A 60,948-nucleotide genomic window follows, 5' to 3' on the forward strand; every position below is an offset into this window, starting at 1 on the left:
ACTATCTGGAGCCACATTCTTAGTGTGGTAACTATCTGGGGCCACATTCGTAGTGTGGTAACTATCTGAGGCCACATTCTTAGTGTGATAACTATCTAGGGCCACATTCTTAGTGTGGCAACCCTGTTTAGGGCCACATTCTTAGTGTGATAACTATCTAGGGCCACATTCTTAGTGTGGTAACACTATCTGGGGCCACATTCTTAGTGTGGTAACTATCTGGGGCCACATTCTTAGTGTGGTAACTATCAGGGGCCACATTCTTAGTATTGTAACTATCTGTGGCCACATTCTTAGCGTGGTAACTATCTGGGGCTTCATTTTTAGTGTGGTAACTATCTGGGGCCACATTCGTAGTGTGATAACTATCTGGGGCCACATTCTTAGTGTGGCAACCCTGTTTATTGCCACATTCTTAGTGTGATAACTATCTGGAGCCACATTCTTAGTGTGGTAACTATCTGGGGCCACATTCTTAGTGTGGTAACTATCTGGGGCCACATTCTTAGTGTGGTAACTATCTAGGGCCATATTCTTAGCGTGGTAACTATCTGGGGCTACATTCTTAGTGTGGTAACTATCTGGGGCGACATTCTTAGTGTGGTAACTATCTGGGGCCACATTCGTAGTGTGGTAACTCTCTGGGGCTACATTCTTAGTGTGGTAACTATCTGGGGCCACATTCGTAGTGTAGTAACTATCTGGGGCCACATTCTTAGTGTTGCAACCGTGTTTAGGGCCACATTCTTAGTGTGATAACTATCTGGGGCCAATTTCTTAGTGTTGTAACTATCTGTGGCCACATTTTTAGCGTGGTAACTATCTGGGGCCACATTCTTAGTGTGTTAGCTATCTAGGGCCACATTCTTAGCGTGGTAACTATCTGAGGCCACATTCTTTGTGTGGTAACTATCTGTGGCCACATTTTTAGCGTGGTAACTATCTGGGGCCACATTCTTAGTGTGGTAGCTATCTAGTGCCACATTCGTAGCGTGGTAACCTTCTGGGGCTACATTCTTAGTGTGGTAACTATCTAGGGCCACATTCGTAGTGTGGTAACTATCTGGGGCCACATTCTTAGTGTGGCAACCCTGTCTGGGGCCACATTCGTAGCGTGAAAACTACCTGTAGCCACATTCTTAGCGTGGTAACTATCTGGGGTCACATTCTTAGCATGGTAACTATCTGAGGCCACATTCGTAGCTTGGTAACTATCTGGGGTCACATGCTTAGCGTGGTAACAGTCTGGGGCCACATTCTTAGTGTGGTAACCCTATCTGGGGCCACATTCTTAGTGTGGTAACCCTATCTGGGGCCATATTCTTAGTGTGGTAACCCTATCTGGGGCCACATTCTTAGTGTGGTAACAGTCTGGGGCCACATTCTTAGCGTGGTAACAGTCTGGGGCCACATTCTTAGTGTGGTAACCCTATCTGGGGCAACCCGTTCTCACACAAGACAGTACATATATGACTAGTGCTTAAAGTCAATATGTGGAATGTGATTTAGTACATATGTGATATATTCCCAGTTAACTTTTTTACCAAGGCTCAAACTCTTCCTCACGTACCAATTTACGTCTCACAGTACTCGTCCATCAACGTAGTAAGCTGAATAGTCGTGATTGGTTCAATTATAACGAAAATTGTAGTTTTCAGGTCCCACATGGGTTGTGAAATTCACCTACTATTGTCCATGCTCTTATAATATTACAGATCAGCTACATCCTATTGAAGGCTCGTAGTTTTGTTTTGAGAAATATTAGTTGTTCTTAGTAAATTATAATAAGCACAATAAATTATTACATAGAATAAGTGCTTCACCAATCAATATTATATACCATAGTTTGTGCTTTAGAAATCTTTAAAGAATGTTTTGTAGGAACGCTAACAGAAAACGATGTTATGTTGGAATGTATATAGGGTAAACTACTGCAAACAGGATGGTATGGTGTGGAATATTGGAAACTATAGGATTAGTATAGGGTCCACTACCACCTGTTAGGTGGGTAAGGGGTCCAATAACACCCGCAGGATGAGTATGGGGGTCACATCCACCCACAGGAATGGTATGGGGATCACTTCCACCCACAGGAAGGGTATGGGATCCAATACCATCCACTGGATGTGTATTGCGTCCACTACCACCGACAGGATGGGTATGGGCTCACAACTACCCACAGGATAGGTATGGGGTCCAATACCACCCACAGGATGAGTATGGGGTCCACTATAACCCACAGGATGGGTATGGGGCTCCAACCACCCACAGAATAAGTATGGGGTACAATAACACCCACTGGATATGTATGGCATCCATTGCCCCCACAGGATGACTATAGGGTACAGTATCGCCCACAGGATTAGTATATAGGGTTCACTGCCGCCCACAGAGTCGGTATGGGGTCCACCGCCACCCACAGGGTCGGTATGGGGTCCACTACCGCCCACAGGGTCGCTATGAAGTCAACTACCGTCCACAGGGTCGGTAGGGGTCCACTACCGCCCACAGGGTCGGCAGGGGGTCCACTGCCACCCACTGGGTCGGTAGGGGGTCCACTGCCGCCCACAGGATCGATAGGGGGTCCACTGCCGCCCACAGGGTCGATATGGGGGGGGTCCACTACCGCCCACAGGATCGATAGGGGGTCCACTGCCGCCCAGAGGGTCGGTAGGGGGTCCACTGCCGCCCACACGTTCGGTAGGGGTCCACTGCCGCCCACAGGGTCGGTAGGGGGTCCACTGCCGCCCACAGGATCGATAGGGGGTCCACTGCCGCCCACAGGGTCGATAGGGGGTCCCTTACCGCCCACAGGGTCTCTATGAAGTCAACTACCGCCCATAGTGTTTGTATAGTGTCCACTATCGCCCATAGTGTTATTATGGGGTCCACTACCCCTCATAGGGTCGGTATGGGGGTCCATTACTACCCACAGGGTGTGTCTGGGGTCTATTTTGGCAATACTGCTTTTCCAATCTCATTTGTTGTTCAATGTAAAATATTTGTTGCTCGACTTGCAACAATTTATATATATATATATATATATATAGTATAGTGCCTTTGCAATAATGTACCAATGTATGTATTTTCATAACTCGTTTTAAATTGTTGAAAAATAAATAACTACATTGTGAATGCAAGTCAATGTTTACATGCTAAATCAGAGTTGCCAGATTCCGCTTAAAATAGCAAATTGTGCTTATTTTCAAAGCTTGAGAATTTAGCTTTAAAGTAGTTAAAAAACTACGAATTTCGCAATTTGCTATGTACTTTAGTGTACTATTTTAAAATAAGATTGGTTTTTAAGCTGCAAGTCATATGAATCTCAAAAAAAGTATATTATTAACAATCTTATCTCCATAGTTCACTAGTTTCTGTAAATCAGATCTGGTAACTGTAGGCCAAGTACTGGAAGACTCAAGACACAATGTGTTGAAGCTATTCTCTTTGAAGAAGTCATCTCGACAGGATCTTCCAGCTCCAGCTATAAAACTTCACCAAACATGGATCTACCTAGTACATCAAATGGTAAGGAATTACTAAACTGTACAAAGTTTTATGCTAGAACATTTGTTACAGAATTGTCCCTGTCAGGGACAATTCAGTCCCTATTCTATGTGTACTCCATCACATAGTGACGGAGTATGTGGGAATAATTTTGTTGACACTGTCCATTTTGTCAATTCTACAACAGCAGATAATATGAATTCCCAGAGATATTTGTAACTTGAGATACTTGGTTTGGTTTGGTTAAGTTAGGTTAGGTTAGCCTAACCCAGTAAATCCTCCCCGGCTAGAATATAAACCCCGGACAAAGTGCTCGTGAAATGCCAGGCATTTGCAAATATGAGGATGTGGTTGATTAGATTATATTCTTTTCTATATCATAGATGTTCAATATATGAAAAATATTTTAGACTTAAAAATGGACCCCTGAGGTACTCAACTTAACACATTTCTTCATATTCATTCCCATTTAGTATGACCTTTTGCTCTCTTTGTTTTAACTATTGTTTTGTGCACTTTACAATTTTTTTCATGAACCTGTAATTTCCTTGCTAGTCTTCCATGTGGTACCTTATTAAAGTCTTTAGCATAATCCATGTATACTACATCCACCGGAAACCCTTTATCTGAGTACCATGTTACCATGTCCCAAAAGTGAGGAGGTTTATAAGGTAGCATCTGTTTTTAAGAAGACCATGGTGTGTCGATTGAATAAGATTTTTCACTGAAAGATGGTAAATGATTCCCTCCCTTAGGATTTTCGCCATGAGCTTGCAGATGTGTTATACCTAGCTGATCGGACATTAGTTTTGTGCTTAACTCTTTCTGCTTTTTTTTTAAATACTGTAAGGGTGAAATTTTCATATTTCAAATCTCGGGGTACTATCCCTTGGTTCAGATATTTTGTGGAAAGTATTTTCAGCAGTATTCATAGTTCTTCTGTCAGTTTATTTTCCTTTATAATTAAGGTTTGTTTTCTTTTGTACCATAGAAAGTACCACAGAAAGGTGTTATAATGTTGTGTTAGCTTTTCTGTACAATTTTTCTTTTTTGTTTGTATAAAAGGCTATGCAATGAATTCAAATATTTACGCTACCAATCAATTTTTCAGATAGATCATCGGATTTTGACAGTATGCTGTACATACCAGATGTTCCAAAAATAACTACAGACAACAATAATGGTACTGTGTTTACTATTTTTATACTTTATATATAGGAAGACAAGTTCAATCAATGAGCATTTTAATATATCATCAAAATTTTCATACATTTCTTTCACTTTGTTACATTTGTAAAAACTTATTCTTAGCTATATTTATATAAATGTTAATACCACTGTTAAATGAACATATTGATTTGTGTCCTTATTAGTTATAGCTTATTTATGTTGACCCAGCACCTTACTAAAGGGATTACCTTAACTTGTGTCACTATCTCTCTAGGGGGCTCCAGGTAGGCAGTATAGGTAATGCCACTAACATGCATATCATTATGGGAAAGTCCATAATTTAACACATAATTATAAGTAGGTAATTTGTAGCAAATTTTAAGATTATTAATAGGTACATTGTAGCATAATTTTGCATAAGCATAATTTTCTTGTTTTGTTCTTGTACTTTTCCTTCGAACACTATTATTTTCTCTTCAGAATTTCACCGGAGAATAGCAGTGATGACTAGAGAACATCTTGAACGTGAGTACCAGAAAGCACGTGCTGCAATGATACAAAGAAATGAGTACTTGAAGAGACTCTTAAACGTGGAGGAACCAAACTCAATAAAGGTGACAAACAAGAAACAGAAAAAAGATAACATACAGGATGTATCACACATTAATTCAAAACAAAGACCAGCTGCACCCCAATCTGATGGTAATCTTCTATTATTTTTTTAACAATATTTCTACAGCTGTTATTTGTGTACTTTCCAATAATATTTGTTGCCTATTTTTAAGTGTATGCTAGACAATTATGGAGATTAAATTACTATAACACTGAACAACTTGGTAGCATAAAGTTAGTTATAGTAATATCTTGAGATTTGTCTGAAAATATTAATACTTGTATACAATTTGCAATTATGTACCATGCTTAAATCTTCAAATGTGCCACCCAGACATTCTGCCTGCTATACTTTCACCACCACACATTCAAAATGCGGGCTATTCTACTAGTGGCAGAACGTACACTCAAAGTTATTTGGCAGCTGGTGAAGAAACTTTGGAATCATTTGATGTTGGTATGTCCCAACATCATTTGTTGGTATTTAAATGAGGGTTTATTTAATGGACACACGTCATAAATATTATGTACCAAAATTGTGCTTAATGCCTATGAAATTTTGTTTAACATATTATACTAATCATTCCTTTCACTTACAAATTTTTCTTACTAATTTTTAATCCCATATTTCAAAGTACTTGCTGCAGAACTTGAACAAATTAAAGATTCTCAGCCAAGTGTTTCTGACTGGCAAAAAAGAAGAAAAAATGCAGAGATTAATTGGGGAGAAAGCAGGGCAATGCTGTTCGATTGGACATTGTCTGAGTTGGGTGTTCCAGATAAAGGTAAATTAAATATTGCTGTGTTCATTAAGGTTATACTGTATAATAAGCATCATATGCAAATTAATGACACTCTATTAATACATTTAGACTTCAGATTGTTTAAAATGTTAGGTATACAGTATTTAAAATTAGTATAAATAATTACCCCTTTTTTCATCAGGTAAAATTTGTGTACAATGTACAAATTGTGAGGCAAGCATCAAATGTGAAGACTGTTTTGCATTTTTGTGTCACATTTGTGACCAAATGCAACATTTTCTCATGCCTTTCCACCACAGATTATATTGGAAAAATGGCTTTTATGAGCCATTAGACCCGACACAAACTGTGTGCCCTGAAGGAAATATCTTTCACTGGAGTAAGTATACGATACCTGTATAAAATCCGTACTTTGTTCCGAGATTACTTCTACTTCCCAATCCCAGTCTAGAGCTACGATTATCTTGGTATAACAAAATAAAATGAATAAATGTTTCATTTCAGTCATTACAACATTTGGAGAAGTCTTAAAGTTTAAACCTGACACTTGGTTTTATAGATTGATTTAATCGTCTGATTGTTTCTTTTCTGTGAATTTCTCAGTCATTATCTGGAGAATAATGTCAATATTTTGTACAATCAAGAAACAATGAAATATTCAGTCTGAAATTCTTTTCCATAAAACTCATTTTGTCAAACTGTCTTCCTTTTCTTTGTTACCAGAACCTGTTGTACCAGCCCAACCACCAAATTCTTGCCCCAACTGCACAGATTGCAAGTTTAAAATTTCAAGCTCCAGCAATCTCTGCATCTTCATCACTATAATGGGTAAATAAACTTTAAAATTTACCCTTTTATTTCCATTACCGGATATTCCTGAATCACAATACATTTTGAAATTTTTGTTGCTATAAATGTTAATTTTTACATCACTATTTTAGCAAGTCGCCACACCACTCAATGCACTGTATTTTAAACTACAGGAAGGTATGACCTCTATACTCCAATCTATACATGCCACTGTGGATATGAGCATCAACAACTAGGCAAGACCATGCACAAGTCTGGTTTCTATTCATCATTAGGAAAGAGCAGCACATTCTACAGCACCAGTCTGCTTGAATCATGGCACCATATCAAAAGAAATTGTCCTGGAACATCATTTCGGGCATTAGTCACTGCACTGGAATCCTTTGGTGCTTCTCGTGGGCGTGTATGTTTTGATACCGTTATTCTTAATATTTTCAGTTTTATATTTCAATACAAAAATTATCAAAATTTTGTAGTAATGTATATTCATTTATTAATAATTAGTTTTTAATTTTGTTCAAACACAAAATGGAATGTTTTTTTTGTTTATTTATCTTATGTCATAATATGCATTTTAAATGTCACCATCTAAAAAATTCTATTCCTAGATTGGACCCATTAATTATATAACTTCGAAGAGAGTGTTCTTCGAATGGCGATTCCAGCAATATGAGCTGAGAAAAATTAGAGGAGAAGCTGACAATGAGTGTCCTGCTTGTGATAAAACCCCTTTAGCAGTACATATTGATGGCAACAAGAAGCTGTATCGCTACAACAAAGTTGGGAGGTAATAAAATGTGCTTTACAGATACTTAATGTATAGTATTCTTTTGTTCTCTACACACACTATATTATAATGAATTATATTGTCTTCAAATTAATGTTCTTATAAATAAAGTATGCACATATAAATATACATTGTCATATGACATATTTTTTAACTGAGTATGTCTTTATAGTTTGCCTTTCAATTGCATCCATATCATCATTTTATTTATCTAACACCATGTAAATTTTTGTTTTATGTAAAATTTAGCAGTGCATCAGAATTCTTCATATAAAACATTTTTTGATACCCCATTACCCATTGTTTAATATTATAGTGGTTACAGACAATAAATAATTATTTCTGAATTATCATTGCAGAGGTATCAGAAACCCCTATTATTCTGATAGTATCTTCAGCAAAGATGAAGATGTTCAAGCTCATGTTGGCACTATTCAGAGCTTGAAAACTAAGGTGAGTTTTATTATATATTGAGAAACCTTCAATTTTACCTAATAACTGTTTGGCGACTATAACATATGGTGGCCATTTTTGTATTTTTTCATTATAGTTTATATATATTGAATAAGGAAATATAACCCATAGAAATTCTTATGTGCAACAACAATGCCTATCGCGCAAAATAATCTCTACCTTCTACCCGTCCTACATAATTATAATCATGCTCACCAACTGGGTATTTAGTTACTATAAATATTTTTGTTTAACAAACAGAGTAAGCACACGTGTGGAGTGTCTACATGGAAAGCTGCTCAAAATAAGCCTCTTTCATTCCAAAGTTTGGATGAAACAGGAATCAGCATGGCCTCCTGTCGACATGGTATTATCCTCCACACCTTGAATATGTATCAAGGAGAGCTGTACAGTTATGCCCACTATTTGCAAATTATGTATTTCAAATACGTAAAGTTTATTTGTCAAGACATAATTTGCAAATATTGGCCATGGGCCTTAACTGTGGCTCAGAAACAATCACATTTTCACATTGGTCAAGCAAAGCCATTTTTAGGAGTCCTACATGCAAAAGGACATGCTTGGTATTGTCAGGTAAATAAAAATATAACATTACATTTATGTATACTAATTAAATTTAATGTAATGTATACATTACATTAAATATAATAAGTACAGTTTGTGTAAAAAATTTAAGATTTCTGATTGTTTAAGATTAATGATATACGTATCATTTAATATAGTAGGAGGCTTTTAATTTTTGTACAATAATTTGAATTTTTTTTTACTGTATACTTTTATGTTAAAGGTATTGTATGGAGGGCGGTGGCAAGAAGGAAGTGGCATGACTTTAGGGGAAGAGGCAGAGCAAGTGTTTGCATACCTCTCACGATACAACTCTACAACTAAAAACATGCTGAAAGCTGGTATTTGTTTATATGGTTCATCTGATCAAGTTTTTTATTATTTTACCTGCCCTGTAATCAGTATAATGCGATTTGTATTCAGTATTCAATAAGTATCAACTCCCTCAAATAATCAATAAAAGAATGAAAACATATTGGTCAAACTTGAGTTGGTCGTGGTGAGTAAAGGTATGTTATGAAACTGTTATTAATCTATGCTCTTCAAGATGTTCATTGCTATAAATATTTTTCTCAGAAAGAACAGAAGAACTCACAGAGGGTGCAGTCTTTTGGAACCATCGAAAAATTGATGGACTGGCTCGTGCATTAGTTACTCGACTCAGAAAGGTACTAAAAATAATATATATTTATTTTATTTATTTGTATTTATTTTGAAACTTATTATAATGCATTTATATGTGAAAGGTATTATAATGCATTTATAGGTTAGTTATGTGTTCAGATCATGTACTACATATATTTTCCATTATAAATTAGCGACCATTTCCTTGAATTAACTGCTTGAACTTTTTCAATATATCAATAAGGTTAATTTGTATAAAGTATATAGTATTTAATTAACCTAAATGTATGATTCCGAGATATATCAAATGTGTTCACAGAGAAATCACAGTATCGTGATATATCACGGGAACTGTGATGAGGGTTTGAACCCCATGCACTGAGTGCTCTCAGATGCATGCTCTAGTTCACTACGCCACGACATGGTCAGATGAATTGCAACTTGGAGTACTACTGCACCCACAAGGATCCCAAGGCTTCCACTGAAGCCAAACCAGGTTTCACACAATTCCCCCATGAACTCGGTCTCTGTCATTCAGTAGTTCTGCCTTTGATGCCCCCATTTCAATGTCTTTCTCCATGTATTGATATATCACAATAATATGAATTCTATGTGTATTGAAAGGGCCATCAGAGGTAAAACTACTGGAGGACACAGACCAAGTACATGGGAAACTGCATGCACAACCGCCCATGGAATGGGTATGGGGGTGCATAATTAACAAAAATTGAATTGTGGGTTCATTAGTACCCTAGGTTGCAATTCTTTTGACCATGTTGTGGCGCATTCAACTACAGCAAGCATCTGGGAATGCCAAGCCCATAGGTTCGAACCACTCATCATGGTTAATGTGATTTGTTCATTAAATTTATTATATTTTCAAATAGGCCAGAGAGACGGAAATAACAGTTTCAAATGAGATCGACAAACTTGATGTTCAAAAGTCATTGATTCAAGAATGGCGATCTGACCTACAAATGATTTGTAAGGAGTTAGAGTTAAACACTGGAACAACCTCGAAGAACATAAAATATTCTATCGAGGCAGTTGCAGACTCTATCAGGCATCGCAAAAATCTGATTGCCACTGATGCAGGTAGGCTTACTATTTCTTTGTTAACTCTGAAGCAATTTCTATTTAGCTCTTGTCTATAATTTCTATGTAGGTAAATGATGAGGAAATTTTTTTAACAACTTTAAAACTTTCAGCCAAAAAACTTTATTTGCAGCATCCAGTAAAATGCGCTCTTCACTCCGGCACAGAAATGAGTGTGATAGGAAAAAGCTTCAAGGCTTCATAAAAATCTACAATAGTGAAAACTCTGAAATTCTCAGTGAAAAGGATGCAATAGAAGGTATCCTGCCATGGCACAATTTATTGCCTCATCATAGCCAAAATGGTATGTAACTACATCTCATTTTATCAGGGGTTACAATTCGGCCTTATCAAGATAACTAACATTTAGCATGCATAATGGATAAGCTTTACTTATTTTTGAAGTAAAATATCATCACTACTGTTTGTAAAATAGGTGCAGTATCATAATCCGTAGGTTTTTATCAGGTTGATACTGCACAATAAACTATGTATAGTATGCATAATGCAAGTACCTAAACTGTAATTACATTAAATTGAGTTGTAGTTTACTTGCAGTAAATATAATTTTCCTCTTTTATTAGTGTCCCTTGCTCAAAAAAAGAAGGCAGTAGAAGATGTGGAGCTTCAGAAGAGATCCAGAGAAGAGCAACAACACACTGTTCAAGAAATGCTGCATTATCTCGCATATTACAAGAATAAGAGAGAGATTTTAACCGAACATACTGAAGAGTTGTTATGTGGAATTTTTCCTTCATATCTAAGCAAGGTAAGCTAACAGCCTAAATGTGTGTTGCAATTCAGTTCTTCATAAACATTTATCCAGCAGAATTTTATACTTGAGTAAAGTCTTGCTATTTACAACTTTGACAGGTAGACAATTCCATGGTTTTCATATACTGTACTGGTGTGTTTTACATATATTTGAACTTTTACCGAAAACTTTATTTATTTATTCTAATTTCTTTAGTATTTTCAGGGAAATTTGTAAATGTCTTAAACCCCATTAAATAGTCTATATATTACAGGATCCTAACAAGTACACTATTGAAGAGAAGCACCTATCAACCAAAAATAAGAGTGGAATCTTGGCTCTTTTGAAGCAAGGGCAAAAGTTGTGTTCTGACAAGCTGAGTGATGCAAAGCGTTTATTTGGATACCAGGAAGAGGATGTTGATGTTTCCGAGCCCTACCTGGAGCTTTGTGACAGTGAAGATGATGATGATGAAGATGAAGAATTACTACTAAACTGATGATACAAAAGTTAAGTATAATAAATTTTACCTGATTTCTCTTGCTAATTTCTCTTACTTAATTTCTCTAATTTCTAATTATCCTAGCCCTAAGATTACTACTGGCCTCCATTGCCTTGCCTGCACTTTGTTTCCCCCTTAACCATATCACTCATTCTTACAGGTGTGAGACAGAGAGGTACAAGATCATCCAAGAGGAACAACACCTGAAGCACCCAACATTTGGGTGTTTTAATTAATAAAAACGCCCTTCATGGCTTCACTCATCCTGGCTGGTTTAATTAAAAAAACCTAACCTAAACCTAATATATATACCTCTAGAGTCAAGGGAGTTAAGTTTTAGGCTGCACAATGAAACTGCTATTGACAATTTTATAACTGCTGCTGATAATGTCTGTCCTGTGACTTTTTTGTAAGCATAACCAAAAGGCTTAACAATCCCTTGCTTACAAAGGGAATACTTAAACCCATTAATAAAAAACATGACCTTGAGAAGAAGTATAGGTTAGGAATTGTCTCCAAAGAATTCTCATGCTCTTCAACAGGTCACTTGAACTCCAAACCTTTCCAGTTATCCTAAAAAAAGCGAGTTACCCCTGTACACAAATGTGGTGATCTCACAGATGTTAACAATTACAGACCTATATCAATCCTGCCTAACTTGTCAACATTTTTTGAAAAGCTACTTGAACTTGAACTCCAAACCTTTCCAGTTATCCTAAAAAAGCGAGTTACCCCTGTACACAAATGTGGTGATCTCACAGATGTTAACAACTACAGACCTATATCAATCCTGCCTAACTTGTCAACATTTTTTGAAAAACTTATCTACAAGCAGTTTTACTCTTATCTAGCCAAACACCATATACTTAGTACTAGGCTGTACAAGAATATAACAACTCTTGTATATATCTCAAAAAAAAAAAAAAAAAAAAAAAAAAGCACAAGACGAAGCTTGAAAAAGTTTAGTGGTATGCCAATAGGCTAGTCCCAGGACTAAGAGGCATGAGTTACGAGGACAGGCTGCGAGAAATGCAATTGATAGGGTACATAAAGATAAACTGTTTAACACGGGTGGTAGGCGAACAAGGGGACACAGGTGGAAACTTAGTACCCAAATGAACCACTAGGATGTTAGAAAGAACTTTTTCAGTGTCAGAGTAGTTAATAGATGGAATGCATTAGGCAGTGATGTGGTGGAGGCTGACTCCATACACAGTTTCAAATGCAGATATGATAGAGCCCAGTAGGCTCAGGAATCTGTACATCAGTTGATTGCCAGTTGAGAGGTGGGACCAAAGAGCCAGAGCTCAACCCCCCGCAACCACAACTAGGTGAGTATACACACACACACACACACGTACACACACACACACACACACAGACACAAACATACACACACTAATGCCTCTATTCACCTTGCAGTAAATAGGAACCTGAAAGTCAGGAAGCTGCTAAAGGCTGCATCTTGGGGATGTGTGAGTGTGTTAGATAAAAATATATGTTGTTTAGATATGATGGAGGAAAAGAGGCCGAGAGTCGGTACATTAGACAACCGACGCTTAGAAAGGCGGGGTCCAAGAGCTAACAGCTAAATCTTGGAAATAATAAATTAAAATATTTAATACACCCACATACATGTTTCACATTATTTTGGCTGAGGGCACACTGAGGGCTGATGGCCCCGTCGACGGGGCAGGAAGTCGGTGGTTGATCAAAGGCCTCCCACATCCTCCACATACCTGAGGATTATTCCGGCTTAATTTTAAACGGAAGTAATGTCTTGGCATTTACGGCTTCAGCGGGTGGGTGGGTCCGTGGGTTTATTACACTGTGAGTGAAAACAATCGCCTATTCTCTATTTTATATTGCGGCTTGTAGAGCTAGAAGCTGTTGCCTCTTGTGTGCGTTGCACAAGGGGATTAATATCTGGATTAATAGCTTTCAATATTTCCAGTATTTTTAAGGTAACGCTTAAATACCGAAGATACTGCTATTGGACACCGCTTAATTGACAATGTCTCAACAACGCAGGCTAAAGATGTGCGTGGCTCCTGCTATTGCAATGATGCTCATTTGTTTTTCAATGATGGGCCTTAGTTGCCCCCTCTCTAACTTACCGTTCTAAATACCCCTTCTCCATCTTCCGCAAACATTTCCCCTCATACATCTCCCCCCTTTCCTCCTGTCCCCCTTGTCCATCTTTGTCCCCCTGTCCATCTTTGTCCCCTGTCCCTCACTTTGTCCCCTTGCCCACATTTTCTGTCCTCTGTCCCAGATCCCTTTCCCCCTCTCTGTCCCCCTGTCCCCCCTTTCCATCTCTCTGTCCCCCTGTCCCTCTCTATCCCATTGTCCCTGTCTCTGTCCCCCCTGTCTCTCTCTGTCCCCCTGTTCTTCTCTGTCCTCCTGTTCCTCTCTCTGTCCCCCTGTCACTCTCTGTCCCCCTGTTCCTCTATGTCCCCCTGTCCATCTCTCTGTCCCCTGTACCTCTCTGTCCCCCTGCCCACTCTTTCTGTCCGCTGTCCATCATCTGTCCCCCTCCCTTTCCTCCAGTCCCCCTATCCATCTCTGTCCCCTTGTCCCTGTCTCTCCTCTGTCCCCTCTCTCTTGGTCTCCTGCCCCCCTCTCCTCCCTCTGTCCCCCGGTCCCCCTCTCTGACCCTGTCCCTCTGTCTCTGTCTCTGTCCATGTCCCCCTCTCTGTCCCTGTCTCCCTCCCTGTCCCACTGCTCCCCCTCTGTTCCCCCGTCCCTCCTCTGGCCCTGTCCGTCTGTCCCTGTCCCTCTGTCTCTGCCTCTCCTCGTTTCTGACATTCTCTGTGTAGCTGAGTACCCAAATGAGCCACAGAGAGATTATAGAAAGAACTTTTCAGTGTCAGAGTAGTTAATAAATGGAATGCTTTAGGCAGTAATGTGGTGGAGGCTGATTCCATACACAGTTTCAAGTGTATGGAAAGTGTATGTATTCAAGTGGCGGGACCAAAGAGCCAAAGTTCAACCCTTGCAACCACAACTAGGTTAGTACATACATACATACATAAGATATAAAACAGTGGAGGATTCCCAGGTAGAACAATCAACCACAATGCCCATTACCCCTTTACCCTGATGTCCTTAACTACACAACTATACAAGAGTCATTAACACGTGTAATGGCTGATCCCCCATCACGATAGCATAAAGACCAATTGCTTGACCCGCAGTCTGTCTTGCTCCTCAAATAATTTTCGGGTTAACATGAAAACGTCTCTCGAGTTTATCTTTCTAATGTTGTTTTCCCATCTTTCATTTTATCAGCTTAGTTCCTTTATTATGCCCCAATTACTCATCCCTTGAGCGGTAGTTAAACTGAACCCAAATTTAAAAAAAGTTCCTTGCTAAGCAAGCTACAGTCTTGATAAGTCAGATATATTGTTTGTTAACACATTTCTCAACAATGAACAGTCAGTTTTATCAAGCTAACATATCCTAACACAACGAGTGAGAGTATTAACTGGTATAATTATTTTATTAGACCAGTATATATTATTAGATTATACTGGTATAATTATATATATATATATATATATATATATATATATATATATATATATATATATATATATATATATATATATGTATATATATACATATATATATATATATATATATATATATATATATATATATATATATATATATATATATATATATATATATATATATATATATATATATATATAATATATATATATATATATATATATATATATATATATATATATATATATATATATATATATATATATGTATGTATGAGTGTGTGTGTACATGTGTATACAACATTAATAATTTTGTAACTAGCGTCAAACATTGTTATTTGCTTAGCTAAACGAACTAGAGGGTTCCGGTCCTGAACCGATTATGTGCCTCTGTAATCCTTTACACCACGGCCCACGGGATGGGTATGGGGTGCATAATAAAGAAAGCAATAGAAGAAATTGAAATTGCATAATACGGTTATTGACATTCAATAATAGTAAGATAAAGCAATGAGGACCAAATGGGAGACCAGTGATCAGTGTCTTGTATCCCCTGCAATACCTCAAATCCTACGTACCTCACTGACAGGCTCCAGTATGTTTCTGTGAATAATTCAATTTCTCCCACCCTACCCATCAACATTGGTGTTCCTCAGGGCAGCATACTTGGCATACTTGGGTATCCTTTGGAGGTGCTTATCCAGTTCTCACTTGAACACTGTGAGGGGATTGCCAGTTATGCCATGCAGTTATGCAATGTATGAATCTATCTATAAGTCCACCAATCTTTGTAAAAATTTCTTGTATGGATGTACCTTACCTAAATAAACATTTATTTATTTATTATTTATATTTAGGATTCATCAACTGCCAAAGATATTCACATGTCAGTATAATTCTGGCGAGAGAGAGGTTTGGGAAAAGCCGTTATACCAACTAGTCAGCAATAAGGGTGATATTTGTGGGGCACAGGCACACTCGGCCTGGCCCATTAACCCCCAACTGACACTATAACTACTAGCTACTAGGTACATGAACATAATTACATAATTTACGTACATAATTTAAGGTACATAATTACTAGGTACATGAGGACTGGCCATTGTACTATATAGACCTGAAAAAGTGTAACTTAGCGACAACAAGAAAATATTGAATCACAAGACCAACGACGACCATTCCCTTACCCTGCCATAAACACTGAAATTTGACACCCTACCTCTGGAGCCACCCTGACCACAGGTCCACCAACTACATTTCCCTCCCTCCAACTAGTACACCCAGAAACAAGATATACTAGGTGAATACACACATACAAGGTATACTAGGTGAGTACTAGTTGAGTACTTACACACAAGATATTCTAGGTGAGACTAGGTGAGTATACACACACACGCAACATATACTAAGTTAGTACACCCAGAAACAAGATATACTAGGTGAATACACACATACAAGGTATACTAGGTGAGTACTAGTTGAGTACTTACACACAAGATATTCTAGGTGAGACTAGGTGAGTATTCACACACACGCAACATATACTAAGTTAGTACACCCAGAAACAAGATATACTAGGTGAATACACACATACAAGGTATACTAGGTGAGTACTAGTTGAGTACTTACACACAAGATATTCTAGGTGAGACTAGGTGAGTATACACACACACGCAACATATACTAAGTTAGTACACCCAGAAACAAGATATACTAGGTGAATACCCTAACACCAACCTCCTACAGTACACAACACCAACCTCCCACAGTACACCTCCCACAGGTAACCCCAACACCAACCTCCCACAGTACACAACACCAACCTCCCACAGTACACCTCCCACAGGTAACCCCAGCACCAACCTCCCACAGTACACCTCCTACAGGTAACCCCAACACCAACCTCACACAGTACACCTCCCACAGTAACCCCAGCACCAACCTCCCACAGTAACCCCAACACCAACCTCCCACAGTACACAACACCAACCTCCCACAGTACACATCCCACAGGTAACCCCAGCACCAACCTCCCACAGTACACCTCCCACAGGTAACCCCAACACCAACCTCCCACAGTACACAACACCAACCTCCCACAGTACACCTCCCACAGGTAACCCCAGCACCAACCTCCCACAGTACACAACACCAACCTCCCACAGTACACATCCCACAGGTAACCCCAGCACCAACCTCCCACAGTACACAACACCAACCTCCCACAGTACACCTCCCACAGGTAACCCCAGCACCAACCTCCCACAGTACACCTCCTACAGGTAACCCCAACACCAACCTCACACAGTACACCTCCCACAGTAACCCCAGCACCAACCTCCCACAGTACACAACACCAACCTCCCACAGTACACCTCCCACAGGTAACCCCAGCACCAACCTCCCACAGTACACCTCCTACAGGTAACCCCAACACCAACCTCACACAGTACACCTCCCACAGTAACCCCAGCACCAACCTCCCACAGTAACCCCAACACCAACCTCCCACAGTACACAACACCAACCTCCCACAGTACACATCCCACAGGTAACCCCAGCACCAACCTCCCACAGTACACCTCCCACAGGTAACCCCAACACCAACCTCCCACAGTAACCCCAACACCAACCTCCCACAGTACACAACACCAACCTCCCACAGTACACATCCCACAGGTAACCCCAGCACCAACCTCCCACAGTACACCTCCCACAGGTAACCCCAACACCAACCTCACACAGTACACCTCCCACAGTAACCCCAGCACCAACCTCCCACAGTAACCCCAACACCAACCTCCCACAGTACACAACACCAACCTCCCACAGTACACATCCCACAGGTAACCCCAGCACCAACCTCCCACAGTACACCTCCCACAGGTAACCCCAACACCAACCTCCCACAGTACACAACACCAACCTCCCACAGTACACCTCCCACAGGTAACCCCAGCACCAACCTCCCACAGTACACAACACCAACCTCCCACAGTACACATCCCACAGGTAACCCCAGCACCAACCTCCCACAGTACACAACACCAACCTCCCACAGTACACCTCCCACAGGTAACCCCAGCACCAACCTCCCACAGTACACCTCCTACAGGTAACCCCAACACCAACCTCACACAGTACACCTCCCACAGTAACCCCAGCACCAACCTCCCACAGGTACAAAATGAAGCCATGAGAATTATCTTAGGATGCCCAAGAAATGCTATGATTGAGAAAATCAGGATGGAGTTGAATCTGCAGAGTATTGGGGATAGAATTGCAGAGATAAATGTAGCTTCTGCCATTAGATTAATGAGAGGTGGGGGAGCTAATGAATTGGTCCTCTCAGTTCAAAAGGTGGGAAGTACTGAACAATGTATGATGAAGAAAAGAGCATATATGAATACCTTATGTTCTAATGTTATTAAGTATGATGTTATTTCAGAGTGTATTGCTGTGCCCAAGAGAAAATTTACACCACCATGGGAGGATTGTAATGTAGATGTAGTAATTACTCCCTTGCAAAAGAAAAAAAGTATGTATGAAATAGGAGAGCTGAGGGCAACATATGATTGTATAATTAGAAAATTGCCTACAGAAAACACTCTACTACATGTATATTGTGATGGGTCAGTAGCTAGGGATGGGAAGGCAGGATGTATATTGTGATGGGTCAGTAGCTAGGGATGGGAAGGCAGGATGTATATTGTGATGGGTCAGTAGCTAGGGATGGGAAGGCAGGATGTATATGTTCTTAACATTCTGAAACCTATATTGTTTGCTGATGATACTACACTCATCTACTCCAACCCCAACCCACATACACTAAATACTGTAATGTTGTTAATAATGAACTAAAAAAAGTCCACTTATGGATGTCAACCAACAAACTAACACTTAACATAGAAAAGACCTACTACATCTTATTTGGAAGCAAATCTACAAATGCAATTCAGCTTCAGATGACAATGTAAACATTAGCAATAACAATGATGGAAAGTTTCTTGGTCTATTCTTAGACAAGAGACTCAACTTCAGTACCCACATACAATACATAACTAAGAAAGTCTCTAAAACAGTTGGTATACTCTCCAAAATCAGATATTATGTACCTAACCCTGCTCTCATCTCTCTATATTATACACTAATCTATCCCTATCTCAACTATGGTATCTGTGCATGGGGTTCAACCACTGCAAACCACCTCAAGTCCATCATCACCCAGCAAAAATCTGCTATCAGAATAATATCAAATTCTGCTTTCAGACAACACACAGCCCCCTTGTTTAACTCCCTAAACATGCTAAACATAATCTCACTCCATAAATTCTCTTGTGTCAACTACATTTACAAAACCCTGTTCTTAAATGCAAATCCTGCTCTGAAACTCTTCCTGGACAGATGTAATAGGACCCATTATCACCACACCAGAAATAAATATCTCTTTGATATCCCCAGAGTTAAACTTGTATAAATAAATAAATAAATAAATAAATATGTTTATTCAGGTAAGGTACATACATACAAGTAATGTTACATTAATGGATCGATATATAGATAGAGCTAGTACATACAATGCCTAAAGCCACTATTACGCAACGCGTTTCGGGCAGGAAAAACATTAATATCTAGAACTTAATACTAATTGAGCATAAAGAATAAAATGTGTTGAGAACAAATACAAATAAAGATAAAAAAAAGAGGGAACATGACTGAAAAAGCAGCACAAATACAATAGGTTGACAAACAGTGTTGATTAAAAAAAAAAAAAAAATAACAGACATGGGTTGACAATAGAGGGGTAAGGTAGGTTAGTGAATTTATTAGGTAGTGTTTAGTTTTTATCTTAAACTGGTTGAGAGAGGTACAGTCTTTAACATGGTTGGGAAGATCATTCCACATTCTGGGTCCCTTGATTTGTAGAGCATTTCTAGTTTGATTAAGTCGTATTCTTGGAATATCAAAACTGTATTTTTTTCTGGTGTGGTGCTCATGGGTTCTGTTACAACCTTCAATGAAGCTTTTGAGCTTATATGTATGTATTTGTAATGTATGTATGTAAACAATGTATTTATTATCATTTATCAATTCTGATAGAAATTACCTACTTAAAATTATCTGTTAGATTAAGGACCTGCCTGAAACGCTGCGCATACTAGTGGCTTTACAAGATTGTAAATACTGTACTATTCAATGTATTCTCACAACCCCAATGTACCTACTTGTATATATATAAATAAAATAAAATAAAATATTGTGATGGGTCAGTAGCTAGGGATGGGAAGGCAGGATGCAGTATGCCAAACTGAATTCGTGCGCCCCTTGAGGGACTTGAAGTAGAGGGATAGGGATCACAGGATAAGTATGGGTTGCACAAACTACTGGTAACAGGATGAGTATGGGTTGCACAATTAATTACTACAAAGTGGTTGAGTATGGGGTGCACGTAAATGAAGACTCCCAAGAAGCAAATCAGAGATCAGCCCAAGCTTCATCTTGAGGCAAAGCTCAATGCCTTAAGCCATATTGATGCTCTGTCCACAGAGCATTCTCTCTCTCAAATCATAATAGTACACTAATGGTTCCCTACACCACCCCTCAGGTGCAGCTGCAGCAGGCTTGGGTGACATGATGACTATGGGGTGCACAATAAACTAACACTCACAGAATGAGTATGGGCTGCACAATAAGCTACCTCTCACAAGATTAGTAATAAAGAAACATTAATTTTTTGGGTAGGGTGACTGAAACTCATCCTGGGGTAAAAATGTTTATTTAAATTTATTATAGTTAAATGAATTTAGTAAATTATTCCATATATTGTATTATAAGTGAATTGACACTAAACTATAAATGATACTAATAAGGTTTTAAAAATGAAAAACAGTAAAAATCCTTCATGTAAGATATGGAAGTTGAAAAGTAAATTAACTGTAAACTAAATTATAAACTGTAGACATAATATAAAGTATTATAAGTAAAATACCTATAAACTACCAAATAATGTGTAAGGAACCATTTCTATTGTTTGTCCTTTTTTACCTGTTTCCTCAGGTATTTTAAAATTCCCATTCCGTTGTTACTACACTGTTTTCCTGGTGTAGTTCCCTGTGGTTCAAATTTTACTACTTGTACTTCTTGCTGTTTCTGAAGGATTGCTAATGGTAGCCCTTGTTGCACCGGCGGAACTTTTTGTAAATGTTCCACCTGCGGAACTTTTTGTAATTGTTGAATTTCTTGCACCTGCGGTACTTTTTGGACTTTATGCACCTGCTGCACTTGTAGCTCGTCAGGATTTTTTTCCAGGGCATTATCGCTATCACCTTCTGATCCTAATGTAAGTTTATCTGCATCAAGCTTCCTTGTGCGTGCTGGAAAAAAAAATAAAAATAAAAAATAAAAAAATTTTGAAATGGAAGATCCTGTGTAACAAATTTAATCAGTTACTATGATCGAGCCGCAGAAATTTTACAGGAAAGATATGGTTGGGTTGACTGCATCTATCTGGACCTAAAAGAGGCATTCAATAGAATTCCACATAAGAGTTTGTTCTGGAAACTGGAACATATTGGAGGGGTGACAGGTAAGCTTCTAACATGGATTAAAAAATTTCAAACTGATAGAAAAATGAGGGCAGTAATCAGAGGCAATGTATTGGACTGGAGAAATGTCACGAGTGGAGTACCACAGGGTTTAGTTCTGGCATTCATGGATAAATAATAAATAAATTGTTCATGATTTTTTTAGACAAAAGCTAGAATATGCAGCAGTTGTATGGTGCCCATATCTTAAGAAGTACATGTACAAACTTGAAATGATACAAAGACGTCATGGGTGTCATAGGGGCACCAGCACACTGGTTTGCTAAAGGGCCCTTAATGCTGTCGAGACCTTATGGGCCCTTGGACCCATTACGTTAAGACATAGTGCTGTATTGGGCCACACACTTTTTGCCATATACATCAACGACAGAGATGATTGAATTGAAATTATATATATATATATATATATATATATATATATATATATATATATATATATATATATATATATATATATATATACATATATATATATATATATATATATATATATATATATATATATATATATATATATATATACATATGTATATATATATATATACATATGTATATATATATATATATATGAGAGAAAATAATAGGTGGTGATATATTTATATATTATGTGAACTACTTACACAAAAAGAAGTTAGTGGTGAAGATCTTCTTGTCCTCTTCTTGTATTACGTTGTTTGGTAGGATACCATGCGTCACCCGTGCTGGTCCTTTCTTGTAATAGATAACGATTGATTCATACCCACAGCCACGCAGATATGTTAGCTGAAAAGCAAATAATATTTAAACAATAACACTATCTGGGAAAATGCAACAAAATAAATGTTTGAAGTATAGCTGGGCATGTGCAATAGAACCCATAATAGAATCACAATACCAGAAATAAATATCTTTGATATCCCCAGAGTCAAAGTTATTCTGTGTAAATACTCTATGCAAATAAAGGGACCTTGTCTATGGAACTAACTTGCTAACAAATTTAAAAACTGTCCAACTTCTGCCATTTTAAAAAATAAAACCAAAAAGTACCTAAATTTTTTCTTGATAGTTTCCTAACTAGTGTATTAAACTCGCACTGTATCTTATGAAATCCAATGCCAGAATATATGTGCCTAAACAATACAACTTTTCCATTGTAATCATTGCTATCACCTTATATCATGATTGTTATATTGAATGCATATCTTACTATATTATACCTTGAAATATTCCTCAAATTATGCTACAATTTATATGTTGATAACCCTCAAATTTTACTTTAATGTACATAGTAATCTTTGTGATACTTTCTTACAATGTACCAGCCAATTTTTTCCATTTAAGCTTTAAATTGCCTATTTAAAATTATCTGTTAGATTAAGGACCTGCCCAAAACACTATGTGTGCTAGTGGCTTTACAAGAATGTAAAAACATCAATTCTATGTACTCTCATAATCCCAGTGTGCTATCTTGTATATAAATAAATAAACAAATAGTATGTAAGTACTGTACAGCATTATTCATGTTGATTCTATACCTTATCAAGCAAGTTCAGCATAAGAAGAATACAAATGAATACAACAGATGTAGACAAACTTCAATACCTGATTTTCAATCCTTCGTAGAACCCGGCTTGCTGTATTTCGTTCTAAAGCCTTCTTGCCTTTAAGTAGAAAACGGGCTTCCTCTTCTTTCTTCATTAATTCTCTACTGTTTCGGAAGTCACACTGGCAGAACTTGCAAACATTGCTTCGGACATGCACACATTGTTTGCAGTTTGTGCATCTCCTCAAGAATTTTCCCTGAAGACCTGAAGGAAATAGTTTCTAATAAAATACTTATATTCAAATGACCTATGCTGCAAAAATTATAAGTTAAATTGTTGTTAAAATGTACTACAGTAATTAAATATATTATTTAAATTATGAAATAATCTACATTAACACTAGTGAGAGCAATGTTAAAAATTTTAGGACTGCATCTGGAAATAACTTTAATTTTGGATGTGATTAACCATGCTGTAACTCGTATAACAAAACTGAGAGGAGTTGAATCCAACAGCCTGATTGACCAGGCTGTTAATTTCAAGCGAATACTATATTATTGGAAGAAAAAAAAATTATATATATATATATATATATATATATATATATATATATATATATATATATATATATATATATATATATATATATATATATATATATATATATATATATAATCAATATTGTAACTTTTTTTGTGTAATGACGTTTTCAAATAAAGTTAGATAAATATACACACATACCAAAAGAATAAGGGTGGTAGGAGAAGAAAATATGAAAGTGTTCAGTGAGGATCCACAAGGTCTTCTCTGAGTACTCTTTATTTTCTTCTCCGAGGCTATGGGTCCCTACACTTGCACCAGAGGTGGTACCCCTCATATATATATATATATATATATATATATATATATATATATATATATATATATATATATATATATATATATATATATATATATATATATATATATATGTCGTACCTAATAGCCAGAACGCACTTCTCAGCCTACTATTCAAGGCCCGATTTGCCTAATAAGCCAAGTTTTCATGAATTAATGTTTTTTCGTCTACCTAACCTACCTAACCTAACCTAATCTAGCTTTTTTTGGCTACCTAACCTAACCTTACCTATAAATATAGGTTAGGTTAGGTTAGGTAGGGTTGGTTAGGTTCGGTCATATATCTACGTTAATTTTAACTCCAATAAAAAAAAATTGACCTCATACATAGAGAAAAGGGTTGCTTTATCATTTCATAAGAAAAAAATTATAGTAAATATATTAATTCAGGAAAACTTGGCTTATTAGGCAAATCGGGCCTTGAATAGTAGGCTGAGAAGTGAGTTCTGGCTACTAGGTACGACATATATATATATATATATATATATATATATATATATATATATATATATGTCGTACCTAGTAGCCCGAACGCACTTCTCAGCCTACTATGCAAGGCCCGATTTGCCTAATAAGCCAAGTTTTTATGAATTAATTGTTTTTCGACTACCTAACCTACCTAAGCTAACCTAACCTAACTTTTTCGGCTACCTAACCTAACCTAACCTATAAATATAGGTTAGGTTAGGTTAGGTAGGGTTGGTTAGGTTCGGCCATATATCTACGTTAATTTTAACTCCAATAAAAAAAATTGACCTCATACATAATGAAATGGGTAGCTTTATCATTTCATCAGAAAACAAATTAGAGAAAATATACTGTCAGGAAAACTTGGCTTATTATGCAAATCGGGCCTTGCATAGTAAGCCGAGTACGACGTTCTGGCTACTAGGTACAACATATATATATATATATATATATATACATACATACATACATACATACATACACACATACATATATATATATATATATATATATGACAGTGTCAGATTCAGTTTACTACAGTTTAGTAATTTCTTACCATTTGATGTACTAGGTAGATCCATGTTTGGTGAAGTTTTATAGCTGGAGCTGGAAGATCCTGTCGAGATGACTTCTTCAAAGAGAATAGCTTCAACACACATTGTGTCTTGAGTCTACCAGTACTTGGCCTACAGTTACCAGATCTGATTTACAGAAACTAGTGAACTATGGAGATAAGATTGTTAATAATATACTTTTTTTGAGATTCATATGACTTGCAGCTTAAAAACCAACCTTATTTTAAAATAGTACACTAAAGTACATAGCAAATTGCGAAATTCGTAGTTTTTTAACTACTTTAAAGCTAAATTCTCAAGCTTTGAAAATAAGCACAATTTGCTATTTTAAGCGGAATCTGGCAACTCTGATTTAGCATGTAAACATTGACTTGCATTCACAATGTAGTTATTTATTTTTCAACAATTTAAAACGAGTTATGAAAATACACACATTGGTACATTATTGCAAAGGCACTATACTATATATATATATATATAAATTGTTGCAAGTCGAGCAACAAATATTTTACATTGAACAACAAATGAGATTGGAAAAGCAGTATTGCCAAAATAGACCCCAGACACACCCTGTGGGTAGTAATGGACCCCCATACCGACCCTATGAGGGGTAGTGGACCCCATAATAACACTATGGGCGATAGTGGACACTATACAAACACTATGGGCGGTAGTTGACTTCATAGAGACCCTGTGGGCGGTAAGGGACCCCCTATCGACCCTGTGGGCGGCAGTGGACCCCCTATCGATCCTGTGGGCGGCAGTGGACCCCCTACCGACCCTGTGGGCGGCAGTGGACCCCTACCGAACGTGTGGGCGGCAGTGGACCCCCTACCGACCCTCTGGGCGGCAGTGGACCCCCTATCGATCCTGTGGGCGGTAGTGGACCCCCCCCATATCGACCCTGTGGGCGGCAGTGGACCCCCTATCGATCCTGTGGGCGGCAGTGGACCCCCTACCGACCCAGTGGGTGGCAGTGGACCCCCTGCCGACCCTGTGGGCGGTAGTGGACCCCTACCGACCCTGTGGACGGTAGTTGACTTCATAGCGACCCTGTGGGCGGTAGTGGACCCCATACCGACCCTGTGGGTGGCGGTGGACCCCATACCGACTCTGTGGGCGGCAGTGAACCCTATATACTAATCCTGTGGGCGATACTGTACCCTATAGTCATCCTGTGGGGGCAATGGATGCCATACATATCCAGTGGGTGTTATTGTACCCCATACTTATTCTGTGGGTGGTTGGAGCCCCATACCCATCCTGTGGGTTATAGTGGACCCCATACTCATCCTGTGGGTGGTATTGGACCCCATACCTATCCTGTGGGTGGTTGTGAGCCCATACCCATCCTGTCGGTGGTAGTGGACGCAATACACATCCAGTGGATGGTATTGGATCCCATACCCTTCCTGTGGGTGGAAGTGATCCCCATACCATTCCTGTGGGTGGATGTGACCCCCATACTCATCCTGCAGGTGTTATTGGACCCCTTACCCACCTAACAGGTGGTAGTGGACCCTATACTAATCCTATAGTTTCCAATATTCCACACCATACCATCCTGTTTGCAGTAGTTTACCCTATATACATTCCAACATAACATCGTTTTCTGTTAGCGTTCCTACAAAACATTCTTTAAAGATTTCTAAAGCACAAACTATGGTATATAATATTGATTGGTGAAGCACTTATTCTATGTAATAATTTATTGTGCTTATTATAATTTACTAAGAACAACTAATATTTCTCAAAACAAAACTACGAGCCTTCAATAGGATGTAGCTGATCTGTAATATTATAAGAGCATGGACAATAGTAGGTGAATTTCACAACCCATGTGGGACCTGAAAACTACAATTTTCGTTATAATTGAACCAATCACGACTATTCAGCTATCTACGTTGATGGACGAGTACTGTGAGACGTAAATTGGTACGTGAGGAAGAGTTTGAGCCTTGGTAAAAAAGTTAACTGGGAATATATCACATATGTACTAAATCACATTCCACATATTGACTTTAAGCACTAGTCATATATGTACTGTCTTGTGTGAGAACGGGTTGTCTGGGGCCACATTCTTAGCATGGTAACTATCTGGGGCCACATTCTTAGTGTGGTAACTGTCTGGGGCCACATTCTTAGTGTTGTAACCCTATCTGGTTCAATATTCTTAGTGTGGTAACACTATCTGGAACCAAATTCTTAGTGTGGTAACACTATCAAAGGCAAAATTCTTAGCGTGGTAACTATCTGGGGCCACATTCTTAGCGTGGTAACTGTCTGGGACCCCATTCTTTGTGTGGTAACCCTATCTGGGGAAAATTCTTAGTGTGGTAACACTATCTGGGGACACATTCTTAGTGTGGTAACTGTCTGGGGTCACATTCTTAGTGTGGTTACGATCTGGGGCGACATTCTTAGTGTGGTAACAATCTGGGGCCACATTCGTAGTGTGGTAACTATCTGTGGCCACATTCTTAGCGTGTTAACTATCTGGGGCTACATTCTTAGTGTGGTAACTATCTGGGGCCACATTCGTAGTGTGATAACTATCTGGGGCCACATTCTTAGTGTGGTAACTATCTGGGGCCACATTCTTAGTGTGGTAACTTTCTGGGGCCACATTCTTAGTGTGGTAACTATCTAGGGCCACATTCTTAGTGTGGTAACTTTCTGGGGCCACATTCTTACTGTGGTAACTATCTGGGGCCACATTCTTAGTGTGGTAACTCTCAGCGGCCACATTCTTAGTGTGGCAACCCTATCTATTGCCACATTCTTAGTGTTGTAACTATCTGGGGCCACATTCTTAGTGTGGTAACTATCAGGGGCCACATTCGTAGTGTGGTAACTATCTGTGGCCACATTCTTAGCGTGGTAACTATCTGGGGCCACATTCTTATTGTGGTAACTATCTAGGGCCACATTCTTAGCGTGGTAACTGTCTGGAGCTACATTCTTAGTGTGGTAACTATCTGGGGCGACATTCTTAGTGTGGTAACTATCTGGGGCCACATTCTTAGTTTGGTAACTATCTGGGGCCACATTCTTTGTGTGGTAACCCTATCTGGGGGAACATTCTTAGTGTGGTAACATAATCTGGGGACACATTCTTAGTGTGGTAACTGTCTAAGGCCACATTCTTAGTGTGGTAACAATCTCGGGCCACATTCTTAGTGTGGTAACTATCTGTGGCCACATTCTTAGCGTGGTAACTATCTGGGGCTACATTCTTAGTGTGGTAATTATCTGGGGCCACATTCTTAGTGTGGTAACTATCTGGAGCCACATTCTTAGTGTGGTAACTATCTGGGGCCACATTCTTAGTGTGGTAACTATCTGAGGCCACATTCTTAGTGTGATAACTATCTGGGGCCACATTCTTAGTGTGGCAACCCTGTTTATTGCCACATTCTTAGTGTGATAACTATCTGGAGCCACATTCTTAGTGTGGTAACTATCTGGGGCCACATTCTTAGTGTGGTAACTATCTGGGGCCACATTCTTAGTGTGGTAACTATCTAGGGCCATATTCTTAGCGTGGTAACTATCTGGGGCTACATTCTTAGTGTGGTAACTATCTGGGGCCACATTCGTAGTGTGGTAACTCTCTGGGGCTACATTCTTAGTGTGGTAACTATCTGGGGCCACATTCGTAGTGTAGTAACTATCTGGGGCCACATTCTTAGTGTTGCAACCGTGTTTAGGGCCACATTCTTAGTGTGATAACTATCTGGGGCCAATTTCTTAGTGTTGTAACTATCTGTGGCCACATTTTTAGCGTGGTAACTATCTGGGGCCACATTCTTAGTGTGTTAGCTATCTAGGGCCACATTCTTAGCGTGGTAACTATCTGAGGCCACATTCTTTGTGTGGTAACTATCTGTATCCACATTTTTAGCGTGGTAACTATCTGGGGCCACATTCTTAGTGTGGTAGCTATCTAGTGCCACATTCGTAGCGTGGTAACCTTCTGGGGTTACATTCTTAGTGTGGTAACTATCTAGGGCCACATTCGTAGTGTGGTAACTATCTGGGGCCACATTCTTAGTGTGGCAACCCTGTCTGGGGCCACATTCTTAGCGTGAAAACTACCTGTAGCCACATTCTTAGCGTGATAACTATCTGGGGTCACATTCTTAGCATGGTAACTATCTGAGGCCACATTCGTAGCTTGGTAACTATCTGGGGTCACATGCTTAGCGTGGTAACAGTCTGGGGCCACATTCTTAGTGTGGTAACCCTATCTGGGGCCACATTCTCAGTGTGGTAACCCTATCTGGGGCCATATTCTTAGTGTGGTAACCCTATCTGGGGCCACATTCTTAGTGTGGTAACAGTCTGGGGCCACATTCTTAGCGTGGTAACAGTCTGGGGCCACATTCTTAGTGTGGTAACCCTATCTGGGGCCACATTCTTAGCGTGGTAACTATCTGGGGCCACATTCTTAGTGTGGTAACTGTCTGGGGCCACATTCTTAGTGTTGTAACCCTATCTGGTTCAATATTCTTAGTGTGGTAACACTATCTGGAACCAAATTCTTAGTGTGGTAACACTATCAAAGGCAAAATTCTTAGCGTGGTAACTATCTGGGGCCACATTCTTAGCGTGGTAACTATCTGAGGCCACATTCTTAGTGTGGTAACTATCTGGGGCTACATTCTTAGTGTTGTAACCCTGTCTGGTTCAACATTCTTAGTTTGGTAACCCTATCTGGGGCCACATTCTTAGCGTGGTAACTATCTGGGGCCACATTCTTAGTGTGGTAACTGTCTGGGGCCACATTCTTAGTGTTGTAACCCTATCTGGTTCAATATTCTTAGTGTGGTAACACTATCTGGAACCAATTTCTTAGTGTGGTAACACTATCAGGGGCAAAATTCTTAGCGTGGTAACTATCTGGGGCCACATTCTTAGCGTGGTAACTGTCTGGGACCCCATTCTTTGTGTGGTAACCCTATCTGGGGAAAATTCTTAGTGTGGTAACACTATCTGGGGACACATTCTTAGTGTGGTAACTGTCTGGGGTCACATTCTTAGTGTGGTTTCGATCTGGGGCGACATTCTTAGTGTTGTAACAATCTGGGGCCACATTCTTAGTGTGGTAACTATCTGTGGCCACATTCTTAGCGTGTTAACTATCTGGGGCTACATTCTTAGTGTGGTAACTATCTGGGGCCACATTCGTAGTGTGATAACTATCTGGGGCCACATTCTTAGTGTGGTAACTATCTGGGGCCACATTCTTAGTGTGGTAACTTTCTGGGGCCACATTCTTAGTGTGGTAACTATCTAGGGCCACATTCTTAGTGTGGTAACTTTCTGGGGCCACATTCTTACTGTGGTAACTATCTGGGGCCACATTCTTAGTGTGGTAACTCTCAGCGGCCACATTCTTAGTGTGGCAACCCTATCTAGTGCCACATTCTTAGTGTTGTAACTATCTGGGGCCACATTCTTAGTGTGGTAACTATCAGGGGTCACATTCGTAGTGTGGTAACTATCTGTGGCCACATTCTTAGCGTGGTAACTATCTGGGGCCACATTCTTATTGTGGTAACTATCTAGGGCCACATTCTTAGCGTGGTAACTGTCTGGAGCTACATTCTTAGTGTGGTAACTATCTGGGGCGACATTCTTAGTGTGGTAACTATCTGGGGCCACATTCTTAGTTTGGTAACTATCTGGGGCCACATTCTTTGTGTGGTAACCCTATCTGGGGGAACATTCTTAGTATGGTAACATATCCTGGGGACACATTCTTAGTGTGGTAACTGTCTAAGGCCACATTCTTAGTGTGGTAACTATCTGGGGCCACATTCTTAGTGTGGTAACTATCTGTGGCCACATTCTTAGCGTGGTAACTATCTGGGGCTACATTCTTAGTGTGGTAATTATCTGGGGCCACATTCTTAGTGTGGTAACTATCTGGAGCCACATTCTTAGTGTGGTAACTATCTGGGGCCACATTCTTAGTGTGGTAACTATCTGAGGCCACATTCTTAGTGTGATAACTATCTGGGGCCACATTCTTAGTGTGGCAACCCTGTTTAGGGCCACATTCTTAGTGTGATAACTATCTAGGGCCACATTCTTAGTGTGGTAACACTATCTGGGGCCACATTCTTAGTGTGGTATTTGGTTCCAGATAGTGTTACCACACTAAGAATGTTGAACCAGATAGGGTTACAACACTAAGAATGTGGCCCCAGATAGTTACCACGCTATGAATGTAGCCCCAGATAGTTAACGCGCTAAGAATGTTGCCCCAGTTAGTTACCACGCTAAGAATGTGGCCCCAGATAGGGTTACCACACTAAGAATGTGGCCCCAGACAGTTACCACGCTAAGCATGTGACCCCAGATAGTTACCAAGCTACGAATGTGGCCTCAGATAGTTACCATGCTAAGAATGTGACCCCAGAGAGTTAACATGCTAAGAATGTGGTCCCAAATAGTGTTACCACACTAAGAATGTGGCCCCAGATAGTTACCACGCTAAGAATGTTGCCGCAGATAGTTACCATGCTAAGAATGTGGCCGCAGATAGTTACCATGCTAAGAATGTGGCCCCAGATAGTTACCACACTACGAATGTGGCCCTAGATAGTTACCACACTAAGAATGTAGTCCCAGAAAGTTACCACGCTACGAATGTGGCACTAGATAGCTACCACACTAAGAATGTAGCCCCAGATAGTTACCACGCTAAGAATATGGCCCTAGATAGTTACCACACTAAGAATGTGGCCCCAGATAGCTACCAAACTAAGAATGTGGCTCCAGATAGTTACCACACTAAGAATGGGGCCCTAGATAGGGTTGCTACACTACGAATGTGGCCGCAGATAGTTACGACACTAAGAATGTGGCCCCAGATAGTTACGACACTAAGAATGTGGCCCCAGATAGGGTTACCACACAAAGAATGTGGCCCCAGATAGTTACCAAACAAAGAATGTGGCCCCAGATAGTTACCACACTTAGAATGTCGCCCCAGATAGTTACCACACTTAGAATGTAGCTCCAGACAGTTACCACGCTAAGAATGTGGCCCTATATAGTTACCACACTAAGAATGTGGCCCCAGATAGTTACCACAGTAAGAATGTGGCCCCAGAAAGTTACCACACTAAGAATGTGGCCCTAGATAGTTACCACACTAAGAATGTGGCCCCAGATAGTTACCACACTAAGAATGTAGCCCCAGATAGTTACCACGCTAAGAATGTGGCCACAGATAGTTACCACACTAAGAATGTCGCCCCAGATTGTTACCACACTAAGAATGTCGCCCCAGATCGTAACCACACTAAGAATGTGACCCCAAATAGTTACCACACTAAGAATGTGGCCCCAGACAGGTACCACACTAAGAATGTGTACCCAGATAGTGTTACCACACTACGAATGTTCCCCAGATAGGGTTACCACACAAAGAATGGGGTCCCAGACAGTTACCACGCTAAGAATGTGGCCCCAGATAGTTACCACGCTAAGAATTTTGCCCCTGATAGTGTTACCACACTAAGAATTTGGTTCCAGATAGTGTTACCACACTAAGAATGTTGAACCAGATAGGGTTACAACACTAAGAATGTGGCCCCAGATAGTTACCACGCTATGAATGTAGCCCCAGATAGTTAACGCGCGAAGAATGTTGCCCCAGTTAGTTACCACGCTAAGAATGTGGCCCCAGATAGGGTTACCACACTAAGAATGTGGCCCCAGACAGTTACCACGCTAAGCATGTGACCCCAGATAGTTACCAAGCTACGAATGTGGCCTCAGATAGTTACCATGCTAAGAATGTGACCCCAGAGAGTTAACATGCTAAGAATGTGGTCCCAAATAGTGTTACCACACTAAGAATGTGGCCCCAGATAGTTACCACGCTAAGAATGTTGCCGCAGATAGTTACCATGCTAAGAATGTGGCCGCAGATAGTTACCATGCTAAGAATGTGGCCCCAGATAGTTACCACACTACGAATGTGGCCCTAGATAGTTACCACACTAAGAATGTAGTCCCAGAAAGTTACCACGCTACGAATGTGGCACTAGATAGCTACCACACTAAGAATGTAGCCCCAGATAGTTACCACGCTAAGAATATGGCCCTAGATAGTTACCACACTAAGAATGTGGCCCCAGATAGCTACCAAACTAAGAATGTGGCTCCAGATAGATACCACACTAAGAATGGGGCCCTAGATAGGGTTGCTACACTACGAATGTGGCCGCAGATAGTTACGACACTAAGAATGTGGCCCCAGATAGTTACGACACTAAGAATGTGGCCCCAGATAGTTATTATTCTTAGTGTGATAACTATCTAGGGCCACATTCTTAGTGTGGTAACACTATCTGGGGCCACATTCTTAGTGTGGTAACTATCTGGGGCCACATTCTGAGTGTCGTAACTATCTGGGGCCACATTCTTAGTGTCGTAACTATCTGCGGCCACATTCGTAGTGTAGCAACCCTATCTAGGGCCCCATTCTTAGTGTGGTAACTATCTGGAGCCACATTCTTAGTTTGGTAGCTATCTGGGGCCACATTCTTAGTGTGGTAACTATCTAGGGCCATATTCTTAGCGTGGTAACTATCTGGGGCTACATTCTTAGTGTGGTAGCTATCTAGTGCCACATTCGTAGCGTGGTAACTTTCTGGGACTACATTCTTAGTGTGGTAACTATCTAGGGCCACATTCGTAGTGTGGTAACTATCTGGGGCCACATTCTTAGCATGGTAACTATCTGCGGCCACATTCTTAGCATGGTAACTATCTGCGGCAACATTCTTAGCGTGGTAACTATCTGGGGCCACATTCTTAGTGTGGTAACACTATTTGGGACCACATTCTTAGCATGTTAACTCTCTGGGGTCACATTCTTAGCATGGTAACTATCTGAGGCCACATTCGTAGCTTGGTAACTATCTGGGGTCACATGCTTAGCGTGGTAACTGTCTGGGGCCACATTCTTAGTGTGGTAACCCTATCTGGGGCCACATTCTTAGCGTGGTAACTAACTGGGGCAACATTCTTAGCGCGTTAACTATCTGGGGCTACATTCATAGCGTGGTAACTATCTGGGGCCACATTCTTAGTGTTGTAACCCTATCTGGTTCAACATTCTTAGTGTGGTAACACTATCTGGAACCAAATTCTTAGTGTGGTAACACTATCAGGGGCAAAATTCTTAGCGTGGTAACTATCTGGGGCCACATTCTTAGCGTGGTAACTGTCTGGGACCCCATTCTTTGTGTGGTAACCCTATCTGGGGAACATTCGTAGTGTGGTAACACTATCTGGGTACACATTCTTAGTGTGGTACCTGTCTGGGGCCACATTCTTAGTGTGGTAACTATTTGGGGTCACATTCTTAGTGTGGTTACGATCTGGGGCGACATTCTTAGTGTGGTAACAATCTGGGGCGACATTCTTAGTGTGGTAACTATCTGTGGCCACATTCTTAGCGTGGTAACTATCTGGGGCTACATTCTTAGTGTGGTAACTATCTGGGGCCACATTCGTAGTGTGATAACTATCTGGGGCCACATTCTAAGTGTGATAACTATCTGGGGCCACATTCTAAGTGTGGTAACCCTGTTTAGGGCCACATTCTTAGTGTGATAACTATCTGGGGCCACATTCTTAGTGTGGTAACTATGTGGGGCCACATTCTTAGTGTGGTAACATTCTGGGGCCACATTCTTAGTGTGGTAACTATCTAGGGCCACATTCTTAGTGTGGTAACTTTCTGGGGCCACATTCTTACTGTGGTAACTATCTGGGGCCACATTCTTAGTGTGGTAACTATCTAGGGCCACATTCTTAGCGTGGTAACTGTCTGGAGCTACATTCTAAGTGTGGTAACTATCTGGGGCGACATTCTAAGTGTGGTAACTATCTGGGGCCACATTCTTTGTTTGGTAACTATCTGGGGCCACATTCTTTGTGTGGTAACCCTATCTGGGGGAACATTCTTAGTGTGGTAACATAATCTGGGGACACATTCTTAGTGTGGTAACTATCTAAGGCCACATTCTTAGTGTGGTAACTATCTGGGGCCACATTCTTAGTGTGGTTACTATTTGGGGCGACATTCTTAGTGCGGTAACAATCTGGGGCCACATTCTTAGCGTGGTAACTATCTGGGGCTACATTCTTAGTGTGGTAACTATCTGGGGCGACATTCTTAGTGTGGTAACTATCTGGGGCCACATTCTTAGTGTGGTAACTATCTGGAGCCACATTCTTAGTGTGGTAACTATCTGGGGCCACATTCTTAGTGTGTTAACTATCTGGGGCCACATTCTTAGTGTGATAAAAATCTGGGGCCACATTCTTAGTGTGGCAACCCTGTTTAGGGCCACATTCTTAGTGTGGTAACACTATCTGGGGCCACATTCTTAGTGTGGTAACTATCTGGGGCCACATTCTTAGTGTGGTAACTATCTGGGGCCACATTCTTAGTGTGGTAACTATCTGGGGCCACGTTCCTAGTGTGGTAAGTATCTGGGGCGAACATTCTTAGTGTGGCAACCCTGTTTAGGGCCACATTCTTAGTGTGATAACTATCTGGGGCCACATTCTTAGTGTGGTAACTATCTGTGGCCACATTCTTAGCGTGGTAACTATCTGGGGCTACATTCTTAGTGTGGTAACTATCTGGGGCTATCTTCGTAGTGTGGTAACTATCTGGGGCCACATTCTTAGTGTGGCAACCCTGTTTAGGGCCACATTCTTAGTGTGGTAACACTATCTAGGGCCACATTCTTAGTGTGGTAACTATCTGGGGCCACATTCTTAGTGTGGTAACTATCTGGGGACACATTCTTAGTGTGGTAACTATCTGGGGCCACATTCCTAGTGTGGTAACTATCTGGGGCGAACATTCTTAGTGTGGCAACCCTGTTTAGGGCCACATTCTTAGTGTGATAACTATCTGGGGCCACATTCTTAGTGTGGTAAATATCTGTGGCCACATTCTTAGCGTGGTAACTATCTGGGGCTACATTCTTAGTGTGGTAACTATCTGGGGCGATCTTCTTATTGTGGTAACTATCTGGGGCCATATTCTTAGTGTGGTAACTATCTGGAGCCACATTCTTAGTGTGGTAACTATCTGGGGCCACATTCTTAGTGTGGTAACTATCTGGGGCCACATTCTTAGTGTGGTAACTATCTGGGGCCACATTTTTAGTGTGGTAACTATCTGGGGTCACATTCTTAGTGTGATAACTATCTGGGGCCTTATTCTTAGTGTGATAACTATCTGGGGCCACATTCTTAGTTTGGTAACTATCTGGGGCCACATTCTTAGTGTGGTAACTTTCTAGGGCCACATTCTTAGTGTGGTAAATTTCTGGGGCCACATTCTTACTGTGGTAACTATTTGGGGCCACATTCTTATTGTGGTAACTATCTGCGGCCACATTCTTAGTGTGGTAACTATCTGCGGCCTCATTCTTAGTGTGGCAACCCTATCTAGGGCCACATTCTCAGTGTTGTAACTATCTGGGGCCACATTCTTAGTGTGGTAACTATCAGGGGCCACACTCTTAGTGTGGTAACTATCTGTGGCCACATTCTTAGCGTGGTAACTATCTGGGGCCACATTCTTAGTGTGGTAACTATCTAGGGCCATATTTTTAGCGTGGTAACTATCTGGGGCTACATTCTTAGTGTGGTAACTATCTGGGGCGACATTCTTAGTGTGGTAACTATCTGGGGCCACATTCTTAGTGTGGTAACTCTCTGGGGCTACATTCTGAGTGTGGTAACTATCTGGGGCCACATTCGTAGTGTAGTAACTATCTGGGGCCACATTCTTAGTGTGGTAACTATCTGGGGCCACATTCTTAGTGTGGTAACTATCAAGGCCTACATTCTTTGCGTGGTAACTATCTGGAGCTACATTCTTTTTGTGGTAACTATCTTGTGCGACATTCTTAGTGTGGTAACTATCTGGGGCCACATTCTTAGTTTGGTAACTATCTGGGGCCACATTCTTTGTGTGGTAACCCTATCTGGGGGAACATTCTTAGTGTAGTAACATAATCTGACGACACATTCTTAGTGTGGTAACAGTCTGAGGCCACATTCTTAGTGTGGTAACTATCTGGGGCCACATTCAAAGTGTGGTTACTATCTGGGGCGACATTCATAATGTGGTAACAATCTTGGGCCACATTCTTAGTCTGGTAACTATCTGTGGCCACATTCGTAGCGTGGTAACTATCTGGGGCTACATTCTTAGTGTGGTAACTCTCTGGAGCCACATTCTTAGTGTGGTAACTATCTGGGGCCACATTCTTAATGTGGTAACTATCTGAGGCCACATTCTTTGTGTGATAACTATCTGGGGCCACATTCTTAGTGTGGCAACCCTATTTAGGGCCACATTCTTATCGTGATAACTATCTAGGGCCACATTCTTAGTGTGGTAACACTATCTGGGACCACATTCTTAGTGTGGTAACTATCTGGGGCCACATTCTTAGTGTCGTAACTATCTGGGGCCACATTCGTAGTGTAGCAACCCTATCTAGGGCCTCATTCTTAGTGTGGTAACTATCTGGGGCCACATTCTTAGTTTGGTAGCTATCTGGGGCCACATTCTTAGTGTGGTAACTATCTGTGGCCACATTCTTAGCGTGGTAACTATCTGGGGCCACATTCTTAGTGTGGTAACTATCTAGGGCCATATTTTTAGCGTGGTAACTATCTGGGGCTACATTCTTAGTGTGGTAACTATCTGGGGCGACATTCTTAGTGTGCTAACTATCTGGGGCGACATTCTTAGTGTGGTAACTATCTGGGGGCACATTCTTAGTGTGGTAACTCTCTGGGGCTACATTCTGAGTGTGGTAACTATCTGGGGCCACATTCGTAGTGTAGTAACTATCTGGGGCCACATTCTTAGTGTTGCAACCGTGTTTAGGGCCACATTCTTAGTGTGATAACTACCTGGGGCCAATTTCTTAGTGTTGTAACTATCTGTGGCCACATTTTTAGCGTGGTAACTATCTGGGGCCACATTCTTAGCGTGGTAACTCTCTGGGGCCACATTCTTAGTGTGATAACTATCTGAGGCCACATTCTTTGTGTGGTAACTATCTGTGGCCAAATTTTTAGCGTGGTAACTATCTGGGGCCACATTCTTAGTGTGGTAGCTATCTGGGGCCACATTCGTAGCGTGGTAACTTTCTGGGGCTACATTCTTAGTGTGGTAACTATCTAGGGCCACATTCTTAGTGTGGTAACTATCTGGGGCCACATTCTTAGTGTGGCAACCCTGTCTGGGGCCACATTCTTAGCGTGAAAACTACCTGTGGCCACATTCTTAGCGTGGTAACTATCTGGGGTCACATTCTCAGTGTGGTAACACTATCTGGGCCACATTCGTAGCATGGTAACTGTCTGCGGCCACATTCTTAGCATGGTAACTATCTGCGGCTACATTCTTAGCGTGGTAACTATATGGGGTCACATTCTTAGTGTGGTAACACTATCTGGGGCCACATTCTTAGCATGGTAACTATCTGCGGCCACATTCTTAGCATGGTAACTATCTGCGGCTACATTCTTAGCATGGTAACTATCTGAGGCCACATTCGTAGCTTGGTAACTATCTGGGGTCACATGCTTAGCGTGGTAGCTGTCTGGGGCCACATTCTTAGTGTGGTAACCCTATCTGGGGCCACATTCTTAGCGTGGTAACTAACTGGGGCCACATTCTTCTCGTGGTAACTATATGGCGACACATTCTTAGTGTGGTAACTATCTGGCGACACATTCTTAGTGTGGTAACTATCTGGCGACACATTCTTAGTGTGATAACTATCTGGGGCCACATTCTTAGTGTTGTAACCCTATCTGGTTCAACATTCTTAGTGTGGTAACACTATCTGGAACCAAATTCTTAGTGTGGTAACACTATCAGGGACAAAATTCTTAGCGTGGTAACTATCTGGGGCCACATTCTTAGCGTGGTAACTATCTGGGACCCCATTCTTTGTGTGGTAACCCTATCTGGGGAACATTCTTAGTGTGGTAACACTATCTGGGGACACATTCTTAGTGTGGTAACTGTCTGGGGCCACATTCTTAGTGTGGTAACTATCTAGGGCCACGTTCTTAGTGTGGTTACGATCTGGGGCGACATTGTTAGTGTGGTAACAATCTGGGGCCACATTCTTAGTGTGGTAACTATTTGTGGCCACATTCTTAGCGTGGTAACTATCTGGGGCTACATTCTTAGTGTGGTAACTATCTGGCGCCACATTCATAGTGTGATAACTATCTAGCGCCACATTCTTTGTGTGGTAACCCTGTTTAGGGCCACATTCTTAGTGTGATAACTATCTGAGGCCACATTCTTAGTGTGGTAACTATCTGGGGCCACATTCTTAGTGTGGTAACTTTCTGGGGCCACATTCTTAGTGTGGTAACTATCTAGGGCCACATTCTTAGTGTGGTAACTTTCTGGGGCAACATTCTTACTGTGGTAACTATCTGGGGCCACATTCTTAGTGTGGTAACTCTCTGCGGCCACATTCGTAGTGTGGCAACCCTATCTAGGGCCACATTCTTAGTGTTGTAACTATCTGGGGCCACATTCTTAGTGTGGTAACTATCAGGGGCCACATTCTTAGTGTGGTAACTATCTGTGGCCACATTCTTAGCGTGGTAACTATCTGGGACCACATTTTTAGTGTGGTAACTATCTAGGGCCACATTCGTAGCGTGGTAACTGTTTGGAGCTACATTCTTAGTGTGGTAACTATCTGGGGCGACATTTTTAGTGTGGTAACTATCTGGGGCCACATTCTTAGTTTGGTAACTATCTGGGGCCACATTCTTTGTGTGGTAACCCTATCTGGGGGAACATTCTTAGTGTGGTAACATAATCTGGGGACACATTCTTAGTGTGGTAACTGTCTAAGGCCACATTCTTAGTGTGGTAACTATCTGGGGCCACATTCTTAGTGTGGTTACTATGTGGGGCGATATTCTTAGTGTGGTAACAATCTGGGGCCACATTCTTAGTGTGGTAACTATCTGTGGCCGCATTCTTAGCGTGGTAACTATCTGGGGCTACATTCTTAGTGTGGTAACTATCTGGGGCGACATTCTTAGTGTGGAAACTATCTAGGGCCACATTCTTAGTGTGGTAACTATCTGGAGCCACATTCTTAGTGTGTTAACTATCTGGGGCCACATTCTTTGTGTGGTAACTATCTGAGGCCACATTCTTAGTGTGGTAACTATCTGGGGCGACATTCTTAGTGTGGTAACTATCTGGCGCGACATTCGTAGTGTGGTAACTATCTGGGGCGACATTCTTAGTGTGGTAACTATCTGGGGCGACATTCTTAGTGTAGCAACCCTGTTTAGGGCCACATTCTTAGTGTGATAACTATCTGGGGCCACATTCTTAGTGTGGTAACTATCTGGGGCGACATTCTTAGTGCGGTAACTATCTGGGGCCACATTCTTAGTGTGGTAAATCTCTGGGGCTACATTCTTAGTGTGGTAACTATCTGGGGCCACATTCGTAGTGTGGTAACTATCTGGGGCCACATTCTAAGTGTTGCAACCCTGTTTAGGGCCACATTCTTAGTGTACTAACTATCTGGGGCCAAATTCTTAGTGTTGTAACTATCTGTGGCCACATTTTTAGCGTGGTAACTATCTGGGGCCACATTCTTAGTGTGGTAGCTATCTAGGGCCACATTCTTAGCGTGGTAAGTATCTGGGGCCACATTCTTAGTGTGTCAACCCTGTCTGGGGCCACATTCTTTGCGTGAAAACTACCTGTGGCCACATTCTTAGCCTGGTAACTATCTAGGGCCACATTCTTAGTGTGGTAACACTATTTGGGACCACATTCTTAGCATGTTAACTATCTGGGGTCACATTCTTAGCATTCTAACTATCTGAGGCCACATTCGTAGCTTGGTAATTATCTGGGGTCACATTCTTAGCGTGGTAACTGTCTGGGGCCACATTCTTAGTGTGGTAACCCTATCTGGGGCTACATTCTTCGCATGGTAACTAACTGGGGCCACATTCTTAGCGTGGTAACTATCTTGGGCTACATTCGTAGCGTGGTAACTATCTGGGGCCACATTCGTAGCGTGGTAACTATCTGGGGCCACATTCATAGTGTAGTAACCCTACCTGGTTCAACATTCTTAGTGTGGTAATACTATCTGGAACCAAATTCTTAGTGTGGTAACACTATCAGGGGCAAAATTCTTAGCGTGGTAACAATCTGGGCCACATTCTTAGCGTGGGAACTATCTGGGAACCCATTCTTTGTGTTGTAACTCTATCTGGGGAATATTCTTAGTGTGGTAACACTATCTGGGGAAACATTCTTAGTGTGGTAACTGTCTGGGGCCACATTCTTAGTGTGGTAACTATCTGGGGCCACATTCTTAGTGTTGTAACTATCTGGGGCCACATTCTTAGTGTGGTTACTATCTGGGGCGACATTCTTAGTGTGGTAACAATCTGGGGCCACATTTTTTGTGTGGTAACTATCTGGGGCAACATTCTTAGTGTGGCAACCCTGTTTAGGGCCACATTCCTAGTGTGGTAACTATCTGCGGCCACATTCTTAGTATGGCAACCCTATCTAGGGCCACATTCTCAGTGTTGTAACTATCTGGGGCCACATTCTTAGTGTGGTAACTATCAGGGGCCACATTCTTAGTGTGTTAACTATCTGTGGCCACATTCTTAGCGTGGTAACTATCTGGGGCCACATTCTTAGTGTGGTAACTATCTAGGGGCACATTCTTAGCGTGGTAACTATCTGGGGCTACATTCTTAGTGTGGTAATTATCTGGGCGACATTCTTAGTGTGGTAACTATCTGGGGCCACATTCTTAGTGTGGTAACTCTCTGGGGCTACATTCTTAGTGTGGTAACTATCTGGGGCCACATTCGTAGTGTGGTAACTATCTGGGGCCACATTCTTAGTGTGATAACTATCTGGGGACACATTCTTTGTGTTGTAACCCTATCTGGGGCCACATTCTTAGTGTGGTAACTCTCTGGGGCTACATTCTTAGTGTGGTAACTATCTGGGGCCACATTCTTAGCGTGGTAACTATCTGGGGCCACATTCTTAGCGTGGTAACTATCTGGGACCACATTCTTTGTGTTGTAACCCTATCTGGGGCAACATTCTTAGTGTGGTAACATAATCTGGTGACACATTCTTAGTGTGGTAACTGTCTAAGGCCACATTCTTAGTGTGGTAACTATCTGGGGACACATTCTTAGTGTGGTTACTATCTGGGGCGACATTCGTAGTGTAGTAACAATCTGGGGTCACATTCTTAGTGTGGTAACTATCTGTGGCCACATTCTTAGCGTGGTACCTATCTGGGGCTACATTCTTAGTGTGGTAACTGTCTAGGGCCACATTCTTAGTGTGGTAACTATCTGGAGCAACATTCTTAGTGTGGTAACTATCTGGTGCGACATTCTTAGTGTGGTAACTGTCTAGGGCCACATTCTTAGTGTGGTAACTATCTGGAGCAACATTCTTAGTGTGGTAACTATCTCGGGCCACATTCTTAGAGTGATAACTATCTGGGGCCACATTCTTAGTGTAGCAACCCTGTTTAGGGCCACATTCTTAGTGTGATAACTATCTGGGGCCACATTCTTAGTGTGGTAACACTATCTGGGGCCACATTCTTAGTGTGGTAACTATCTGGGGCCACATTCTTAGTGTGGTAACTATCTAGGGCCACATCTTAGTGTGGTAACTATGTGGGGCCACATTCTTAGTGTAGCAACCCTGTTCAGGGCCACATTCTTAGTGTGATAACTATCTGGGGCCAAATTCTTAGTGTGGTTACTATCTGGGGCCACATTCTAAGTGTGGAAACTTTCTGGGGCCACATTCTTAGTGTGGTAACTATCTAGGGCCACATTCTTAGTGTGGTAACTTTCTGGGGCCACATTCTTACTGTGGAAGCTATCTGGGGCCACATTCTTAGTGTGGTAACTATCTGCGGCCACATTCTTAGTGTGGCAACCCAATCTAGGGCCACATTCTTAGTGTGGTAACTATCTGGGGCGACATTCTTAGTGTGGTAACAATCTGGGGCCACATTCTTAGTTTGGTAACTATCTGGGGCTACATTCTTAGTGTGGTAACTATCTGGGGCCACATGCTTAGTGTGGTAACTATCTGGGGCCACATTCTTAGTGTGGCAACCCTATTTAGGGCCACATTCTAAGTGTGATAACAATCTGGGGCCACAATCTTAGTGTGGTAACTATCTGTGGCCACATTTTTAGCTTGGTAACTATCTGGGGCTACATTCTTAGTGTGGTAGCTATCTAGGGCCACATTCGTAGCGTGTTAACTATCTGGGGCTACATTCGTAGTGTGGTTACTATCTAGGGACACATTCTTAGTGTGGTAACTATCTGGGGCCACATTCTTAGTGTGGCAAACCGTTCTGGGGCCACATTCTTTGCTTGAAACTACCTGTGGCCACATTCTTAGTGTGGTAACTATCTGGGGCTACATTCTTAGTGTGGTAACTATCTGGGGCGACATTCTTAGTGTGGAAACTATCTAGGGCCACATTCTTAGTGTGGTAACTATCTGGAGCCACATTCTTAGTGTGGTAACTATCTGGGGCCACATTCTTTGTGTGGTAACTTTCTGAGGCCACATTCTTAGTGTGGTAACTATCTGGGGCGACATTCTTAGTGTGGTAACTATCTGGGGCGACATTCGTAGTGTGGTAACTATCTGGGGCGACATTCTTAGTGTGGTAACTATCTGGGGCGACATTCTTATTGTAGCAACCCTGTTTAGGGCCACATTCTTAGTGTGATAACTATCTGGGGCCACATTCTTAGTGTGGTAACTATCTGGGGCGACATTCTTAGTGCGGTAACTATCTGGGGCAACATTCTTAGTGTGGTAACTCTCTGGGGCTACATTCTTAGTGTGGTAACTATTTGGGGCCACATTCGTAGTGTGGTAACTATCCGGGGCCACATTCTTAGTGTTGCAACCCTGTTTAGGGCCACATTCTTAGTGTGATAACTATCTGGGGCCAAATTCTTAGTGTTGTAACTATCTGTGGCCACATTTTTAGCGTGGTAACTATCTGGGGCCACATTCTTAGTGTGGTAGCTATCTAGGGCCACATTCTTAGCGTGGTAACTATCTGGGGCCACATTCTTAGTGTGGCAACCCTGTCTGGGGCCACATTCTTTGAGTGAAAACTACCTGTGGCCACATTCTTAGCCTGGAAACTATCTAGGGCCACATTCTTAGTGTGGTAACACTATTTGGGACCACATTCTTAGCGTGGTAACTGTCTGGGGCCACATTCTTAGTGTGGTAACCCTATCTGGGGCCACATTCTTAGCATGGTAACTAACTGGAGCCACATTCTTAGCGTGGTAACTATCTTGGGCTACATTCGTAGCGTGGTAACTATCTGGGGCCACATTCGTAGCGTGGTAACTATCTGGGGCCACATTCTTAGTGTAGTAATCCTACCTGGTTCAACATTCTTAGTGTGGTAATACTATCTGGAACCAAGTTCTTAGTGTGGTAACACTATCAGGGGCAAAATTCTAAGCGTGGTAACAATCTGGGGCCACATTCTTAGCGTGGTAACTATCTGGGAACCCATTCTTTGTGTTGTAACTCTATCTGGGGAACATTCTTAGTGTGGTAACACTATCTGGGGAAATATTCTTAGTGTGATAACTGTCTGGGGCCACATTCGTAGTGTGGTAACTATCTGGGGCCACATTCTTAGTGTTGTAACTATCTGGGGCCACATTCTTAGTGTGGTTACTATCTGGGGCGACATTCTTAGTGTGGTAACAATCTGGGGCCACATTTTTTGTGTGGTAACTATCTGGGGCCACATTCTTAGTGTGATAACTATCTGGGGCCACATTCGTAGTGTGGTAACTATCTGCGGCCACATTCTTAGTATGGCAACCCTATCTAGGGCCACATTCTCAGTGTTGTAACTATCTGGGGCCACATTCTTAGTGTGGTAACTATCAGGGGCCACATTCTTAGTGTGGTAACTATCTGTGGCCACATTCTTAGCGTGGTAACTATCTGGGGGCCACATTCTTAGTGTGGTAACTATCTAGGGCCACATTCCTAGCGTGGTAACTATCTGGGGCTACATTCTTAGTGTGGTAATTATCTGGGGCGACATTCTTAGTGTGGTAACAATCTGGGGCGACATTCTTAGTGTGGTAACTATCTGGGGCCACATTCTTAGTGTGGTAACTCTCTGGGGCTACATTCTTAGTGTGGTAACTATCTGGGGCGACATTCTTAGTGTGGTAACTATCTGGGGCCACATTTTTTGTGTGGTAACTATCTGGGGCCACATTCTTAGTGTGATAACTATCTGGGGCCACATTCTTAGTGTGATAACTATCTGGGGCCAAATTCTTTGTGTTGTAACTACATGTGGCCACATTTTTAGCGTGGTAACTATCTGGGGCCACATTCTTAGTGTGGCAACCCTGTCTGGGGCCACATTCTTAGCGTGAAAACTACCTGTGGACACATTATTAGCGTGGTAACTATCTGGGGTCACATTCTTATTGTGGTAACACTATCTGGGGCCACATTCTTAGCATGGTAATTATCAGCGGCCACATTCTTAGCATGGTAACTATCTGCGGCTACATTTTTAGCGTGGTAACTATCTGGGGACACATTCTTAGTGTGGTAACACTATTTGGGACCACATTCTTAGCATGTTAACTATCTGGGGTCACATTCTTAGCATGGTAACTATCTGAGGACACATTCGTAGCTTGGTAACTATTTGGGGTCACATTCTTAGCGTGGTAACTGTCTGGGGCAACATTCTTAGTGTGGTAACCCTATCTGGGGCCACATTCGTAGCGTGGTAACTAACTGGGGCCACATTCTTAGCGTGGTAACTATCTGGGGCTACATTCGTAGCGTGGTAACTATCTGGGGCCACATTCCTAGCGTGGTAACTATCTGGGGCCACATTCTTAGTGTTGTAACCCTATCTGGTTCAACATTCTTTGTGTGGTAATACTATCTGGAACCAAATTCTTAGTGTGGTAACACTATCAGGGGCAAAATTCTTAGCGTGGTAACTATCTGGGGCCACATTCTTAGCGTGGTTACTATCTGGGGCCACATTCTAGTTTGGTAACTATCTGGGTCCACATTCTTTGTGTTGTAACCCTATCTGGGGAATATTCTTAATGTGGTAACACTATCTGGGGAAACATTCTTAGTGTGGTAATTGTCTGGGGCCAAATTCTTAGTGTGGTAACTATCTGGGGCCACATTCTTAGTGTGGTTACTATCTGGGGCGACATTCTTAGTGTGGTAACAATCTGGGGCCACATTTTTATTGTGGTAGCTATCTGGTGCCACATTCTTAGTGTGGCAACCCTGTTTAGGGCCACATTTTTAGTGTGATAACTATCTGGGGCCACATTCTTAGTGTGGTAACACTATCTGGGGCCACATTCATTGTGTGTAACACTATCTGGGGCCACATTCTTAGTGTGGTAACTATCTGGGGCCACATTCGTAGTGTGGTAACCATCTGGGGCCACATTCTTAGTGTGGCAACCCTGTTTAGGGCCACATTCTTAGTGTGATAACTATCTGGGGCCACATTCTTAGTGTGGTAACTATCTGGGGCCACATTCTTAGTGTGGTAACTTTCTGGGGCCACATTCTTAGAGTTGTAACTATCTAGGGCCACATTCTTAGTGTGGTAACTTTCTGGGGCCACATTCTTACTCTGGTAACTGTCTGGGGCAACATTCTTAGTGTTGTAACTCTCTGCGGCCACATTCTTTGTGTGGTAACTCTCTGCGGCCACATTCTAAGTGTGGCAACCCTATCTAGGGCCACATTCTTAGTGTTGTAACTATCTGGGGCCACATTCTTAGTGTGGTAACTATCAGTGGCCACATTCTTAGTGTGGTAACTATCTGTGGCCACATTCTTAGCGTGGTAACTATCTGGGGCAACATTCTTAGTGTGGTAACTATCTAGGGCCACATTCTTAGCGTGGTAACTGTCTGGAGCTACAATCTTAGTGTGGTAACTATCTGGGGCCACATTCTTTGTGTGGTAACCCTATCTGGGGGAACATTCTTAGTGTGGTAACATAATCTGGGGACACATTCTTAGTGTGGTAACTGTCTAAGGCCACATTCTTAGTGTGGTAACTATCTGGGGCCACATTCTTAGTGTGGTTACTATCTGGGGCGACATTCGTAGTGTGGTAACAATCTGGGGCCACATTCTTAGTGTGGTAACTATCTGTGGCCACATTCTTAGCGTGGTACCTATCTAGTGCTACATTCTTAGTGTGGTAACTATCTGGTGCGACATTCTTAGTGTGGTAACTGTCTAGAGCCACATTCTTAGTGTGGTAACTATCAGGGGCCACATTCTTAGTGTGGTAACTATCTGTGGCCACATTCTTAGCGTGGTAACTATCTGGGACCACATTTTTAGTGTGGTAACTATCTAGGGCCACATTCGTAGCGTGGTAACTGTTTGGAGCTACATTCTTAGTGTGGTAACTATCTGGGGCGACATTTTTAGTGTGGTAACTATCTGGGGCCACATTCTTAGTTTGGTAACTATCTGGGGCCACATTCTTTGTGTGGTAACCCTATCTGGGGGAACATTCTTAGTGTGGTAACATAATCTGGGGACACATTCTTAGTGTGGTAACTGTCTAAGGCCACATTCTTAGTGTGGTAACTATCTGGGGCCACATTCTTAGTGTGGTTACTATCTGGGGCGATATTCTTAGTGTGGTAACAATCTGGGGCCACATTCTTAGTGTGGTAACTATCTGTGGCCGCATTCTTAGCGTGGTAACTATCTGGGGCTACATTCTTAGTGTGGTAACTATCTGGGGCGACATTCTTAGTGTGGAAACTATCTAGGGCCACATTCTTAGTGTGGTAACTATCTGGAGCCACATTCTTAGTGTGTTAACTATCTGGGGCCACATTCTTTGTGTGGTAACTATCTGAGGCCACATTCTTAGTGTGGTAACTATCTGGGGCGACATTCTTAGTGTGGTAACTATCTGGCGCGACATTCGTAGTGTGGGAACTATCTGGGGCGACATTCTTAGTGTGGTAACTATCTGGGGCGACATTCTTAGTGTAGCAACCCTGTTTAGGGCCACATTCTTAGTGTGATAACTATCTGGGGCCACATTCTTAGTGTGGTAACTATCTGGGGCGACATTCTTAGTGCGGTAACTATCTGGGCCACATTCTTAGTGTGGTAAATCTCTGGGGCTACATTCTTAGTGTGGTAACTATCTGGGGCCACATTCGTAGTGTGGTAACTATCTGGGGCCACATTCTAAGTGTTGCAACCCTGTTTAGGGCCACATTCTTAGTGTACTAACTATCTGGGGCCAAATTCTTAGTGTTGTAACTATCTGTGGCCACATTTTTAGCGTGGTAACTATCTGGGGCCACATTCTTAGTGTGGTAGCTATCTAGGGCCACATTCTTAGCGTGGTAAGTATCTGGGGCCACATTCTTAGTGTGTCAACCCTGTCTGGGGCCACATTCTTTGCGTGAAAACTACCTGTGGCCACATTCTTAGCCTGGTAACTATCTAGGGCCACATTCTTAGTGTGGTAACACTATTTGGGACCACATTCTTAGCATGTTAACTATCTGGGGTCACATTCTTAGCATTCTAACTATCTGAGGCCACATTCGTAGCTTGGTAATTATCTGGGGCCACATTCTTAGTGTGGTAACCCTATCTGGGGCTACATTCTTAGCATGGTAACTAACTGGGGCCAAATTCTTAGCGTGGTAACTATCTTGGGCTACATTCGTAGCGTGGTAACTATCTGGGGCCACATTCGTAGCGTGGTAACTATCTGGGGCCACATTCATAGTGTAGTAACCCTACCTGGTTCAACATTCTTAGTGTGGTAATACTATCTGGAACCAAATTCAGAGTGTGGTAACACTATCAGGGGCAAAATTCTTAGCGTGGTAACAATATGGGCCACATTCTTAGCGTGGGAACTATCTGGGAACCCATTCTTTGTGTTGTAACTCTATCTGGGGAACATTCTTAGTGTGGTAACACTATCTGGGGAAACATTCTTAGTGTGGTAACTGTCTGGCGCCACATTCTTAGTGTGGTAACTATCTGGGGCCACATTCTTAGTGTTGTAACTATCTGGGGCCACATTCTTAGTGTGGTTACTATCTGGGGCGACATTCTTAGTGTGGTAACAATCTGGGGCCACATTTTTTGTGTGGTAACTATCTGGGGCAACATTCTTAGTGTGGCAACCCAGTTTAGGGCCACATTCCTAGTGTGGTAACTATCTGCGGCCACATTCTTAGTATGGCAACCCTATCTAGGGCCACATTCTCAGTGTTGTAACTATCTGGGGCCACATTCTTAGTGTGGTAACTATCAGGGGCCACATTCTTAGTGTGTTAACTATCTGTGGCCACATTCTTAGCGTGGTAACTATCTGGGGCCACATTCTTAGTGTGGTAACTATCTAGGGGCACATTCTTAGCGTGGTAACTATCTGGAGCTACATTCTTAGTGTGGTAATTATCTGGGGCGACATTCTTAGTGTGGTAACTATCTGGGGCGACATTCTTAGTGTGGTAACTATCTGGGGCCACATTCTTAGTGTGGTAACTCTCTGGGGCTACATTCGTAGTGTGGTAACTATCTGGGGCCACATTCGTAGTGTGGTAACTATCTGGGGCCACATTCTTAGTGTGATAACTATCTGGGGACACATTCTTTGTGTTGTAACCCTATCTGGGGCCACATTCTTAGTGTGGTAACTCTCTGGGGCTACATTCTTAGTGTGGTACCTATCTGGGGCCACATTCTTAGCGTGGTAACTATCTGGGGCCACATTCTTAGCGTGGTAACTATCTGGGACCACATTCTTTGTGTTGTAACCCTATCTGGGGCAACATTCTTAGTGTGGTAACATAATCTGGTGACACATTCTTAGTGTGGTAACTGTCTAAGGCCACATTCTTAGTGTGGTAACTATCTGGGGACACATTCTTAGTGTGGTTACTATCTGGGGCGACATTCGTAGTGTAGTAACAATCTGGGGTCACATTCTTAGTGTGGTAACTATCTGTGGCCACATTCTTAGCGTGGTACCTATCTGGGGCTACATTCTTAGAGTGGTAACTGTCTAGGGCCACATTCTTAGTGTGGTAACTATCTGGAGCAACATTCTTAGTGTGGTAACTATCTGGTGCGACATTCTTAGTGTGGTAACTGTCTAGGGCCACATTCTTAGTGTGGTAACTATCTGGAGCAACATTCTTAGTGTGGTAACTATCTGGGGCCACATTCTTAGAGTGATAACTATCTGGGGCCACATTCTTAGTGTAGCAACCCTGTTTAGGGCCACATTCTTAGTGTGATAACTATCTGGGGCCACATTCTTAGTGTGGTAACACTATCTGGGGCCACATTCTTAGTGTGGTAACTATCTGGGGCCACATTCTTAGTGTGGTAACTATCTAGGGCCACATCTTAGTGTGGTAACTATCTGGGGCCACATTCTTAGTGTAGCAACCCTGTTCAGGGCCACATTCTTAGTGTGATAACTATCTGGGGCCAAATTCTTAGTGTGGTTACTATCTGTGGCCACATTCTAAGTGTGGAAACTTTCTGGGGCCACATTCTTAGTGTGGTAACTATCTAGGGCCACATTCTTAGTGTGGTAACTTTCTGGGGCCACATTCTTACTGTGGAAGCTATCTGGGGCCACATTCTTAGTGTGGTAACTATCTGCGGCCACATTCTTAGTGTGGCAACCCAATCTAGGGCCACATTCTTAGTGTGGTAACTATCTGGGGCGACATTCTTAGTGTGGTAACAATCTGGGGCCACATTCTTAGTTTGGTAACTATCTGGGGCTACATTCTTAGTGTGGTAACTATCTGGGGCCACATGCTTAGTGTGGTAACTATCTGGGGCCACATTCTTAGTGTGGCAACCCTGTTTAGGGCCACATTCTAAGTGTGATAACTATCTGGGGCCACAATCTTAGTGTGGTAACTATCTGTGGCCACATTTTTAGCTTGGTAACTATCTGGGGCTACATTCTTAGTGTGGTAGCTATCTAGGGCCACATTCGTAGCGTGTTAACTATCTGGGGCTACATTCGTAGTGTGGTTACTATCTAGGGACACATTCTTAGTGTGGTAACTATCTGGGGCCACATTCTTAGTGTGGCAAACCGTTCTGGGGCCACATTCTTTGCTTGAAACTACCTGTGGCCACATTCTTAGTGTGGTAACTATCTGGGGCTACATTCTTAGTGTGGTAACTATCTGGGGCGACATTCTTAGTGTGGAAACTATCTAGGGCCACATTCTTAGTGTGGTAACTATCTGGAGCCACATTCTTAGTGTGGTAACTATCTGGGGCCACATTCTTTGTGTGGTAACTTTCTGAGACCACATTCTTAGTGTGGTAACTATCTGGGGCGACATTCTTAGTGTGGTAACTATCTGGGGCGACATTCGTAGTGTGGTAACTATCTGGGGCGACATTCTTAGTGTGGTAACTATCTGGGGCGACATTCTTATTGTAGCAACCCTGTTTAGGGCCACATTCTTAGTGTGATAACTATCTGGGGCCACATTCTTAGTGTGGTAACTATCTGGGGCGACATTCTTAGTGCGGTAACTATCTGGGGCAACATTCTTAGTGTGGTAACTCTCTGGGGCTACATTCTTAGTGTGGTAACTATTTGGGGCCACATTCGTAGTGTGGTAACTATCCGGGGCCACATTCTTAGTGTTGCAACCCTGTTTAGGGCCACATTCTTAGTGTGATAACTATCTGGGGCCAAATTCTTAGTGTTGTAACTATCTGTGGCCACATTTTTAGCGTGGTAACTATCTGGGGCCACATTCTTAGTGTGGTAGCTATCTAGGGCCACATTCTTAGCGTGGTAACTATCTGGGGCCACATTCTTAGTGTGGCAACCCTGTCTGGGGCCACATTCTTTGAGTGAAAACTACCTGTGGCCACATTCTTAGCCTGGAAACTATCTAGGGCCACATTCTTAGTGTGGTAACACTATTTGGGACCACATTCTTAGCGTGGTAACTGTCTGGGGCCACATTCTTAGTGTGGTAACCCTATCTGGGGCCACATTCTTAACATGGTAACTAACTGGAGCCACATTCTTAGCGTGGTAACTATCTTGGGCTACATTCGTAGCGTGGTAACTATCTGGGGCCACATTCGTAGCGTGGTAACTATCTGGGGCCACATTCTTAGTGTAGTAATCCTACCTGGTTCAACATTCTTAGTGTGGTAATACTATCTGGAACCAAGTTCTTAGTGTGGTAACACTATCAGGGGCAAAATTCTAAGCGTGGTAACAATCTGGGGCCACATTCTTAGCGTGGTAACTATCTGGGAACCCATTCTTTGTGTTGTAACTCTATCTGGGGAACATTCTTAGTGTGGTAACACTATCTGGGGAAACATTCTTAGTGTGATAACTGTCTGGGGCCACATTCGTAGTGTGGTAACTATCTGGGGCCACATTCTTAGTGTTGTAACTATCTGGGGCCACATTCTTAGTGTGGTTACTATCTGGGGCGACATTCTTAGTGTGGTAACAATCTGGGGCCACATTTTTTGTGTGGTAACTATCTGGGGCCACATTCTTAGTGTGATAACTATCTGGGGCCACATTCGTAGTGTGGTAACTATCTGCGGCCACATTCTTAGTATGGCAACCCTATCTAGGGCCACATTCTCAGTGTTGTAACTATCTGGGGCCACATTCTTAGTGTGGTAACTATCAGGGGCCACATTCTTAGTGTGGTAACTATCTGTGGCCACATTCTTAGCGTGGTAACTATCTGGGGCCACATTCTTAGTGTGGTAACTATCTAGGGCCACATTCCTAGCGTGGTAACTATCTGGGGCTACATTCTTAGTGTGGTAATTATCTGGGGCGACATTCTTAGTGTGGTAACAATCTGGGGCGACATTCTTAGTGTGGTAACTATCTGGGGCCACATTCTTAGTGTGGTAACTCTCTGGGGCTACATTCTTAGTGTGGTAACTATCTGGGGCGACATTCTTAGTGTGGTAACTATCTGGGGCCACATTTTTTGTGTGGTAACTATCTGGGGCCACATTCTTAGTGTGATAACTATCTGGGGCCACATTCTTAGTGTGATAACTATCTGGGGCCAAATTCTTTGTGTTGTAACTACATGTGGCCACATTTTTAGCGTGGTAACTATCTGGGGCCACATTCTTAGTGTGGCAACCCTGTCTGGGGCCACATTCTTAGCGTGAAAACTACCTGTGGACACATTATTAGCGTGGTAACTATCTGGGGTCACATTCTTATTGTGGTAACACTATCTGGGGCCACATTCTTAGCATGGTAATTATCAGCGGCCACATTCTTAGCATGGTAACTATCTGCGGCTACATTTTTAGCGTGGTAACTATCTGGGGACACATTCTTAGTGTGGTAACACTATTTGGGACCACATTCTTAGCATGTTAACTATCTGGGGTCACATTCTTAGCATGGTAACTATCTGAGGACACATTCGTAGCTTGGTAACTATTTGGGGTCACATTCTTAGCGTGGTAACTGTCTGGGGCAACATTCTTAGTGTGGTAACCCTATCTGGGGCCACATTCGTAGCGTGGTAACTAACTGGGGCCACATTCTTAGCGTGGTAACTATCTGGGGCTACATTCGTAGCGTGGTAACTATCTGGGGCCACATTCCTAGCGTGGTAACTATCTGGGGCCACATTCTTAGTGTTGTAACCCTATCTGGTTCAACATTCTTTGTGTGGTAATACTATCTGGAACCAAATTCTTAGTGTGGTAACACTATCAGGGGCAAAATTCTTAGCGTGGTAACTATCTGGGGCCACATTCTTAGCGTGGTTACTATCTGGGGCCACATTCTAGTTTGGTAACTATCTGGGTCCACATTCTTTGTGTTGTAACCCTATCTGGGGAATATTCTTAATGTGGTAACACTATCTGGGGAAACATTCTTAGTGTGGTAACTTGTCTGGGGCCAAATTCTTAGTGTGGTAACTATCTGGGGCCACATTCTTAGTGTGGTTACTATCTGGGGCGACATTCTTAGTGTGGTAACAATCTGGGGCCACATTTTTATTGTGGTAGCTATCTGGTGCCACATTCTTAGTGTGGCAACCCTGTTTAGGGCCACATTTTTAGTGTGATAACTATCTGGGGCCACATTCTTAGTGTGGTAACTATCTGGGGCCACATTCTTAGTGTGGTAACTTTCTGGGGCCACATTCTTAGAGTTGTAACTATCTAGGGCCACATTCTTAGTGTGGTAACTAACTGGGGCCACATTCGTAGCGTGGTAACTATCTGGGGCCACATTCTTAGTGTGGTAACACTATCTGGGGCCACTTTCTTAGCGTGGTAACTATCTGGGGCCACATTCGTAGCGTGGTAACTATCTGGGGCCACATTCTTAGTGTGGTAACACTATCTGGGGCCACATTCATTGTGTGTAACACTATCTGGGGCCACATTCTTAGTGTGGTAACTATCTGGGGCCACATTCGTAGTGTGGTAACCATCTGGGGCCACATTCTTAGTGTGGCAACCCTGTTTAGGGCCACATTCTTAGTGTGATAACTATCTGGGGCCACATTCTTAGTGTGGTAACTATCTGGGGCCACATTCTTAGTGTGGTAACTTTCTGGGGCCACATTCTTAGAGTTGTAACTATCTAGGGCCACATTCTTAGTGTGGTAACTTTCTGGGGCCACATTCTTACTCTGGTAACTGTCTGGGGCAACATTCTTAGTGTTGTAACTCTCTGCGGCCACATTCTTTGTGTGGTAACTCTCTGCGGCCACATTCTAAGTGTGGCAACCCTATCTAGGGCCACATTCTTAGTGTTGTAACTATCTGGGGCCACATTCTTAGTGTGGTAACTATCAGTGGCCACATTCTTAGTGTGGTAACTATCTGTGGCCACATTCTTAGCGTGGTAACTATCTGGGGCAACATTCTTAGTGTGGTAACTATCTAGGGCCACATTCTTAGCGTGGTAACTGTCTGGAGCTACAATTCTTAGTGTGGTAACTATCTGGGGCCACATTCTTTGTGTGGTAACCCTATCTGGGGGAACATTCTTAGTGTGGTAACATAATCTGGGGACACATTCTTAGTGTGGTAACTGTCTAAGGCCACATTCTTAGTGTGGTAACTATCTGGGGCCACATTCTTAGTGTGGTTACTATCTGGGGCGACATTCGTAGTGTGGTAACAATCTGGGGCCACATTCTTAGTGTGGTAACTATCTGTGGCCACAATCTTAGCGTGGTACCTATCTGGTGCTACATTCTTAGTGTGGTAACTATCTGGTGCGACATTCTTAGTGTGGTAACTGTCTAGAGCCACATTCTTAGTGTGGTAACTATCTGGAGCAACATTCTTAGTGTGGTAACTATCTGGGGCCACATTCTTAGTGTGATAACTATCTGGCGCCACATTCTTAGTGTAGCAACCCTGTTTAGGGCCACATTCTTAGTGTGATAACTATCTGGGGCCACATTCTTAGTGTGGTAACACTATCTGGGGCCACATTCTTAGTGTGGTAACTATCTGGGGCCACATTCTTAGTGTGGTAACTATCTAGGGCCACATCTTAGTGTGGTAACTATCTGGGGCCACATTCTTAGTGTAGCAACCCTGTTTAGGGCCACATTCTTAGTGTGGTAACTATCTGGGGCCACATTCTAAGTGTGGTAACTTTCTGGGGCCACATTCTTACTGTGGTAGCAATCTGGGGCCACATTCTTAGTGTGGTAACTATCTGCGGCCACATTCTTAGTGTGGCAACCCAATCTAGGGCCACATTTTTAGTGTGGTAACTATCAGGGGCCACATTCTTAGTGTGGTAACTATCTGTGGCCACATTCGTAACGTGGTAACTATCTGGGGCCACATTCTTAGTGTAGTAACTATCTAGGGCCACATTCTTAGCTTGGTATCTATCTGGAGATACATTCTTAGTGTGGTAACTATCTGGCGCGACATTCTTAGTGTGGTAACAATCTGGGGCCACATTCTTAGTTTGGTACCTATCTGGGGCTACATTCTTAGTGTGGTAACTATCTGGGGCCACATGCTTAGTGTGGTAACTATCTGGGGCCACATTCTTAGTGTGGCAACCCTGTTTAGGGCCACATTCTAAGTGTGATAACTATCTGGGGCCACAATCTTAGTGTGGTAACTATCTGTGGCCACATTTTTAGCGTGGTAACTATCTGGGGCTACATTCTTAGTGTGGTAGCTATCTAGGGACACATTCTTAGTGTGGTAACTATCTGGGGCCACATTCTTAGTGTGGCAAACCTGTCTGGGGCCACATTCTTAGCTTGAAACTACCTGTGGCCACATTCTTAGTGTGGTAACTATCTGCGGCTACATTCTTAGAGTGGTAACTATCTGGGGCCACATTCTCAGTGTGGTAACACTATTTTTGGTCACATTCTTAGCATGTTAACTATCTGGGGCCACATTCGTAGCGTGGTAACTATCTGGGGCCACATTCTTAGAGTGGTAACTATCTAGGGCTACATTCGTAGTGTGGTAACTATCTTGGGCCATATTCTTAGCATGGTAACTATCTGGGGCCATATTCGTAGCGTGGTAACTATGTGGGGCCACATTCTTTGAATGGTAACCCTTTCTGGGGGAATATTCTTAGTGTGGTAACACTATCTGGGGCCACATTCTTAGTGTGGTAACTATCTGGGGCCACATTCTTAGCGTGGTAACTATCTGAGGCCACATTCTTGGTGTGGTAACAATCTGGGGCCAAATTCTTAGTGTGGTAACTCTCTGTGGCCACATTCTTAGCGTGGTAACTATCTGGGGCCACATTCTTAATGTGGCAACTATCTAAGGCCACATTCTTAGCGTGTTAACTATCTGGGGCTACATTCTTAGTGTGGTAACTATCTGGGGCGACATTCTTAGTGTGGTAACTATCTGGGGACACATTCTTAGTGTGGTAACTATCTGGATCCACGTTCTTTGTGTGGTACCTATCTGGGGCCACATTCTTAGTGTGATAACTATCTGGGGCCACATTCTTAGTGTGGCAACCCTGTTTAGGGCCACATTCTTAGTGTGATAACTATCTGGGGCCACATTCTTAGCGTGGTAACTATCTGCGGCTACATTCTTAGTGTGATAACTATCTGGGGCCACATTCTTAGCGTGGTAACTATCTGCGGCTACATTCGTAGCGTGGTAACTATCTGGGGCCACATTCTTAGTGTGGTAACTATCTAGGGCAACATTCTTAGAGTGGTAACTATCTGGGGCTACATTCCTAGTGTGGTAACTATCTTGGGCCATATTCTTAGCATGGTAACTATCTGAGGCCATATTCGTAGCATGGTAACTATCTGGGGTCACATTCTTAGTCACATTGTGGTCACATTGTGGTCACATACCACATTTTTAGTTTGGTAACACTATCTGGGGCCACATTCTTAGTGTGGTAACTATCTGTAGCCACATGTTTAGCGTGGTAACTATCTGGGGCTACATTCTTAGTCTGGTAACTATCTAGCGCCACATTCTTGGTGTGGTAACTATCTGGGGCCACATTCTTAGTGTGGCAACCCTGTCTGGGGCCACATTCTTAGCGTGAAAACTACCTGTGGCCACATTCTTAGCGTGGTACCTATCTGGGGCCACATTCTTAGTGTGGTAACACTATCTGGCTCCACATTCTTAGTGTGGTAACACTATCTGGAGCCAAATTCCTAGTGTTGTAACCCTATCTGGCTCCACATTCTTAGTGTGGTAACTATCTGGGGCCACATTCTTAGCGTGGTAACTATCTGGGGCCATATTCTTTGTGTGGTAACCCGGGCTGGGGGAACATTCTTAGTTTGGTAACACTCTCTGGGGACAAATTATTAGTGTGGTAACTGTCAGGGGCCACATTCCTAGTTTGGTAACTATCTGGGGCCACATTCTTAGCGTGGTTACTATCTGGGGTCATATTCTTGGTAACAATCTGGGGCCACATTTTTGTGTGGTAACTTTCTGTGGCCACATTCGTAGCGTGTTAACTATCTGGGGCTACATTCTTAGTGTGGTAACTATCCAGGGCGCCATTCTTAGTGTGGTAACTATCTGGGGACACATTCTTAGTGTGGAAACTATCTGGAGCCACACTCTTACTGTGGTAACTATCTGGAGCCACATTCTTAGTGTGATAACTATCTGGAGCCACATTCTTAGTGTGGCAACCCTGTTTAGGGCCACATTCTCAGTGTGATAACTATCTGGGGCCACATTCGTAGTGTATTAACACTATCTGGGGCCACATTCTTAACGTGGTAACTATCTGGGGCCACATTCGTAGTGTGGTAACTATCTGGGGCCACATTCTTAGTGTGGTAACTATCAGGGGCCACATTCTTAGTGTGGTAACTATCTGTGGCTACATTCTTAGCGTGGTAAATATCTAGGGCCACATTCTTAGTGTGGTAACTACCTGGTGCCATATTCATAGTGTGGTAACTATCTGCGGCCACATTCTTAGTGTGGCAACCCTATCTAGGGCCACATTCTTAGTGTGGTAACTATCTGGGGCCACATTCTTAGTGTGGTAACTATCAGGGGCCACATTCTTAGTGTGGTAACTATCTGTGGCCACATTCTTAGCGTGGTAAATATCTGGGGCCACATTCTTAGTGTGGTAACTATCTAGGGCCACATTCGTTGCGTGGTAACTATCTGGGGCTACATTCTTAGTGTGGTAACTATCTGCGGCCGCATTCTTTGTGTGGTAACTATCTGGGGCCACATTCTTAGTGTGGTAACTATCTGGGGCCACATTATTAGTGTGGTAACTATCTGGGGCCACATTCTTAGTGTGGTAACTATCTGGGGCCACATTCTTAGTGTGGCAACTCTGTTTAGGGTAACATTTTTAGTGTGATAACTATCTGGTGCCACATTCTTAGTGTGGTAACTATCTGCGGCCACATTCTTAGTGTGGTAACTATCAGGGGCCACATTCTTAGTGTGGTAACTATCTGGGGCCTCATTCGTAGCGTGGTAACTATCTGGGGCCACATTCTCAGTGTGGTAACACTATTTTTGGTCACATTCTTAGCATGTTAACTATCTGGGGCCACATTCGTAGCGTGGTAACTATCTGGGGCCACATTCGTAGCGTGGTAACTATCTGGGGCCACATTCTTAGTGTGGTAACCCTATCTGGTTCCACATTCTTAGTGTGACAACACTATCTGGAGCCAAATTCCTAGTGTGGTAACACTATCAGAGGCCATATTCTTAGCGTGGTAACTTTCTGAGGCCACATTCTTAGCATGGTAACTTTCTGGGGCCTCATTCTTTGTGTGGTAACCCGGTCTGGGGCCACATTTTTCGTTTGGTAACACTATCTGGGGCCACATTCTTAGTGTGGTAACTATCTGTGGCCACATTTTTAGCGTGGTAACTATCTGGGGCCACATACGTAGTGTGGTAGCTATCTAGGGCCACATTCGTAGCGTGGTTACTATCTGGGGCTACATTCTTAGTCTGGTAACTATCTAGCGCCACATTCTTAGTGTGGTAACTATCTGGGGCCACATTCTTAGTGTGGCAACCCTGTCTTGGGCCACATTCTTAGCGTGAAAACTACCTGAGGCCACATTCGTAGCGTGGTAACTATTTGGGGCCACATTCTTAGTGTGCTAACACTATCTGGGGCCACATTCGTAGCGTGGTAACTATCTGGGGCCACATTCTTAGTGTGGTAACACTATTTTTGGCCACATTCTTAGCATGTTAACTATCTTGGGCCACATTCGTAACATGGTAACTATCTGGGGTCACATTCTTAGCGTGGTAACTGTCTGGGGCCACATTCTTAGTGTAGTAACCCTATCTGGGGCCACATTCTTAGCGTGGTAACTAACTGGCGCCACATTCTTAGCGTGGTAACTATCTGGGGCCACATTCCTAGTGTGGTAACTATCTGGGGCAACATTCTTAGTGTGGTAACCCTATCTGGTTCCACATTCTTAGTGTGACAACACTATCTGGAGCCAAATTCTAAGTGTGGTAACACTATCAGGGGCCATATTCTTAGCGTGGTAACTATCTGTGGCCACATTTTTAGCGTGGTAACTATCTGGGGCTACATTCTTAGTCTGGTAACTATCTAGCGCCACATTCTTAGTGTGGTAACTATCTGGGGCCACATTCTTAGTGTGGCAACCTTGTCTGTGGCCACATTCTTAGCGTGAAAACTACCTGTGGCCACATTCTTAGCGTGGTAACTATCTGGGGCCACATTTTTAGTGTGGTAACACTATTTGGGACCACATTCTTAGCATGTCAACTCTCTGGGGCCACATTCGTAGCATGGTAACTATCTGGGGTCACATTCTTAGCGTGGTAACTGTCTGGGGCCACATTCGTAGTGTGGTAACCCTATCTGGGGCCACATTTTTAGCGTGGTAACTAACTGGATCCACATTCTTAGCGTGGTAACTATCTTGGGCCACTTTCTTAGCGTGGTAACTAT

At 42.2% G+C, this 60,948-nt stretch overlaps 3 protein-coding genes and 5 non-coding genes across 9 annotated transcripts; 1 reads left to right on the forward strand and 7 right to left on the reverse strand.

Moving 5' to 3' along the window:
- Positions 1 to 5,171: 5,171 nt before the first annotated feature.
- Positions 5,172 to 9,007, forward strand: LOC123753694 (uncharacterized). 2 transcript variants are annotated; one of them, XM_069323170.1, is made up of 9 exons: positions 5,172 to 5,379; positions 5,624 to 5,746; positions 5,925 to 6,074; positions 6,235 to 6,432; positions 6,777 to 6,881; positions 7,037 to 7,266; positions 7,472 to 7,650; positions 8,010 to 8,103; positions 8,365 to 9,007. In XM_069323170.1, exons 1-9 carry the CDS (start codon positions 5,181 to 5,183, stop codon positions 8,764 to 8,766), a joined length of 1,680 nt encoding a protein of 559 aa, XP_069179271.1. In that variant the 5' UTR covers positions 5,172 to 5,180; the 3' UTR covers positions 8,767 to 9,007. The 2 variants fall into 2 exon arrangements, with proteins under 2 accessions (XP_069179271.1, XP_069179272.1); XM_069323171.1 differs by lacking the exon at positions 5,624 to 5,746.
- An 11,931-nt stretch (positions 9,008 to 20,938) lies between these two features.
- On the reverse strand, positions 20,939 to 25,406 carry LOC138363795 (uncharacterized). The gene is made up of 4 exons (XM_069323172.1): positions 25,228 to 25,406; positions 23,365 to 23,570; positions 22,404 to 22,545; positions 20,939 to 21,552 (listed from the first exon to the last, which is right to left on the reverse strand). The coding sequence occupies exons 1-4, from the start codon at positions 25,328 to 25,330 to the stop codon at positions 21,203 to 21,205; spliced, it is 801 nt and encodes a 266-aa protein (XP_069179273.1). The 5' UTR covers positions 25,331 to 25,406; the 3' UTR covers positions 20,939 to 21,202.
- A 12,962-nt stretch (positions 25,407 to 38,368) lies between these two features.
- LOC138363829 (small nucleolar RNA SNORA5) lies at positions 38,369 to 38,475 on the reverse strand. The gene has a single exon (XR_011228148.1). It is a non-coding gene; the product is annotated as a small nucleolar RNA SNORA5 (small nucleolar RNA).
- Positions 38,476 to 38,895: 420 nt separating this feature from the next.
- Positions 38,896 to 58,250, reverse strand: LOC138363562 (adhesive plaque matrix protein-like). The gene is made up of 5 exons (XM_069322916.1): positions 58,176 to 58,250; positions 57,315 to 57,495; positions 56,155 to 56,408; positions 39,348 to 39,588; positions 38,896 to 39,071 (listed from the first exon to the last, which is right to left on the reverse strand). Exons 1-5 carry the CDS (start codon positions 58,248 to 58,250, stop codon positions 38,896 to 38,898), a joined length of 927 nt encoding a protein of 308 aa, XP_069179017.1.
- Positions 40,917 to 41,023, reverse strand: LOC138363836 (small nucleolar RNA SNORA5). Its single transcript, XR_011228154.1, has one exon. It is a non-coding gene; the product is annotated as a small nucleolar RNA SNORA5 (small nucleolar RNA).
- LOC138363832 (small nucleolar RNA SNORA5) lies at positions 44,374 to 44,480 on the reverse strand. Its single transcript, XR_011228151.1, has one exon. It is a non-coding gene; the product is annotated as a small nucleolar RNA SNORA5 (small nucleolar RNA).
- Positions 48,748 to 48,854, reverse strand: LOC138363834 (small nucleolar RNA SNORA5). The gene has a single exon (XR_011228153.1). It is a non-coding gene; the product is annotated as a small nucleolar RNA SNORA5 (small nucleolar RNA).
- LOC138363833 (small nucleolar RNA SNORA5) lies at positions 52,206 to 52,312 on the reverse strand. The gene has a single exon (XR_011228152.1). It is a non-coding gene; the product is annotated as a small nucleolar RNA SNORA5 (small nucleolar RNA).
- Positions 58,251 to 60,948: the final 2,698 nt, after the last annotated feature.

Source organism: Procambarus clarkii, chromosome 11 (assembly GCF_040958095.1).
Source record: "Procambarus clarkii isolate CNS0578487 chromosome 11, FALCON_Pclarkii_2.0, whole genome shotgun sequence".
NCBI lineage: Eukaryota > Metazoa > Arthropoda > Malacostraca > Decapoda > Cambaridae > Procambarus > Procambarus clarkii.

Bases quoted from the DNA above. Each gene is read 5' to 3' on its own strand.
- LOC138363795 (XM_069323172.1), bottom strand. From the start codon at position 25,330: ATGTGTGTTGAAGCTATTCTCTTTGAAGAAGTCATCTCGACAGGATCT. The intron at 23,571-25,227 runs GTAAGAAATTAC...TATTTCCTTCAG, and splicing joins TCTACCTAGTACATCAAATG to GTCTTCAGGGAAAATTCTTG. The intron at 22,546-23,364 runs GTATTGAAGTTT...TTTGCTTTTCAG, and splicing joins TACGAAGGATTGAAAATCAG to CTAACATATCTGCGTGGCTG.
- LOC138363562 (XM_069322916.1), bottom strand. From the start codon at position 58,250: ATGGCCCCAGATAGTTACCACGCTAAGAATGTGGCCCCAGATAGTTAC. The intron at 56,409-57,314 runs GTTAACACGCTA...ATGTCGCGCCAG, and splicing joins TAAGAATGTAGCCCCAGATA to ATAGTTACCACACTAAGAAT. The intron at 39,589-56,154 runs GTAAGAATGTGG...GGCCCTAAACAG, and splicing joins GGCCCCAGATTGCTACCACA to GGTTACCACACAAAGAATGT.
- LOC123753694 (XM_069323170.1), top strand. From the start codon at position 5,181: ATGACTAGAGAACATCTTGAACGTGAGTACCAGAAAGCACGTGCTGCA. The intron at 7,267-7,471 runs GTATGTTTTGAT...TTCTATTCCTAG, and splicing joins TTGGTGCTTCTCGTGGGCGT to ATTGGACCCATTAATTATAT. The intron at 7,651-8,009 runs GTAATAAAATGT...TTATCATTGCAG, and splicing joins CGCTACAACAAAGTTGGGAG to AGGTATCAGAAACCCCTATT.